Here is a 72,089-nt window from a genome sequence, read left to right as displayed (position 1 = left end):
GAAATAGTATTGATATGAAGAAGTATGATGTGATTTGTATTATATGGATATGAACGAGTGTTCCAAGGAGGAATATCTCAGAAATGGTTATGGAATTGTAAAGTATGAATATGGTCAGACTAAGTTGTCGTTCATCCTGATATTCTAATGGTCACCGAGTCTCAAGTAGAGAATGGTGGCGCATGTGGTGAGAATAGCAGGAGGCCTGGTTGCGTATAGCTTGGAGTTCCAACTATCGGACTAAACTCATGTGTAGGCTTGGGTTTCCAGCTACAGTGAGGGATGAAGGGCTAACCTCGTGTGACGGCTTGGGTTTCCAGCTATGGTAATTCTGATGATTTTCCAAATTACCTTTCCACGAGTGCAAGAACGTCGTAGCTACAAAATTCATACAGTCCAGACAGTTAGAGTAAAGTGAACAGTCATTGCATGCATTGTTGTATGATTATGGTTGGAAATGTATGATTGGTTGTTGCAAGATGGACTTATTGATTTATATCAGATTTATGTGAGTTATCTATTTACATAGTTAATTAAATTACACTAGCTTACCCTTATTTTCCTGTCTTGTCATGTCGTCCGTTCGGTCGTCCTTGTCCTTGCAATGGTCACCCTTTGGGTGTGAGCAGAAGATATTCTGGAGCAGGCGCTGGTAGGAGAGGAGAGTTTTCTCTAAGAGTAAGACCGTTCGGTCTTGTGCTTGTTTTTGTTTTTTTTTAGTATAGGACCGTTCGGTGTAATACACCGTTGTAGGACCGTTCGGTTGATAATCCTCTTGTATGACCGATCGGTCTGTTTTTATGATTTGTATCAAATGTAGGTTTATGTAAAGTTTTTAATTTATGGTTATTTTATTTCCTGTAACTGTTCTATTTTATTGTAAATATAAGTACTCTTGAATATAGTTTGCAGCTATATTTTTGGGATGTTAAAAAAAGTATAATATGGATAATTTTTTAAAAGTGTTAATAATTTTGAATGTATATAACATGTTTGTTTTTTCATTAAAGACTATATAATGAGTGTTAAAAGTTGCTTGTGTAAAATAGGATGTTAAAAGGTATTTGTTAGTGAGGTGTATTGAAATGATAAAAATTGAAAATGTTAAGAAAATAAAATAAAATTTTAAGTATTTAATTATTTATTTTATAAAATTTATCATCTTTTTAAACATTTTTTTTTCTAATTTGTGTTTTCCTAAAATTTTTAACTAATTTGAATTTGAAATTTCTTCAAAGTAAGAGAAGGAGGAAGGAGAGTTATATTTCTCAAATTTCAAGAGGAAGGAAAGTGAAATTAAAAATGAGAATAGAGAAGATGCTAGAGTATAAGTCACTTTTTGCACCCTTACTTTCTAAGTTCACCACCTAGCCTATGTCTTTTCATACTCTAAGATAACTAGTATTATTAGTTCTTAAAAAATACAAGTCAAATTCAATCTTTCATAGGATACATATACATTACAGACAAATTAAATAGTTTAAAGTATAAATATATGTTAAATTCAATTACTGCTTTAAATATACACACTTATATTATATCATCATTAAGAGAAAATCCCAACTCCTTACATAAACTTCAATTCATTCCAAATCTAAAAAAGAATACTAACAGGAAGAGAAAAATAGAGAAAAAAATCAAAAGATTTTTTTTGAAAGTTAAAATATTTATAATATAAAAACAGTTAAGCTTTAGAAAATTTAAAAGTAATTAAATCTTAAATAATTACCATAAGAGCTATTTTATTTTTTGAACTATTACATTATTTTGTTTCAGTTAAATGCAATGTTACATTTTTATTTTTCATTTCATAATTATTTTAATTATCTATTGTAGAAATTAAACGTGACCTTGTAAGATTGCAAAAGATAAGTTATGCATGATCATAAAAAGAAAACTCATAAAAACAGCAAGAAATTAGTGGTACAAATGGTGTTAGACTTTATATTTTTTATCTGATTAGAGAGAACAACAGCTAAAATTAATCATGATTATGAAAAATTAAAAGTTAACAAAAATTATTCAAACCAAAAAACATATTTTAAGTTTGTTTTTCTGAATTTCCACCTACTTTTTGAACCCATGATTTATCACATTCACATCGGTCCATCGCACGTGTTTGCACCTGAAAGCATTTCAGCCTTCGCCGCGCCGCCCCACTCTTTTTTTATTGTTGAATTTATGTTGACTATATTTATACAATATTTATTATTTATTTATTCTGTAGATATTATAAAGAGACCTATTTGCAATTGCAAATAATTCAATAAGATTCATTGATTAAGAATTATAAGATTTATAGAATTTTTCGGGTGTGTAAAATTCTTTAATTTTTTAATATTGTGGCTTATTTTGAAATAGAAAGATATAATTTAATATTAAAAATAATTAAACCAATTAAATAGTCAAGCCTGATTTTCCAAGAAAAACATTCAGTGACCTTTAATTAATTAAAAATTACTGCATTTTGTTATGATTTTTCTTGTTAAAGAAATGTGCATCTTATAGGAATAATATTTATACAATTTTTTCTTGTTAAAACAGAAAGTGTAAGATCTTTTTCTAAAAATTTTGTGGGGATTTATGAAGTTGTAATTACAACATATTTATTTCCTTATCCAAAGTCAATTTTATCCAAGTTTAGAACAATGCTGAAAATAAAGTATTTTCGTATCTACCATGTAGAGATAACTTACGTATGCATGCCAGTTTATTGTGACTGTAATTATTCTATAGATATTCCTCAACCTTAAAAACGACATGTAAGATTCAACTTGTGACAAAAATGTTTTGAAAAATCAGGAGAATATACTTCATTCTTGAATTTATTCAATGACTTAATTTAGAAGACATCTGCAAATAATATAATTTAATATAAATCATTGAGGGTCGGCTCATGTTAATTACCTCTCCAAGTTAACAAGGGATTACCAGAGTACATAAAATTAACGCAATGTTTATATTTATTAACAATAATAAAAAAGAGACACACTTGTTAAAAAAATACTTTATCCATATAGAAAAAAGATAGAGTAGATTGATGACAAGAGAAAAAAAAGTAAGTTGTTAAATGAAATATGATTTTATTGGTGGAAGAAAAACATAATGAAAGTTAACTTGAAAATTTATATTATATTATTTTAAAATCAAGGAGAGAAAACTCCATAATCTATTATTATGAGAAGTTTACGGTACATATTTTGTCAGGTAAGGTAGTATATATTATGCTATTTATATAACAAAATCTATTTATTTTGTTACACTGATTTATGGGTTTGCATACTTTTTGAATTCTCTGTATGGGAAATTTTATTTTTGAGTTTATTAATTTTTAAGAAAATTCTTTGTAGTTTTTAATCAAAATATTTTTTTATTAATATTAGTGATATATCTAAGTAAAAGATACAGAAGGAAAAATATGTATTAAAAACAGAATTGGCTATGTTATGATCCAATGGCAGAGGTGGTTCAAGGAACTACGTGTAAGTTTGCATGGAAAAGTGTACAGTAAATGTTGAACACAACATAAGACTTTTTGTCCTTTCACCAATAGAATAAGAGGGTTATCCAAGAAAGCCATTGTTGGTCTTTCATTTCTTAGAACATCCTTCTCAACTCAAAAATGAATTTTCTAAACAAAACCACTTTTTTTTTTCTCGTTCCTATGTGTATATATACTCAGAAAAAAAAAATAGTTTGATGAAAATTACTAAAGGAGTATAATACAAAGTTATATATGTAAATTAATCAATGAACACGAAACTTCACCAAAAAAAAAAACCAAGATTGTATCATAAATGAATGAAATATAATTTTGTGTGTGTTTAGTGCGATTAGAAATTATTCAAAACTTAAATGTGACATTTTTGGATAGAGAAATGCTAGGGAACAACAGTGTCGGAATAAAATTGCAATAGCACAAAAGATGAGAGAGAAAATGAGATAGGTGTAAAAAGAAGAGAGAAAAGAAGGTTTGTCTTTTGTTTGTAGCATTCAATTCTATTATTTTCTCTCTTCCTCACACACTACTCTCTAGCTATTCATCGAGAATTCATAACCGACTCCCTCTCTCTCTTGGGAAATGGTTTTAAGAGGAAAAACCAGAAGGCGGTCTCACCATTAATGGGTTCTCCATAGCTATTGAATTAGAAGCAGCACAAGAAAAAGAGCAAGAAGAGACAAAGAGACAAAGGTTTTAAGCTCCTCTCAGAATATCATGGCTTCTTCAAGTGTTAAGAGCACCAACTCAACAACTCAACTTGAACCACTCCCCCCACATCTTCATCATCAACAACCACCACATCATTTTCATCATCATCAAATACCAGACCAACAAATCTCTTTTGGGATGATGCCATCTTCCTCATCACACTCTATCCCTGCAAATTACTTGTGAGTAATCATCATAAGCCAAGCAGTGCACTTTATGCAACACATCTCAGGGATCATCCTATCAATTTTTTCTTAGAAGAAAATTCACACCAATTGTATATTTTTCTTGTGTTACTTTCTTTCTGCTGTTGTTTTGATTTACTTTATGATTATTCAACAGAAGCAAAGATTCTGGAGCTTATGATCTGGGAGAATTGGATCAAGCCTTCTTTTTATATCTTGACGGTCAGGCTGACCCTTCTAGTGTTCAAGACCAAAGACGTGAGCTTTTTCTCTCTCTGAAATGCTCTTACATAAAGGAACAAATAAACCTGTTTCTGATTTCAAGATCTTCTTCAATTGAGAAAGAAGAGCACTTGTTTTTTTCATTTCAGTTTGAAAGATTCTCTAAGGCAAGGTTTGTTTGGGTCACAGCAAAAGCATGTTTCAGGAGATCCATATCTTATCTGCCGTATAGTACTTTCTTTGACCAAATCCTTTCAGAGAAGTGAAAAAAAAGGGTGGCCAAAAATATGTTGTAGAGACATTTTTGCACTTCTCAAAAAAGGAAAAAGAAAACTGATCCTCTCTCCCACTCACTCTCCTAGTTTTCTTGTTGATTTTATTCATAATCTCCACATGTACTGAAAAAGTATACACATAGGGCATGGATGCTTTCTGCTTTCTCCTTCTTCTGGCAGAGCTACAAATAATGCATGACAGTTTCCCACACCTCTCTTGCTTCTTATTTGTGTTCTTCTGCAATCATTTTTTTCTCTCTTGAAAAACATAACTCTTGTTTTTCACATCTCACAATTTCTCTGTGATCATATATATATATTACTTGTTTTGATACATATATTTACTTATAATTGATGATGCCGAATTCTATTCATATATGTGTTTCGACAGAGAACTCATCATCAGGAATGAGGCCACCACCAACTCTCAATATTTTCCCATCTCAGCCTATGCACGCAGTGCCACCACCCAATTCCAAGGTACCATAATAATAATAATCATATCCCACTCTCATTTGTACTTTGTTAATTTTGATGCTATGATATGTACATCTGATCTAGATTATCCATGTGTTATCTAGCTTCTAATATATATAGTTAAATATAATTTTATTTTTTTCTATTTGTTAATTAGGTTAGCATGGAGTTACCCTCCACGCACACCAGTGGCTCCAAGAGACCAGGGTCATCCATAACCAAGCCCAACCCTCACACCGAATTAGCTCCATCTGCACCTGAACAACCCAAAGCTGTTAAGGTACACAGCATATACACACGCGTAGTTTTTATTTTGGATACACAAATTTATATATTTAACTTCCAGTGCCCTCAAAAGGGTTGAGGAAAAAAAAAATCCTTCAGTAATTAATCACCTGTTTAATATGCATGTGTTATATCAGCGAGAGGGAAATCGCAAGGGAGCAACCTCAAGTTCTGAGCAGGAAGCACCCAAAACACCAGATCCTAAGGTTGATAACTATGATTAATTTTCTTTGTGTTACATTTGTTGTTCCTTCGTGTACGGTGTTGTTTTGGATTTGATAATTAAAGGCGAATTAATGTGTGGTTTCAAAACGGTGTGCACAGACACTGAGAAGACTTGCTCAGAATAGAGAAGCAGCAAGAAAAAGCAGGCTCAGGAAAAAGGTACTGTAAATTCCCCTGAAAGATTATCTTTTTCTAAAATATTGTGTGTGGTTATGCACATTTCAGGCAAGACTTGTCAACGAGTCTCTATTATTTAAAGTTTGAGCCATAAATTGTTATAATATGACCAATTTATTTGTGTTTCTCTTTCTCTCTCTCTGTGTCTCTCTCAGGCGTACGTTCAGCAGCTAGAGTCAAGTAGAATTAAGCTTAATCAGCTAGAACAAGAGTTGCAGCGTGCAAGAGCTCAAGTAAGGAAGAACCTCTTCTCTACGGCAAAGACTTGGTGCATTCTTTGAATAGAATATTTTCGGAAAAGTACTTTTTGTTAAAATATGCTCAAAAGGTTGACGAAGAAACGATTATTTCTCTTAAATACATTAGACCAGACAAACACCAACTTAGTATATATAAATATATATATATTGAAGCTAGGCTTTTGAAAACTAGCTTTTCTAATACATATATAAAATGTTATAAATGTGTTTGACATGATGGTGTTGCAATAATGCAAGTTCAAACTTGATAGCACTAACAAGCAATGCGTGTTTCTATTTTAGGGCATATTAATGGGTGGAAATGCCCTTCTGGGAGGTGAGCAAGGTTTTCCTATGGCTATGACTGGCATTAGCTCAGGTGACCATTCTGCCTCTTCACTTCTTTTTCACTCTCATATTTTTAGAAAACTTTTATTATTATTATTCACTTTATTTTTTATAGTTTTAAGATATTACGTATTACTCTTTTGTTATAACTTATTTCCAATGTCAGTTTAGACTTATGTATTTATTACGAATTAAAATATAGCAAGCCTCACGTCACATTTCTTGTTTCACATTATATTGGTAAAAAGAAACACAAGAATAAACTTGTAGAATTTAGTTTCTATATATTTTTAAAAAAAAAGAAAAATTGTCTAATAAAATTTGGCATTATTATTGGTTACTGTAAAAGTTAAAAAATTTCAATTAAAACAGTTGAGTTATAGATAGTTTTGTGCATGAATTGCAGAGGCTGCAATGTTTGACGTGGAATATGCTAGATGGTTAGAGGAGCACCAGCGTATAGTGTGCGAACTAAGAGGTGCAGTGCAAGAACACCTCCATGAAAACGAGCTTCGGTTATATGTGGACAGTTGTTTGGCTCACTACGACCAAGTAATGAACCTGAAGAGCATAGTGGCCAAAACAGACGTATTCCACCTTGTTTTTGGCATGTGGAAGACCCCAGCGGAGCGTTGCTTCATGTGGATTGGTGGTTTCAGACCCTCTGAACTCATCAAGGTAATAATAAATTAATATCTTTTCAAAACAAAAACAAACATATGACACTTGTTTCGAATGCGAAGGTTTGTTTCTAGGAAGGATTGTTATGTGAATCCATTGACTTGTCTTGGAGAATATGGATTTAATGGGGATGAATTTTTATGGAGACGAATTTAATGCCATCAATGAATATGGAGTTAAAGTTATGATGAAGGGGTAGAGTTAGGCTTGATTCCTGTTAAGCCATGCCTTTCACTTGAATTTTCTGGTTGGAATGAGAAACCAACTAAGAAAGGAAAAAGAGTTATAGCAAAGTGCATGACACGGGTCTCTATCTCTCACTGTCTTCTTCCTATGGATGAATTAACTTCCTCTAATTTCCATAACCCAAAGTAAACTAACAACCTTTCATTGACCATGAAATTGTGTGACACACACATACAAACAAAACGAACCTAACTCCTAGACAATGACTTAACATTTCTTTATTTATTGATTTATTAATGTGCATTGGTTTTAGATTATTCTGGGTCAAATCGAGCCTCTCACGGAGCAACAAATACTTGGGATATGTGGGTTGCAACAATCCACACAGGAGGCAGAAGAGGCTCTTTCACAAGGACTCGATGCCCTAAACCAATCTCTCTCGGACACTTTAACATCGGACTCTCTGTGGTGTCCTCCAAATATGACTAACTACATGGGACAGATGGCTGTGGCAATGAACAAACTCTCCACTCTTGAAAGTTTTGCGAGACAGGTACATATATATGAATCTTGTTTACGTAAAATAACAACTTATTAACAATGTTTGATGGATGAATGAATGCATGCTGAATTTGTGGTCGATTTAATTTGGGTAAGTTTTGTGATGTTGGTAAACTAGTCTTGTGGTCCTCATAACATTTGTACAAAGTTTCCGTAACTGATCTCGTGGGGATCAGGTAAGGAACTAGAATTTGTTCCTCTTTGAATTGGTATGGGGAGACCTACTCCATTTCATGCATGTCCCACCACCATCTCTCATCTGGTTGTTACATCGAATCTATATATATTAAATTAATTTTAACAAAAACTTAAATAATTAATATAAATTTTTTGAAATATTTATACATATAGATATAGATAGATGTCTTTGTGTCAACAAAATTGTATGTGCACGTGTATATATATTATAAGCATATAGATTTGTAGTTTTGCTCGAAAGCGGTAGGAAAATAAAACCCTATAGCTAATATTGTAGTTCTTTGTTGTTGATTAAGACTGATTTATGGTTATTGTACAAAAAGATAGGACAAAGTTTAGTACTGAAAGTTTTGGTATAGAAAATAGTAAATAGGGTATTGAAAAATGGTTTTTGATGAGTAAAATGTGAGGATAATAATAGATATAAATGCATTTAACATCGAATTCCTAAGTTAGTACTAATCAACAAGTGTAGCATTGGTCACGTACACGTGAGTCTAAGGAAAAAAGTGGTCCCTCGTTGATGTTCCTCGTGGAAAGATACGTTCTGAATTCCATACCTATGTGATGTCATGGTCGTAACTGTAACTTGAAGACACAACATACATATTACACACCATAGCTTTCTTTTTGGCCATTTATGAAAACACACACACACACTCTCGCATGACCTACCATAGAATATTTAAATAAAATATTTAAAATGAGTTTATAAGTGTGAACGTGTTTGATCCTGAAATTTCCATTACAATCAAGGAAAAAAGGAAAAAGATGTGTAAAACTTCTGTGTGACGTTCATGGTCACTGGGTCGGTTCACCAACTATGCTTAAGTTCAATGATTAATTATTGATTTTAATTACAAGTCTTCGAAGAACACGTTTGAAACTATGGTAAAGTAAGCAATAAAAAAATAACAACATAAAAAACCGGAGGAATCCTTAGGTAGCCAACAACAACACCATCCTCATCATCATTGTACAATAGATTTTGTCACAAGAAACCTTTCCCATTAATTAATCTGTGTCTCAGTTTGACCGATTTGTAGTTTCTGTTTATCTATTACTAAAGAATTTTGTTTTCTTCAACCCTTTAAAGCTGTCAAATAATTACATAAAAAATTACATCTCTCTTTGATGTATTCTTTATCTTTATCTTAGTTGACTGCAATTTTTTTATTAATTGATAACGTTTAATTAGGGGTGCCAATAAAACAATAATAGCGGGGGCAAAAACTGAAGATTTAATCGTTTAATCTAATGCTACTAGCCACAAAGTTGACTAGAAAAAACATGGTCCTAGATTTTAGTGTGAGTGATTGATTTGATTATCATTGTTGTTGTCGTCGTTTAAAGAATTCAGAAATTAATCCAATGTGTCATAAGGTAGAAAAATAACATTCAACCTCTTTATGGAAGAGGTCCCAATCCAATTGTCCTTATGCTGAAGTTTCTTAAGTATTCCTTTGCCTAAGTTTTAAAATTAGACTAGCTAACTAGACTATATGTCATATTAATTAATAAATTAGTGGGGATAATTTGCAATTAGACAACAAACGAAGGCACCATTCTAGTATTAATTCCCTATATGCTTCTAAAAAAAATTCAGTTCATTAGATCTTCAGTAGTGTTCAACCAAGTTGCACTTATATTTTATTTTTGTTAATCTAACATAAAAAATACAATGAGTTTATGCTATTCATTTTTTCTTTCGTTTAACTGATTTACTAACTCTGAAAAATCTATACAGTATGATTGATCTTTATTCTGTAACATAAAATCGATACGTTTTCTATTTGAAACAAATAAATTAAAATGATGATGAAAATAAAGAATTGTTTTAAGATATTTTAACGACAACATCCTTAAATAAAGTAAATTCTGTTTAATTTATTTAAAAGAAGTGTGTGTGTGTGTGTGGTGATAGAATGAAATATATTGAATGCTTGGTTTTTAAAAAGCATTTAAAGGAGTAAATTTAAGAATCGAAAAGAGTGCATTTGATGAATGGAATGAAAGAATGCAATAAAGTCAAAGATATTTATTAGTTTATTAAATGAGTGAGAATTGAATGAAGAAGGAAAAAGTTGAAGTGTTGGGGTGATGAAATTACAGGCTGATAATCTGAGGCACCAAACCATTCACCGTCTGCAGCAACTTCTAACCACGCGCCAGGCAGCAAGGTGTTTGGTGGCCATTTCTGAGTACTTCCATCGTCTTCGAGCTCTCAGTTCTCTCTGGTTCACGCGCCCTCGCCAAGACTAGTTTCTCTGTGGTCTTCCATAACTTCATCTCAACCCATGGCTACCACCTACTAGATCATAGATATATATATATATATATATATATGACCTTGTAGCTTCTTTATTTCTTCTCTTAAATTATATCTTAGTTCGTTCTTTCTGGTACCACCCTTAATTTCTCGCCCACCTTCTTCATCTTTCTATGTGCATTCATAAGCACACATAAACTCCATTAACAAAATCATATTAATTACAACTACTTATCGTATTCAATATTTTCTATGAATTGCACTGAAATATAAAGAATATTTACATGATTTTTGAGTGGGAATACAAGGGTATATTTGATTAAAAGATAAGAGAAGATTTTGGTTTTGTCTTATAAGAAGAAGACAAAGGAAACTCCTGACTTATCTACGTGCTCATCAATTGTTGCATGCATAAGTTGTTCATCTTTTTCATTTATCAACATAAAGCATTGGTCGACTTATGATTCCTGACATATACATATATATTGCTTTTTCTGTAATCAAGAAATGAATAAGGTGGTGAGTTATTGAATGGTGATGGTTGGCCTGTAAATTAACAGTCAACTTCTGATGTGAGAAAGTTCATTGATGGAAAATTACATTTGTATATGAAGTTTCCATTGATGGAAGATTATTGTGAAAAAAACACGTGTGATTAATAGAAAATTAAAACTTAAAAATTGAATACGGAAATTACGAAGGAAATTCCTATTTAGAACGATAAACAAAGAGAGAATGGAATATTTCTTTGGTTGAATAGCAGTTATTGAAATCCACGAAATAAACGTTTTTTTTAAGAAATGTTGTGCGTTGGAGAAATTGCTAAGAACAAACGAGTTAGATTATGTGACAATAAACTCGTCATTGAAATATCCTATAACACACGTCATTAAAATAAATTATGTGTAATTAATCAAATATATTTATTTATATTATTTAAAATAGTTTTATAAAATAAATACATGAAAGTTTGATATTAATAAAAAAATATCTGTATATGCTGATTTACTAATTCAATTTTTGTTTTAATTAGAATTTTAGGACTTTTGAATTCTATCAATTTTAACCTCTCAAAGCATGAGATGGATGGAGATATACATGGAAATCAATCTATTGATATATTTTTACTTTTGTATTATTATTATTATTATTATTAAATTTTTATATTTTTAAAATTTGAAAAATATTTTACGATAATAAATTATCACGGTTTGTCAACGTAACATCTAATTAGCTCTTCTATATTTATTACTTATTTATAACTATGAAACATATTTTGTTTAAAAAAATTGTTATCGTAATTTTATTTGTATTGTTGATGAAATTAAATTTTAATTGATATTTATAACAATTAAGAATACCTTAGACACGTTTACAATCACTACATTGTCACAGTTTTTATTTTAAAACTCAAATTAAAAAGATGTGGCATGTGACATTAATTTGTATCACTTATTTAATAACGCGAAAGTCTCATTTTCTGCTGAAAAAACCTCATTTTCTTTCGTTAACTAACTTAGTATGATGAAAATATGGGTATTTTTTTTAACAATATAATAAAAATTGTTGAACTAGATGCTTGAAGCAACCTTGATCCTTAGGATTTGATATTTCTAACCATATCAATGTGATGACATAAGATGAAAGCTTTGATATTTTGTTTAATCTTATGTTTTAGTTGTAATTTGTGTTATTTGAGTATTGAAAGTGATTACTTTATTCTTAATTTTATGTAAATAAAGTAATTAATTCATTTAGAATTACTTCGAATTATATTTGAGATTTCAAGCTCTATTTTAATGGGTTAGAAATAATTTTAATCTTGTCGTGTTAGTAAGAAAAACATTTTAATCTATTAAAATTTTATCTCAATGCAGTAATTCTAATTAAAAATTGAGGTTTTCAGATTGATTAAAACTGTTAAGAATTTAATCATTTTAATCTATTAGAATGATATTTTAATAGAGGAAAAAGCTTAAAGAAGAGATATTTTAATGCATTAAAACTAAGATATATAAGTAAGCTTTGTCGTGCATTTTTTTAATCTTTTAGATAAGTTTTACTTATTGAAAAATACTTATTGAATTTGAAATAGTAGATCAATTACATCAAAATTATAGATCTAAATAGATTTGATTATTGCATAGTTGCTTATTAGTTACGGAAATTTTTTTAATTATTTATACATATGTGTGTACACATATATACATATGTGTGTACACATATATACATATGTGTGTACACATATATACATATGTGTGTACACATATATACATATATATACATATATATACATATATATATATACATATATACATATATATATATATATATAGGGGTTTGCTAACGCGCGTACGCCTGTTTTTCAGTTGGTACATTTTAGCAATGTGTACCGGATTTTAGTAGACAAAAATATCCTTATATATTATGGATTCCAAGTTTTAAGGTTAAGGGTATTTTAATAATTTTCATTCTCAAAACTTAAAAATAAAAAAAAAAAAGAAACCTCCAAACCCTTACTCACCTCTCTCATTCTTCTCAATCCTTACTCTTTCATCTCTTTAAAAAAATTTTCTTTGTAAAGAGTTGAGTCATTGACATATTCACCTTCATTCATTCAAGATCTCTTCAATTTCATCATTTTCACTAACCTCTCTAATTTCATCATCTCTATTTGTTGAATCATCATCTCTAAAAAAACCCTCCAGCCCAATTACCAATTCTTTCGTGTGTCATTATGCTTGTGAAAATTAGATAAAATTATATACGACAAAAATTATAAAATGAAAACTCATTATAAAGTCATTTTTTGTAAGAAATTGTTTAACAACTGAGTGTTTCTGATTTTTTTCCAGGCCAATTACTAATTCCTTTGATGTCATTATACTTGTGAAAATTAGATAAGACAAAAATTATAAAATAAAAACTCATTATAAAATCATGTTTTGTAAGAAATTGTTTAACAGCGAGTATTTCTGATTTTTTCCAGGTCAATTACCAATTCCTTTATAAATTGGATAAAATTAGATAAGACAAAAATTATAAGATGAAAACTCATTATAAAATCATTTTTTTTGTAAGATTGTTTAACAGCAAGTGTTTCTAATTTTTTCAATTAGGGCTACAGTGGGGATGACAGAGAAAAGATTGGAGTGAGAAAGAGGAAAGAGAAAGGGTTGAGGAATGAGAGAGGTGAGTAAGGGTTTGGGAGTAGGGATGACAGAGAAAAGATTGGAGTGAGAAAGAGGAAAGAGAAAGGGTTGAGTGGAATGAGAGAGTTGAGTAAGGGTTTGGGGGTTTCTTTTTTTTAGTTTTGAGAATGAAAATTATTAAAATACCCTTAACATTAAAACTTAGAATCCATGATATATAAGGATATTTTTGTCTACTAAAACCCGGTACACATTGCTAAAATGTACCAACTGAAAAACAGGCGTACGCGCGTTAGCAAACCCCATATATATATATATATATATATATATATTATGATAAGAAAAAAAATATCTTCAAGATACCAATATATTTTATGACAAGACAAATACTTAAAAGAATAAAAAAAGTTTGTATCTAAAACAAAAAGAAGAATTATAAAATAAAAATAAAAATAACGTATATAGAAATATATATAGTCATATATATTCATCTTATTCTTAAATTCAATTAAAAAAATCAAACAATATTCATATTAATACTCGTTACTGTAAGGATTATTAAACGGAAAGAGTTTCGGACTATATCCACGTGGATAAGTTAAGTTATTTTTAGTGATATATCTAAAGAAGATGATGAAACTAAGAAAATAAAGATAAATAAGTCCTTTCACTACTTTATGAGAGTGTAAAAAGAAATGTTTAGAGATTCGGGTCCAGTGGACTATACTCTGTCCAGTGGCCCAATTATGTCACTAATTATTTATGAGTGTTTCATCTTAGCACCTCTAAGTGTTTCATCCTCTACCTCCAAATTTTTTTAAAATTCTCACATTACCCGTAATTAAGAGGATTTAATATTTTAAAAGAAAAATTTAAAAGTGGTCAAAGATTCTGGCTCAGAGATATTATTCCCACGCTTTTTCTCTCGCATCTCATTCTCAATCTTCACATCTCATTTTCTTGAGGTGCGTTTCCTCTTTCCAGTAGCACCCACCAGCACACTACTTTTCCTTCAAATCGGAAGCTTTCCAGTAGCACCCAGCACACAGTAGTTTCCTCTTCCATTGTCGCACACATACAGGTTGTCCATTGTCGCAGACATAGCTCGTCCATTCTCGCACAGAGGTCGTCCCGTTGGTCGTCACGCGAAGGCTAGAGAGATAGAGGAGCTCATCCAGCACCGGCCAGTGCAGAGAAATACCCACCCATGGTCCCTTTGAGCACCCAACGGAGGTTGGTTTGTGTTGTTTTTTATGCTGGTAGATATCATGTGCAGATATGGTTGAATAAGGTATGGAGAGTCAACAGGGGCTGAATCGGATCTCCATAACCAATACATCCTTCAACGGATGTCAAGATCCGATAAATGCTCAATCAGTTATGGAGATCCGCCATGTCGACTCTCCATGCCCGATTTTATGTTGATTTTTTTTTATTTTGTTTATGTTATGTTTTAATTTAATATTCAGTTTTTATTTTGTTGAGTTTGGTTGAATTATTTGAAATGTTATTATTTTAGATGTTATGTTATAATAACTATTTATTTTGTGTTTTAATTTTTTTAAATGTTATGTTATAATTATTTTAAATTTTCTGTTTTAATTTTTAAATTTATAGTTATATGAATTTTCTTTTAATTAAATTGTTATATTTGAAATAATTATTTATTGATATAAAGAAATAATTTTATTCCTTTTAATAAAATAATTTTAATTATTTAAATTTTCCGTTTTAATTTTTAAAATTTTTTGTTCTAATTATTTTATATTTTGTGTTATAATTATTTTAAATATTTTGTTATAATAATTTTCAATTTTCTGTTTTATTTTTTTTTAATTTTTTAATTTATAGATATTTGATTTTTATTTTAATAAATTTTTTATAATTGAATGAATTATTTATTTATATAAAGATTCGAATTAATTTATTTTTTTAATTAAACAAATTTAAATATTTTAATTTATCTGTTTTATTTATTTTATATTACTTGTTTGAATTATTTTATATTTTCTGTTTTAATTATTTTAAATATTCTGTTATAATAACTTCAAAATTCGTGTTTTAATTTTTTTAATTGTTTTGTTCTAATTATTTTAAACTTTCTGTTATAATTTTTTAATTTATAGTTATTTGATTTTTATTTTAATAAAATTGTTTTAATTGAATTAATTTTTTATTTATATCAAGATTTGAATTAATTTGTTTTATAGTTAGAAGATTTATTGTTTTTTTTTTTTTGTGAAATATTAGATTTTTACAGCTAGTTAAAAATGTTTTAATTACTTTTTTATTTGAAATATTTATAATTTTGTTAGAGATTTAAGTTATTTTGTTTGTAATAATATATTATTTAATTTTATAATGAATTAGTTAAATTGATTTTATTTGAAATAAATTGTTTTGAATAATTTAATATTTTTTACTAGTGAATTTTTTTAATTATTATAATATTATTGTTAATAAAGACACTCACATTTTCGAGTACCATATGCACTAGGTTGGTCGAGTTTGTATTTTCTATATTTTTCGCGTCTTTCACATCCTAGCAACACAAACGTCTTCCTAGATCATATGCAATCCGTTTTACCCATTCAATTCAGTTTTTACGAGAAGAAAAAATTTCATTTGTTGTGAAATTATTCGTCAGATCTTTCTCAACAACCTCATTTATAAATGATGAAAATTCTGATAGTATGATAAAATTTATTTCAGAATCCATCCCAATGATATTTGTCCATTTAAATTATAATCACGTATAAAAAAAAATAATACAATAAATTTATAATTTATAATTATATTATAAAATCAAAAACTAATACAATAATTATACAACTATAAATTTATGAACAATATAATCTAACTTAAATAAAACACCAAGTTAAATAAACTTAAAACTATATAAAAAATTATTAAAAATTTTCATAACAATTTTTATATCTAAAACTTATAAAAATTAAATATTTAAAATGCATTTTTTATATTAACAACAAATAATAATTATAAAAATAAAGTTAACTAGTTTTATTCAATTTTTATATAAAACAAACCTACTTAAACAATATTCATAAAACAACATGCAAAATTATGAAAAATTCGTAACAATTATTTTTAAAAATTACATATTATCTAATTATATTATAAATTCATAAAAATTATACATATACTTAAATATAATTATAAAATAATAAAATAATAAAATAATATATAAAATAACTAAAAATTATATAAATAAATGAATGGGTGTCAAATATCTTATGAAAATCTAATATATTATATATTGTTCCATCTTCAATTTTTTAAATAAATGCTAATCCTTGCTTGTAATAAGTAAGTATTCAAATAGGTAACTCAATTTTTTCCATAAAAAATGTATGGTAAGCTGAATAACAAGCACTGTTGAATAAAATAGTTACTAAATAAAATCGGCGAAAAATTTTCAATCTCGGATATAGAAATATATATATATATATATAATCGAATTTTCATATGTGATAGATAACTGAGTTTTTTTTATTAATTTTAATAAATTCAGAAAACAAAATTATATCAATTAAAAAATATCTAATTTCATTATAGACTAATACAAATTCACAAATAATTTTAAAATTAATAAAATAATTAAAACGATAACATAATTAAAGTTTTATGTATAACATTAAACATGTATCGGATATTGATATCCGAATTCTCACTATCGGATCTCTACGTCCGATTCCTATGCATTTAGTTATTCTCATTTTGTTTCAAAATCAATCGGATCTCCACATCCGATCAGCATCATCGGCTATCCACAGTCGATGAGTTCATATCGTTTTTTCGTTTTTACATGTTTATAACTTCATGTTTCGGTAGCATGCAAACATATTAACGAAACTAAATTACATCTCCATCAATAACAATCCAACCATGAAATCTATCTATACACACAGATTAAAAACAAATACTAACCTCTTTCTACAGCAAAAACACAAAGAAGAATGAGGTAATCCGAAACTGCACCAACACAAAGAGTCAAGCTGCCAATATACCACTCCAAAGTGCACACTCGAACAATACTTCTCTTTAGATAATACTCAATAACTCTCAAGAGAAAAAATATTATCAAAGTCCTGTGAAGAGTTATGAAAGAGCGTATGGTTTCTTTATAAAAAAGATGGGACGCAAGAGGTGTTGGGATGAGGGGGTGCAGGAATGAAGGGTCCAAGGAGTGCAGGGGTGAAGGGTAGAGAGGAGCAGAATGCATGTTTCTTAATTGGTGGAAAATAGAGGTGGAGTCAACAGTGGCACGAAAATTTTCAATAATCAAAAGATTAAACTTTTAAATCATTTATTAATTAAGGGCATTTTAGAAAATTGGAGGTGCAGGATGAAATGCTTGGAGGTACAGGATGAAACACTCATTATTTATGGGTCATTTCTGGTCCTCAAAAAAGTGCTCTATGGGCCACGTTGACTAATATATAAACTTACAGAGATCTTTGTTTCAGGATATTTTTTTTTTTCATTATCAAGAATACTAAAGTAGGAATGTATATTATTGTATTTGTTAGAAAGTTGTAAGAAAAACTTTGTCGTTATGGTTACTTCCAGTTCTGTATTTTCTTTTAAATAGAAAACTATAAGATAAGATAGAATTTGTAAATATTAAAATAAATTATTTCAACATTTTTTTTATTCTAGTTGTACCTGAGTTTGTCATGTAAATTAAGTTAGTCAAATTTTATCACATATATGACGAGGTTTAGTGTGTGTGTGTTTTTTTTTTGTTAATTTCACCGTATATAGGTATTCTATTTGACATATATAAATTAGCACCATTGAATATAATCCAATGCATAAAAATTAGGTAATTCGTGTCTCATGTCATAGGTTCATGCATAAGTTTCTGGATTTGAGTAAATACATAAAAATAACAGAGAATTTGATCCACATGAGAAGTTTTGAATGAGATGATATGTATAACGAACACAAAATGAATATTAGGGGAAAATATAGGAGATTGATTTACTAATCCCATGTAACTAAAGAATGAAAAATTTGATAAGATGATGAAAAGCAATTGTAACTGTGTACTGACGAGAAAGTATAAAAATGAATGATGCAATACAGAAAAGAAGCTATGATTAACGTGCAACCTCAAATCATGTTATCTGCACGAGATGGCAACCTCTTGAAGAAATTACTAGGCAGTGAGGGTAGCTTGCTTCTGAACTTGGGGTGTCTTAGCCAGAAAATGCCAGCAACTGAAGCCACAACCTTGAAGGGTGTGACATACAATGCTACAGCAGCAACGAGGCAGAAAATGAGAAAGAGGCTTGTTGCTCTAGGGTCTCTCCAACTGAGCAGGATGTGAAATCTCTCACCCTGAGTTGCAATGTCTCCAACAACAGTTTGTATTCTCCCAGCCACACTCCTTAGCCTGTCATACCTCATTCTTATCACATCCTGAGCCTTTGAAGTGGGAAAAGTGTCAAACTCTTCATCAAGTTCATCTGGGCGTGCTGCTTCTGCCCAAGAAAGTTTGGTGTCCATTTCTGGAGGGTGCCTTGGCCTGAACCTGAAGTTCCATATTCCAATGAGAAACATGTAGAGGAACATGGTGGGGAGGATCAGTTCAGGGTAACATATCAAGATGAAAAAGAGGACATGCACTAGAATTGTGGTCACTGGATTCTTCCACTGTTGCACCTCACCAAGCCACCTGCTCATTGATATTGCACCTGAAAAGAGTGACACAATTCTAAAGAAATTGGCTTTGCTTCTTCTCATGCTCCATATGTGAGAGTCCACGTCCAGCATGTACTCCACAACCTCTTTCCTCAGTGGTGGTTCTGCTCTCCCAAGCCTCACTGCCACAATGTTCATAGCCTGATACCTCAAACTTTCCAACTGGTTCACAGTGAATGGATGTAGGTAATGCATTTTTGGCAAAAAAGGGTGTCCATAAAGGTAAATTATGTGAGCTATGGAGAGACAGGTGAAACGAATGGCCAATTGAAGCTCGCCCATCTTCTTTAACCCAGAGGGTTTCAGAACAAGCAGAGGGTATGAGTTTGTGTAAATCCTATCCATTTCCAAGGTTGATAGACGAATCCTGACCTTGCCAATTCTTGAGTCAATTTTGGCTCCACTTCCTTGAGTTTGGCCTCCACCACCCAAATGGCAGTTGTCAAACACCCCAAAAGTTATGACAGTGCAAGGATCATACACTTCCCATGTGTATTGTTCATTCCATTTGGGATTAAAGTTCTCAGTGATTGTTCTGGTTCTCACCCATTTCTGACCATACTTGGCCACACAATAAGCATCTGTTGACCCTTTACCATTGTTTGTCTTCATAGATTGGAGCCCTTGAGCACTGAGTATCCCCACTTCAAGAATCCCAATTGGCTGCTTCCAAAGTTGTCTGGCAGTTGGCCTTGTGTCACTGATATACATTGTGAATTCATCTAGCACATGATAAGCACCCTCAAGACACACCCTCAGGTGAATCCTACTTGAGAACTTGGTCTCGTTCCTCTTGTCACCCTCCAACACACCAAAGCCAAACCTCTCAAGGTTGTACCAGTGTGAGTGCACTGCTCTGTGATCCAAACGAATCTCAAACTTGTTAAGAGGCAAGGCTATTTTTGCCACAACCTCATCCTTCCCAGGGGAAGCCTTGTTCTCAACCGTTAGCACAAGCTTTTCCTCAAATGGCTCGGCTGCCACAAACACCAAATCCTCATTCCACATGGGGTTTGGTGTTTTTGCTGGACACAACTTGGTCTTGAGCACTTGTTGTCCAACTTGACCCTTCACAAAAACTTGGGGTGGCTGGCTTTTGTCTTGTGGCTCCACATCTTGAGCTTCAATCACATTAACCCTTAGATACCATAGTTTTGGGTTAACATAAACCTTTGACCTGATATTATAAACCCCTTCTCCTTTAACTGAAGCAGAATCTGAATGCCAAGCCTCAGGGAATGCTTCATCAGCTTGTGTCCCCATCCAAACTGCAAGCATGATCTCTCCTCTACTCCTTGCTTCCCCTCTGAGATTCTCAAGCCTATACCACTGAGGAGCCAAAGGGCTATCTGGGGGTACCCTTGTTGGCACTTCATGCATGTCAAACTCCACTTTTCCAATGTAGTCATCTCTGGCCACCATGTCTTTGTCTCTCACAAATACCTCAACAATTGAGGACTGAATCTTATCCTTTGAAAATGCAAAAACCTGCTTCCACTCAGGGCTGGTCTTCTTCTCAAAATGTCTTGTTTTCCCCTTGTAGTTCCCAACCTTCACTTCAACATAAGGGTCAATGTTGCTGGTGACGGGATTTGGTGGAAGGTCCTTGGCCTTCACAACACGGACATAGAGGTAGAACATCTGTTCCACCAAGTCATAAGTGCTTGTGGCTCTCTCACTGTATAACCAACCACTCCCTCCACGTTGCCCTCCATGTGGCCACCTTTCTCCAAGCTCTGGCTTTGTGTCCTTCATCTTGTAGTCCTCCTGGTTCCCCTTTGCTGCTGCTTGAGAACTCATGGTTTCGACTTTGAAAACTTCACCTTTCAAATTTCTTCTCGTTGCTCAACCTCTAATTCATGTGTCTGTGAAACAAAACATGAAAATTCTGAAAGACAAATTTACTGCAAATTTTCTTTTAGTTTAGATGCTTATGTCTTGAACCGGATTCCAACAATGGTATTACTAATTACAATGACAGAGATGGCGTAACACCCCTTATAGGATATATAAAAAAAAAAAATAATCTTGGAGCACAAATTTTGTGAAAGTATTTTTTTATAACAATAGATCACATAAACAAACCATACACACATCATAAGTTCATACATTACAACAAACCAAATCTTACTTGTTCCTTAAAATCATTGGGCGAGACATTCACCTCCTCGCGCAGAAGGAGGTGACACTCGAATCTCAATCTCATGCTAGACTTGTATTTATTATAGTATTGAAATGCTCATAAGACTGACGAAGTTACAAGTAAATAACATAATCTACGTAGAAGACATCAAACAAAATAGACGTGTTCAATCACGAATTCATACATATTTTCAATAACATGTATAATTAAACCAATAATAGACTAAGAAAATAACCAACAATTCTCAATAATTGTTTAAAATAACACTAGAAAAATTAATCAACAATTTATTAAAATTCACAATTAATTGAATAACTTAATTTTCACAATTAATTAATTAAATTATTTTTCTTACTGATACACCCAGGTGAAATTATTAATTTCACAAGCCATCCACTAAAACTAATATTTTTAGTGCACATCCGCTTTTACTAAAATTATAACACAAATTAAAACACACTTTTTAATATACCCCTTTTTACCTTAAATACACTCTCCTTTTAATTCTACCACCCAAGTCTTTTTATTCTAAAATCAAAACTTTATTTTTCTTACACAAAAAAAATATTTTTCTCTCTCCTTTTTGCTTTTTACGTAAGTTTCTCTTTCTCCCTCCATCTTGTTCACTTTTTCTTTCATCTATCACTAATAAAACCATCTCATTCCCTTTTCAATACTCATTTTCTTCTCACTCTGCTCTACGTAAAACACCACTTACACCTACACTATTCTCTCTCTTTTATTTATTACTCATGCTCCCACTCACTATACTCTCTCTTTTATTTTTTTATTTTTATTTTTAACACTTACATGAGACACTAACCTTCTCTCCCCTCCCTCTTCTCTTCAATTTCCCTTCTCTCTTTTACGTGAACAACCCATGAGACACTAACCAAGACTCTCATCTTTTCCAATCTTCTCTCTTCACGATCCTCTTCCACACATGACACCAACCTTCATGATCCAAAATTTTGCCCTCTGTTCGCCTTTCTTCCTCATCTTCTCTTTCTATCACAAAACTAAACAACCCATTTTGAAGAAACTCTCTCTAAGCTCTCCTCCTCTTCTTTATACTCCTTCAAAGTATCACACTTCACTCCTTCATTCTCATTTTCATTCCAACAATGGAAGACAACTCTCACTCCCATCCTACCCACACTCTTGGTCAAAGAGTATAGATAACTGTCCCTTCAAGGTGTTTAACTCATACAAGGTAAAAAGGATGCAAAATGATACACAATACAACATGATTTAAGTGTTCCCATGATATTTTCCATAAACATGCATCATTCCAAGGTGCCCAAAACCTATATACCCATTACAATAGCAAAATGAAAATTAACATATGACCACCCCTCTACCCAATCCATACGTAAAAGATATTATACCAAGGTCATGAATGCATCATCACTTTAAAAATAATCACCTTCTACCCATCATACACTGTATTATATTCTCAAGTTAAACCCCTTACCTCTGATTGCAGAAAATGTTCCAATGGGTTCTTTGATACTAAATCTTCTCTACTCTTGTTGTCTAGACTTCTGCTTCTCACCCACACCTCACTGTCTAGCACAAGAAGTGGACAACTCTTACACTCTCTCACGGATGTTTTTGGTTGTTGTAAAACAATATTAATGTTTCTCTCTTTCTCTCACGGTATATAACACTCATGACTAAAAGGCTTTTCCAAAGCCAACCAACAACTTGCACCAGCACTCATAAGAATAATTTTTTTAAAGAAAACCTTATTGATAATTTTGAAAATAAATTGATCCTGCTTGGTTAAAAAACCGCTATCCCTCACTCCTTTAATGCTTTATTCACTCTTTATTTTAATTTTGACTCAAAATTAAATACTTGGTTCATTGAGCCTTTTTCTAAAGTCAGAAAAATATTCAATTTTATTAAATTTTTGAAAGTGTTTTTAAAAAATAAGTGGTCTTTTTTCTAACTTTAATCTTTTACCAAATATAATTTTTATATTGAGTTGAAAATTTTATTATATACCTATTTTTTTTATATAAAAGTTTCTGTACTTCAGTTATCTCATTTCAGTCTCAATTTTAATCCTAATCAATCTTATGAAGTGAAAATAAAATTTAATCCAGTTTATAAAGGCTAACTCAAATGCTATATCGATATTGAATGAATTTTTCCCCTTTCTATATCATAAGAGTTGTACCAATTTCAAGACGCTTTATGAATTGAGAATCATTGTGCAAAAAACGCTTCAAGATAACTTTGTCCTTTTTTGTTAATCTTGGGTGGGAAATTGGGCCTCTTTCAAAGGTCACTTTCTGAAAACTAGAGAATATTTTATTTAGGCATATAGAAAATTAAGAGGAACCCATTAAAGATTGAAAATGGTGATTGAGAAAAATGATACAAAGGTGCTTTCTTTTTCCTTTTATATTTATTTATTTATTTGGCTAAAGATATCAACGTGCTTTTCTAACCATGCTAGAGGAACATTCCACAATTTTGTGCTTCATGTAGACACTTTGATAATTAAAGTAAAGGTAAGAAAAGGCACTGCTAAAAATTCCATTTTTTTTGTAAAAGTTTATTGCCAACCCATTTGAGAGGACAAAGATAGATTTTTTAGAATAAGATCGAGGTGGACTTGCACGTAATCGCTGCCCACTTTCATTGATTCTCTTGTCTTTCTTTCATAACTTTTCAAAATGGAAAATTTTGTCGCTAAAAGACCATTTTGCCCTTAGCCTAGAAGGGTGTGGAGTAAGTGAAGTTCAAAAGATGCTTTAGAAGGTTATTCTCTTGTCTTTATTCGTCTTTAACTTAATGTTAGATAGACATGGGAATTTTTTGCAGTGGAAAGAATGATAAATTCCTTAGATTTAGTCGAATAATGTTGCATACTTTCACCGCCACCAGGTTCTGTTTTATTGGGTGTGAACATGAACTTCTTTGATAATCGTTCTTGTAATTTGTTATGTAAAGATTGAATTTTAATAAACAGAAATATGGTAGTGCGAAATTTGGGTTCAGGACAAAATATTTCTTTTGATCCACTCAACTTCGATCAAACTCACAAAGATAACTTAGAGGAAGAAATAACAGAGATTGAGGAACATATCATAAGCAACAAATTGTACTTTGGAATGACCAAAAATTGTCATTCAAAGAACATGAGATGAAATGATAATTTACGTGACAGTAAGGTACATAAACTACATTGTTACATATTTCTATTTTTACAATATTTCGATGACAACAATGTTATTATTTATGGTACAGTATGATACGCTACAAGAACTTCTCCACTCTCCTTCAAAACATTTTCCTATCCATGTTGGATCTTTTCTAGATTTTCTACACCTATCTAACAACCCCTTCCAACAAGTCCTATCCTTCTAGGCATTCTTTTCATTCCTTCAACCTTTGGTGCTGAATCATTACACATGTTTGTGACTTTAACGATGACATTACCATCTCCACATAATTCAAGTACTTCGTTAATGTTATTTTATCTTCCACCAGTGTTTTTTCAGTCATCACACTTAGTTGTTCAACATTCTCACTTTTCACAAAATGAACAAAGTGATGAAGAACAACGAATCACACGAACAATAACCACAATAGGATGTCACAAATAGATAAATTTTAAGTATTATGTGATATTAATTTATAATAATAATAATTATTTTTAATCCATATATTCATATTTCTGACACCACCTAGGTTTAAAAATTATTTCACATTCAGTTATGTTTAAAAGAAAGGGTTAATTATGTTTTTTTGTCATTAAACTATTACGTGTTTTTAGTTTTTCATCCCTCTTTCAAATTTCATTCTATTTAAATTTTCAAGTCTTAAAAAGATTGGGACATGACATATCATTTGTCATGTAAAGAAAACGACATTAGTAATCTCTTACTTTCTAAATAAAAAATAACTTAAATAGAACAAAATATTCATTATGAGTGAGAACGATCTTAATTTAATTGAAAGTTCTTACCGTTATAGACAACTTCTAAATTTATTGTCATTACCACTTTTTCCCCAAAAAAATTATAAAAATATCAATAAGATTAATGACAACTTCACTTTTTTTAATTTGATAAAAAAGTCATTCTAACTAATAGTTGAATTTAGAAATCTTTAGAACTTCAGATGATTTACTTTAAAGTGTAAATTTTAAGTCACCAACTATCCTATATTCATAAATGTCAGGATAAAGCCCACATTCGTCTTAAAAAAAACTTCAAATGAAAAGTTCATAAAATTGTGGAGTGTCAAAACTGATATTTTGGAATGTTCTGTCTGTATTCAATAATTGTGTCCTAATATATGCAAGAATGTAATTTTCTATATCCCATAAAACACTCCTAAAATCCCCCTATCACAGCTCCTACTTTCCCATGATAATATAATCAAATATATACTTTCCAAATTACCCAACTCAATCTTTGCTGATAAGATTGGAAACATGCATAGATAAATATAGCAACAACATATACCACATATCGTTATTACCCACCCTCAAGTGGGCGCATGCAAATTTTGGATGCCCAACTTGCTTAACAAGGACAAGAATTGCTTTGTTCCAAGAGCCTTGGTGAATATATCGGCAAGCTGAGTACAACTAGGGACATAAGAGAGCTTAATATTCTTAAGAACCTCATCACGAATAAAGTGGCAATTAGCCTCAATGTGCTTTGTGCGTTCATGGAAAACCAGATTCTTAGCTATATGAAGAGCGGATTGACTGTCACAATGGATATGAATTGGGTGAGGGTGAGGCACACCAAGATTAGATAAAATGTCTTTCATCCACTTCAATTCACATATGGTGTTGGCCATGGAACGATATTTCGCTTCGGCAGTTGATCGGGAGACTGTGTGTTGCTTTTTAGCCTTCCATGAAATAGAAGAGCGACCAAGAGAGATGTACCATCCTGTAACAGATTTGTGAATAAGTGGACAATCAGCCCAATCCGAGTCACACCACCCATACAAATTCAAATCACTGTCACTACGCAAAAGAATGCCTTGCCCAGGGTTCCCTTTTAAGTAACAAACCACACGCAAAGCAGCATGCCAATGATCTTCTCCAGGTTGCTGCATGAATTGAGAGAAAGTGCGGACACTGTAAAACAGCTCGGGTCTAGTGAAACACAAGTAGATGAGGCGTCCAACAAGACGTCAATAACAAGCTGGATCAGACAACAAAGGACCTTCAGCCAATGCTAAGCAATGATTTTCTTCAAGAGGAAGAGGAGTTGGTTTGACTCCAAGTAAACCTGCCTCAAGTTTAATATCTAAGGCATATTTTCTTTGACACAAGTAAATTCTTGTGGGTGAACAAGCAACTTCCACTCCAAGAAAATATTTCAATCTCCCTAAATCTTTCATATGAAAACATGTATGAAGATAAATTTTAAATCGACGAATAGTTTCAGAATCATCACTTGAAATAATAAGATCATCCACATAAACGAGCACTACAATATTTATAGTGGCCGTCCGCAAAGTGAATAGGGAATAATCAGAACAAGACTGCCGAAACCCATACTTCTTCAGAGCAGTAGAGAGCTTAGCAAACCAACATCTTGCTGCTTGTCGTAAACCATAAAGCGATTTATGGAGTTTGCAGACCATTCCTTGGTTTTCCACCATGAAGCTGGGGGGCAATTTCATGTACACATGTTCTTGAAGGTCATCGTGTAGGAAAGCTTTGTGAACATCCATTTAGTGAAGTTCCCACGCTTTAGCAGCAGCTACAGCCAATATTGTACGTACAGTAACCATTTTTGCCACTGGGCAAAAGTTTCAATGTAGTCGATCCCTTAAACTTGGTAATTTCCCAAAATGACTAGCCTTGCTTTGAAGCTCTCAACGGTACCATCTGAGTGATACTTGATTTTGTAAATCCACTTGCAACCCAAAGCTTTCTTCCCTGGAGGTAAGGTGGTTAAGGTCCATGTGCCATTATTTTGAAGAGCTTGAAGCTCATTGGCCATGGTTGCTTGCCAGCGTGAATCTTGTATAGCTTCTGAAAAATGCATAGGTTGTCGATCCACATTTACTGCTGCAAGGAACTGATGATGCTGATATGAAAATCTATCACAATTAACATAGTGAGCTATAGGATAACACGCACCTGAATGATGTGATGTAGCGGAGGAACGAACAGATGGGCTCAACTTGATCATGGTGTTTGTCACATACTCACGTAACTTCACAGAAGATTGCTTGATCCGATGACCTCTTCCAAGTTGTGAGGAGGAAGCAATGTTGCTTTCTGGTTCATCGCTACTGTTGGACATTGCATTTGTGTAGTTCTGTGTTTCTAGAATAGGTTCAAGGCGTTGGGTTTCATCATGCGCTTCGCTAGTACCCCTTGACATCAACATTTGTCGTCATGTACAAGATATTCTTCTCCCGGGAAAGGAGCGTTGATGGACACTTGAGTAAGAGGAGATGTGATGCTTGCTTCTTCAAAAAGGAATTTTGTTTCAACAAATTTGACATATCGGGAAACAAAGAATACCTCTTTCTCTAAGTCGAATAATTTTCATCCCTTTTGTCCATAAGGATAGCCAACAAATACAATTACGACTTTTACTATCAAATTTATCTCCTTTTCTGTCTTGATTGTGTGTGTAGCATAGTGAGCCAAACACTCTTAAGTGGTCATAGGAAGGAGATTTTCCATGGATAAGTGCATATGGTGTTTTACCACCAAGAGTGAGGGATGAAGAAAGATTAATTAGGTACCTAGCGATCAGAATACATTCACCCCAAAATTGGATCGGAAGTTTCCCTTAAAATCGTAGCGCCCTTGCTATATTCAAAATATGTCCATGTTTCTGCCCTACTCTTCCGTTCTGTTGCGGTGTGCCCGCACATGATTTTTGATGAATAATCCCATGATCAATGAAATATCTTTTTAAACAAGTGAATTCAATTCCATTATCACTTATGACCACTTTAACACGCTTTTCAGATTGGCGTTCAATTAGAGTAAAGAAATTTATCATTGTTTGAGATACTTCCCTCTTGTCTCTCAATAAGTATATCCAAACACCGCGAGAATAATCATGCACTAATGTTAAAAAAATAGGATGCACCACAAGATGAAGGTGTTCTATAGGGACCCCACAAATCACAATGTATTAAATAAAAAATACTTGTTGCACGAAAAGTACTTAAGGGAAACTTGTCTTTTGTTTGCTTTTCTTCTTCACAGATTTCACAAACCTTATTCAAACACTTTCTCCCACAACTATTGACATTAGGAATCAATTGGACAACTTTAAAGGAAGGATGTCTCATTCGTTTATGCCAAAGATCATGATGATTATGTGTAAACTGCATTACACATTTTGTTTGGTCTATCATTTGTGACACAGAAATAAAACTACATTGTAATTTTGGCACATAAAAGACATTCTCAAGTTTAAGACCACCATCGAGAATCATCGTCCCTTCTTTGGTGGCAATAACTTGTTCTTCATCAGGCAATCCCATCGGACAATCTTGTATTGTTCTCTTTTCAGAAAAACTCTTCAAATTCCCTATCATATTGTTAGAAGCACCAATGTCTATTATCCATATGTCGTTGGGATGCTTACCGGTTATTTTCTCATTCTCACATGTCTTAAGGTTGTTCAGCATCTCAACCAGAATCTGTCATTTTTCGTTACTCAAACCAGGCAGCTCAGATTTCCTAAGTTCGGGTCACACGTAGTCACATGATTGCCTACAACGTATGTTGCATTAGCTCGGGCCATGCCTCCTCTACCTCGTCTGGTTGAAATCCCATTTCTGTGCTTATTTTTGTTATTAGTTCTGCCTTCGTTTCGTGGGCGATCACTCCACCATTCAGGATATCCGATGACTTGGAAACACTTCTTAGCATCATGTCCTACCTTCCCACAATAAGAGCACACCATCAATTTGTCTTTTGTGTCTCCTCTCCCTTTCGCTCTATATCCTGCCTGTACCGCAAGACCCATGACTGCTCCTCTTTCTTCCTTCGATCTATTGATGGTTTTCACCCTTTCTTCTTGCACTAGAATGGCGTACACTCGATTTAACGATGGTAGAGGATTGTCAGCCAGAATGTTAGAGCGCGTCGTACCATAACTTGCATCATCATAGCCCATCCAAAATTAGTGAACCCTCTCTTCTTCTCTTTGTCTTTCAAGTTTAGATGCAATATCACATTTGCATCCTCGACATGAACACCTTGGAATATGCTAATAGTTTGCGAGTTAGTCCCAGAGTGTTTTTAATTTCCCATAGTAGGAAACCATTGTCATCCCTTGTTGCTTGCAATATTCTAATTCCGCCTTCAACTGTTGGATCCTTGGACCATTTACAACAGAAAAACGATCTCTAATATCCTCCCATAACTCCTTTGCGGTTTCCGCATATGTCACGGTTGAACGCAAGGTAGATTCAATGGTATTCATTATCCATGACACAAGCATGGATTGAACAGTCCACCAATCTTCCATTTCTAGTGTGCCATCGAGGTTGTTGATGAGTTCCATCTAGGAAACCCCATTTTCTGCGGGCACGTAACGAAAATTTCATTTCTCGGGCCCATTCTTCATAATTTTCTCCCTGCAACTGCACTTGTGTGATCACGTTACCATGGTTGTCATTTGAGTTTAAATCGTATGGAGGTGCAGGTTTCTTGGAACCACCAGTCTGAGGCTTTACGGCTTCCGTCATGTGGCTCTGATACCATGTCAAAACTGATATTTTGGAATGTTATGTCTGTATTCAATAATTGTGTCCTAATATATACAAGAATGTAATTTTGTATATCCCATAAAACACTCCTAAAATCCCCTTATCACAGCTCCTACTTTCCCATGATAGTATAATCAAATATATACTTTCCAAATTACCCAACTCAATCTTTGCTTATATGATTGGAAACATGCATAGATAAATATAGCAACAATATATGCCACGTATCGTTATTATGGAGAGAAACTTAAAGAAACCTATATAATTTTAATAAATGAAAATTAAGTTGGGGTTTTACAAACAAACAAATATTATTCATTACCCTCAAACAAAACATAGTTAGTTTACATTGGTTTGATAAAATTGTGACCACCTTCAAGTGAAAGTTGGTCTTATTGTTATAGTGAACCCCCATAAATTAGAAGGAAAATGAGAATCGAGGCACAGGGACACAGAGCAAAGGATGTGCCCTTGGAAGGGTCATGGATGGTTTCTCTTCCATGCTAACACTCCCTTCAATCTTCCAATCAAAGCACTGAACCATAGCAGCAAGGTTGGAGGTCACAACCTGAAGTGCAAGTGAAGCACCAGGACACACCCTTCTCCCTGTCCCAAATGGCATAAGTTCAAACTTCTGTCCTCTTATATCAAACTCTTTCTCCTCTCCCATGAACCTCTCTGGCCTGAACTCAAGAGCCTCTTCCCAAACCTTAGGGTCCCTGCCCATCGACCACAAGTTCACAAGCAACCACGTCTTTTCTCCAATCTCATACCCACAAACCTTCATCTTCTCCGATGACTCTCTTCCAATCATCGGCGTTGTCGGGTGTAGCCTTAGGGTTTCTTTCACTATGCTTCGCATGTACGGAAGGTTAACAATATCTGACTCTCCAATCACTCCACTCTTATTTCCTCTCACTGATTCTATCTCTTCTCTCGCTTTCTCCATCACCTTAGGGTTTCTTATTAACTCGGCTAGCGCCCACTCCATGGTTATAGCCGATGTATCTGTTCCTGCCATCAATATGTCCTGCATGATGCAACTTCTCAAATTCAACACTCCATATATCATATATAACAAATCATTTTGAGTGAAGTTAAAAGAGAGTTTAGCTACCAAGATAAAAGCCTTTACATTCTCTCTGGTTAACTTCATCTCCCTGCTCTCGTCTTCATGAATGTCTAAGAGAATGTGAAGCAAATCCCTAACTTTTTCCTCTTCATCTCCTCTCTCCTTTCTTCTTCGTCTCTCTTCCATATGCTCCCTTATCACCCTCTCTATCATCCCATCGAACTTCTCCACAATCTCTTCAACCCTCTTCTTCATTCTCTGCAAATCCAACCACCTGCACACCCACACGAAATCTCCCACATTGAACTTCCCCGCCAGCTCTACCGTGTCCTCCACCATCTTTCTCACTTCCGCCACCTCGCCCTCGCTCTCGCACCACGTTCGTCCCAACACCATTCTCGATATCACACTGTTCGTCAGAGTCAACAACTCCCCGCCTACATCCACGGCTTCACGCGCCTCCCCCTTCGTCCGCAACACGCGGAGAAACCTTGTCGGATATTAAAAATGAACGGTTGTTCGATTGGAACAAGTTTAAACATAAATGAAATCATTTTCAAAACAATTACTAATTCAAAAGTACACGAAAGAAAAGAAAAGTATTTTTGTTTAATAAACAGATAGGAAAAACATACAAAAGATGTAAATATGCTTACCTTCTTATTTCAAAACATGATAAGGAGAAACAAACCGTCCTATCTAATTGAATTTGATTTATGTTTCATAGATTATTTTTGGACTCCTGAGCCACAGTGTGATTACGGTGAATGTCAGGTAAATATACAATTAATTCAAATATATATTTATTAAATTTAATTCAAAATAAATGTTGTTCGATGGAGTATATATTTAGTTACCCCTCTCTCTAAGTATTAAAAGAGACATTAATAGTTTTGTATAATTAACTATTGTTCTACAGATGAACACGTCATTAACTCAAATCAAACAAAAATATAAATCAGACTATTGTTACATAGAAAATAAGAAAAATGGTACATAAAAATTATTTTTTGTCCCATGTTTATAGCAATTCCATTTTATTCAACATAAAAAGTTTTTTCAGTATTTTAACTAAAATAAGAGACTCTAATTATATAAGCTTAAATATGTTCTAATTCTTAAACTTTAACATAAAATTAAAATTTGTTAGTGTCTTAATTTTATATATATTTTGATCTTAAAGTTTTGAAAATGAATTGATTGTACGTAATCTTTTTAACTTAAATATAGTATGTTTTTTACAAGTTAAATAGTGTTTTAAGTTGATATTTGAATTAGAACTTGTTAAATAATTTAAACAACACTAACTTAAAACATAACTTAAAACATAGTTTGATCTGTAAAAAATTTAACATATTTGAGTTTAAGGAAATGTATATCTATGTATCTATATCTAAATTTTTTAGAATAATATGGTACGAAAATACGAGACATGGAAGAATTTCAAATTTAAAACAAAATTTAAGAAATAAAATTATATTTAACCATTAGATATATTAATATATTTATATACTATCTAAAATAAATGAATCAGTAACTTTAATTTCTACGAAAATTTTTGTTTATTTTTCATGCTAGTAAACTATTTTATTTGACTTTCTCTTTTCTAAAATATAACATGATTATTTTGATTTCAAATATTCAATGTAAAGTGATGGAATATATATATATATATATATATATATATATATATATATATATATATATATATATATATATATATATATATATATATATAAAGTCACAAAGTGTGATATATGGTAAAGTTTTAAAAAGTGGTATCGTGACATACTTTTACCTTCATTTGACACATGATATAAAGGTAAAATGATTATAAAAATGTAAAATTTTGTATACTTTTAGATAAATGATAGCATAACACACTTTAATATTCATTTGATACGGGATATAAGGGTAAAATGATCATAAAAGCGTAAAGTTTTATATTTTTTCAAGAAAGAAGAGAAAAAAATAATTAAAGATAATATCAAATAAATGTAAAAATAAAAGAATTATTTTCATTTTTTTAAGAAAAAAGAGAAGAAGAAAAAGTAAGTAAAAATAATATCTAATTAACGTTGAAAATTTAGGTATTGTGAAATAATATTTTTCTAAAGTTTTATATACCTTCGAGTCTCTTGTTCCCTGACGTGGAGGAACTGGTCGAGGGTGCGGGAACCGAGAAGCTCCGACATGCATATCTTCTTCATGAACTTCCAGAAGCTTCCGTAGGGCGCGAAGAGGAAGCCTTTAGATCCGTACGACAGGTGGTGAACCGCCGCACTTACAAAACGGTTCGAGAAGCTACTCTCGTTAGTTTTCAGGAACTCTTTCGCCAGTTCCGGGGACGAAACCACAACGCACGAAACAGACCCCAGGAAGATCTGCATGATGGGCCCGTAGCGCGTGGCCAGTGCCTGGAATGACCGGTGAGGGAGGGCGGAGATCAGGTGGAGGTGGCCGATGATCGGGAGAGAGGGTGGCCCAGGTGGACGGCGGGGATGGCGGCGCATGGACCAGAGTATGGCGCGAAACACGATGGTGGAGAGTAACCAGAGGAAGAAGAGTTGGACGTAGGTTTGAGCTTCTGTTTCCGCCATGATTGCGTGTAAGTTTTGGAACATCCTTGGAAAATTTTTCACGTCTTGTATAATGATGGTAGAAAAAGACAAGGTAACAAACACAGACCAAATATTATAAAAAAAATATGGAAGTTTGTTGATGAAAACAAAAACTGACATGTGTGAGTAATTTTTTCCTCCGTGATATTGGTTACTTGAGAGATCATACTTTCCACCTCAAAATATAGGCGTAGAGTTGAAAATTTAGAGAGTTAATTAAGCTTTTCTCACTTTTATAAAACTATAGTTAACATGTTCACGAAAAATAAAATGAAAAATTAATTAATTTCGTTACCAACATTAAATTTATATGGTCTACTGAGACATCTTTTAATGTTTGTGTTTCGAATATTTAATTCATTTAATCTTTCATATGTGTGATATATGTGACATTCCAAATATATAATACCGACAATTATACAATATAGGCGTGAACATTCAAATAAAGAAAACAGTTAGAGTATGACTTGTAATTAAGTACGGAATTACAGTCATCCAAAAAGAAGACGAAATTTTAAACTTAAACAGTTTAGTGTATTAACACTTCAAGCGTTCAAATAAAAATTCCTAAGTAGGCTGCGCTGCAGCATCAGTTTCCTCTAGTTCTTGCTCCAAAGGTATCTCCTCAACAATTTCTGCTCCCATCCAAGTGGATGATCATCGCAAAAGAAAACATACAAAAGCAACACACAACAAAGAAGCAAGGGTGAGCTAGATAAACAAGCAATAATCATATAGTACAATCAACCGATGCCATCATGCTTAGTTACATATAAAAGAACAATTAAAACATACCCTTTGAACCATGACTCAACCACTCACACGACTCATCCGGATTGTTATAACTGTCGAACTATTGGTCGTCTTTGCACTTGCGTAGTTCAGTTGGCACTCCCCAACACTATGCAAGGTAAATCCCCCATCTGTCTATGTCTAAACTCTAAGACTATAGACAAGGACCTCCCTCTACTCTCACCACTTACACTGCTCTCCTCTATTTGAGCATGAACAGTGCTTCGAGTGTAGGGATAGACATACCAGTTCAAAGCTCCATACAGTTATACAGAACAACAACAATACCCCACACATCACTTTCAATCATCTCACCTTGAGATGTACACTTCATACTCAATTCCATCATTGCAATTTGCAGACACATTATTTCAAGCTACACAATTCAAATATATGGATATACATACATCGTGGCAGTCAAACAACATCAAACAGCTCAAACAGATGTGGAAAGATATGAAATTCACTAAACCAGGTCTCCCAACGCACCAAGGTGCAAAGCAAGACAGCAAAAATTCGCACAGCGCATCCCACTCGCAAGGCGAGACAGAAGGATCTCGCATGGTGCACCTTAGTTCGCATAACGAATTAAGTCGCAACATACATCAGACTTCAAACCTCTCGCATAGTGCACCTAGGTCGCTATGCGAGAACCCAGACAGAGACCAGCCTCCCCAAAGCTCTCGCTATGCACCCCACTCGCTCTTCGAATTAAATGGGCAGTGATCCCAGACCACCACCAGTCACATAGCGACAGGAGTCGCTAGGGCGATTCCGAAAACAGTGAGCATCACCCTTTGGAAATTCGCACAGCGCACCAACTCGCAAAGCGAATTTCCAAGACAATGAGCACCCTTTTCAGGCTCTCGCTATGCGAGACAACTCGCATAGCGACACTGCATAATCTGCAGAACGTGAATTCTGCAGAATCACATACTCACACTAATCCTTACCATTTTCAGTTATTTTCCCCAACTTCTAACCCTCCTAATTCTTGTATCACACCTAATTAAACTTATCTAGATGATTATAAACGTTCTTATCATGATTCTAAAGTGATTACTACCAAGTTTTCAACTTAAATTTCCAAGTTCATTAACCCAAGGACCCAATTTTGATTCTATCATTTTAAACATGACTTTACTCAGTTTTATGACCCTAATCTGTTCTAATTGACTCATACAAGCTAGCCCCACTGTCCAATTGCACTCAAGACCACCTATGCTCAAACTCCCTACCTCAGTTCCTCTCAAAGGACAAAAAAACAATACTCTCTTAACCTTTTACTCATCTAACATGACTAACACAGGATTTCCACCTCAATCACATCTCCCTAACACAATTGGTCATCGGAGAAGAATCAGATGTCTAAACGCATCAGTCTCACCTTCGAAGCCAGCACATATGACTAGTCACAACTGACTGGACCAGGCCAGGGCTGCTCTATGATCAGGGATGTGCCAACTCAGGTTTTTAAGATTCTTCTATCCTACCAACAAAGTGATCTCAACAAGTCACAATTGATCCCTCCAAACTGTTTCAACAATGTAAACTCACCCCAGACCTCTATTACTCAAAATCACTATGTCACTTCCCTTAAATTGACCCTTAGAGGCTACCAAATTGTTAAACCACTTATCTGATTACTACTACAATAGAGCCTCACCCCCAACCACTTCCCATATGTTAAATATACAACAACTAATTCCCCACCAGTCACATTCATAAATTCCACATTTCAATCTCACCAATTGCGTATTTCAGTTCATGCCATCCAATCAACTCAAAAATCAAACACACAGTTCAAAGCAGTACAACATTCCAAAGTACAACATACCTACATTTATCAAACAGATTCAAGCATTCCATTCAAAGATAAATAAATAGCTCCCCTTACCTTGAAGTTGAGCAGCACAATCCCACTAAAACGCTCTAACAGTACCTTACAGCAAGGACCTAAACAGTGCCCTACAACCACCAAAAATGTGATGGAAATCGCTCTTAGAGCTGGGATGGACAGAGAAAACAAAGGCAAGCTACAAGCTGCATGCAACCAGCAAAGTGGCATGCCCTAAGTTCCAAAAACAGTGAAGGAGAGGGGAAAACGACTTACCAGTCAGAATAAAGAAAACATTCGGTAGAAATGGAGCTCTCTACGTCGCGGATGCTTGGGTCACACCAAAATCAAATTCCTATGGTTCTTTGAGCTGGAAATCTAGAGAGAAGGGATAGAAGAGTTTAGGGCAAAGAGTCTTAGAGAGAGAGAAAAGAGCTCAGGAGAAATGAAAATTTTGAAGAGATCTTCCTAAGGTTAGGTTAGCCTTAGTCTGATGGCCTGGCTGCCCCCACATAGGGCCCAATGGCCTTATAGTTTTCCAGACTCTTATAATATATTTGTTGCCTCAATTTCTATTGGTTTTATTAATTTGAGGGCATGAAATTAAATTATACAAATTAATATGGAAGGATAAAATAAAATTATTCAAATCATAAAAAAGTCTAACACATTAATGTGTTTTACCGATAATTAGAGGTATTTTTGTAAAAGGAAATTAACGCACGAGACATTGTAAATTAATCCCAGTAAAAAACATAAACTCAACTTTTAAATTTAGTTCTTATAAGAAAGACATGAAAAATATATAACAAATAATGTATAAAATAAGAGAGAAAAGAAAAATGAAATGCAAATGAAAGAGAAAAAGTATATTATATTTATATTATGTTCTGCAATATAAATAATAAATATTTATTTTTTTATTCCCTTATTTGTTTTCAAATGTAATATTACTAAACGTAATAATTTTTGGGAAAAAAAATATTAGTTGTCACTACAAAAAAAAGGACATTACCGAAGGCCTAAATACCTCGGAAACAGCCAAAAGCCGTCGGAAAAAGCCATTTACAGACGGCCTACCGACGGACATCGAGCCGTCGGTAAATCCCTTGTCGCTAACAATTACCGACGGCTTTTGCCCTTCGGTAATTACCGAGGGCCACAAGCCTTCGGTAATTACCGAGGGCCACAAGCCTTCGGTAATTACCGAGGGCCAGAAGCCTTCGGTAATGTCATGAGATTGGTGTTTACCGAGGGGCAAAGGCCTTCGGTAAGTGGCACGAAAATATAACGGATTGCTCTGTTTTTTATGAAACCAACCACACAATCAGACCTGCATAACAGTTTCAAGCACAAACAGACCTGGATAACAATTTTCAAGTATATACAGATGTGCATAATGTGCATCTCAAAGATGCAATCACTAATCAATATCCATAGTGCATCCATTAAGAAATAGAACATGCATTAATCCATATAACATGTTTTTTATAGTTAAAACATAAAACCATACTGATGTCCTAACATCCAAAGTTATCTAGTTTTATAACATCGAAATGATCTAAATTCCAAATGTTTGTAATATCCAAATGTTTGTAATATCCAACAGTTTCTATAAGAAGTAAAAACAAAATCAAACTAATAATGTACATAGTCTTCATCAGAATGATCTTCATCATCCTGCTCTTGTATTGATGGCTGGACTGGTGTGGGTTGAACTGATGAGGGTTGGACTGATGAGGGTTGCTGGACTGATGTGGGCTGCTGAGGGACAACAGGTGATGACGAGGACGGTCCTGACTGTGTCGAAGGGATATGATGTACGTCCTGTGAGGTCTCAGGCAACACTCTCATGACCAGGGCTTTAAAGTTTGTAAACTCTGCTCTGAGATCAGTGAGCTCCTGGTCACGTTGCTCCAGTGCTTGCGTGAGGCGGACAACAACCTCCTCAGGAGCAGTGGTGGAAGAAGAAGGTTGGTGCTTCAGAGTAAGTCAGTCAGGGTGAAAGGGAATCTAATAAATGAGATGGGAGAGGGTTTGGAATTAAATTGAGTTGGTAAGGAGGAGAAACAAGGTTAAACTTTTGGTTAGGGAATCTATATATGGTTGAATGAAGAGTTCGAATCCACTCAAAAGGAGATGTTTGATGGGAGGAATAACATAGATATTTGGAATAGAGACACCAACATGGCTCCAACCTTTGACAACGCTCAACTGTTAATTTGTGTCGGACGTGGAAACATGGAGTCCACCAGATTTATCTATCTTTGATGTCTAAGTTGAATTAAACTAACACTTTTAAAGTTTCAATTATTGCCGAGAACTCAAAGCCAATACCATTTTTCTGCCAATTGTCTTCTCTCTCTTTCTTTCGCTAACCAAACCCTTGTAATATATTCCACTTCTCCATCTCTCGTGGCTCGTGATCTTAGGAGCTCATGATATAAAACAACGCCTTCACTCTCCTATTAAATCATATCAGAACACATAATGCAGTTAAAGGGTTCTCTTCGACCGAGAATTGAATAAGTGTTCAGTGGTCCTGGACTGACCCTAGATGATTGTGCTCTTCGTAGGCCCTTCTAACCAAACCTTATCCCGCCTCATCCTTTATTGGTTTTCAAAAATTGAATCATGCTCGTTCATTTTCTGGAACCTTTACTTTTTCCAAGAACAAGGTTTGTAAAGCTTTTCATTTCAATTTAAAGTCTGCAGTGGTTGATTGTTTTTGAAGAATAGAAGAGAAGCATTATTCAAAATGCTAACAAGATGTTTTTCGAGGTTTGAGTGTGGTAGAACTTACCATGCATATACATGTGCTGGACCACATGAATTATAGCATTGAAAATGGATAGAGGGAAAAGAAAAGCAATGTGTAACTGAGAAAAATGATTAGGAGATTATATATATGTATCTAGCTAGCATCAGAGCAGACCGTACCTCTTATCACAATTCCCAACCTTTGTATGGAAGAGGATTGGTAGCATCACGTGGGCTATCCAAGCCTAACTTATCTAAACCACGTTCTCCATTTATTCTTTTACCTAATTCTTTCATTTTGCATACCTCTCTTCTGTTCCAAACATTATTTGCTATAACTAACAATAATAACAGCATACATGAGGTTAAAACAAGTAAAATGGTGACTGTCAAAAGCATTTGGATTTTGTTTGATTGCTTCCTATACTTATAACTCCTTGCTTGTAATCTATATAGCAGTAAATAGGAGGCTATATAGATAATAGAGGGCACTCCAACAGAGGGCACTCCAACAGAGGAATGTAACTAGGAGGCTATATCTTTTAGTACTTATAACTTCTTTTACTACTTATAACTTCTTTTAGTAAATAGGAGGCTATATCTTTTAGTACTTATAACTTCTTGGAATGTAACTTCCTTAATAACCCTCCAACAGAGGCCACTCCAACATCTCTTGTATGAAAATTCTCTAGAGGGGGAAAAACAGACATAGAGATTCTGCTGCTCCAGACTTGTCTGTAAATCTCAACAAGTCATATTACATAACACTGAAGATAAAGCAGCAACAATGCTGGCACTACCTAAAGTAGACAGACATAGAGATTCTGCTACTCCAGACTTCCATCTCCATTATGAAAACAATAACTGTACTGATGACATGCACCAGTTGCCACCTGATCATGATGCTGAATCTGCAAAGAAATTGGCTACTGCTGCTACTCCACATTGTGGTTCATCAAATGTGGTAGAAGTGCTAGTTGAATGTAATGTTGGGAACCTCAGTATCAATAGAAGTGTTTCAGGAAGCAACAATGGAAGCAATGGCCAAAATGGGGGCAGCACAGCAGTTAATGCTGGAGGAACAAACATGGAAAGCAACAATGGACTCCCTGGGAATAGTGGCAGTGGCGATGCTAGTGGAAGTAGAAGTGCCAACAGAGTAGATCAAAACAAGACTTCTCAAAGGGAAGCAGCCTTAACTAAATTTCGCCAAAAGAGAAGAGAAAGAAAGGAGAGGTGCTTTCATAAAAAGGTAACAGTCTATAGAGTACATAAGTAAGTGATTTAATATATATTGCTATGATGTTGTAGAAATTGGAAATTATATGTTTTAGACTATATATACTTCTTTTTCCCAGTGGTTGACCTCTGTAAACATAATTCTCGAGAAAATTTCAACAAAAGAAATTGAATATAACAATGGGAAAATTCCTAAAACCCCTTTTTGCCTAACTATTTCTCACCATCCCACCCCTCAAATATATCCAACCTTCTGGTGGTGATACTATAGTCTTTCCTATCTCTATTCTCTCCATCCAGCTGTTCTTGCCATAAACAATATTCTTGAGTGTTTCTGTGCTGTGACATGTAAAGACAGTGGCACTCCCTTCAAGTGACAGTCATGTCCAGAACTAGCAAGATGTTGTCATGAGTGGCACTCCCTTCAAGTGCCAATGTAAGTTTCTCATTTTCTCATTTCATCGTTACAACCATTTCACTGAATTAATCCTTCTTTTATTGAACTTTTGAGGAAAGTTCTGTCACTCACAGTCTAACTTTTACATTAATTGAAACTTAGGAATAATGTTTAATTGTATTCCTCGTTTTCTTTGATTTTCCTATACTACGGTTAAAGGTTATTTAAACTTTCTAACTGGCATGCCAATACCTTGCCCCTCATTCCAATTACAAATCAATCTTTCTCAATCAAACAAGCACATACACTGATGCCACAACAAAGTCATACAGATTTAACAACATTCTAACTGATAACCAATTTATAAACGAACAACTTACCTCAACCGAGATAGCCTTGACAGCAACGCCCCACAACGGCCACTCCAACGCAGCCCTCAACCAAGTTCCTTCAACCGTATACTAAGAAGTTAATGAAAAGTAGATGAAGGCAGCAACACTATCTAAGCTTTACCAAAATGAACATGACAGTGTCAATGAAGTTCTGTGGAACTTACCTCCGACAAAGTCCCTCAACCTCCACACCACCACCCCTCAACGAAAGAACTAACCTAGGACGAACCCTAGCCCCGGACTCCTGAAAACCACCACGCACCGTGAACCAACACCGATGGACGCACCACTGACCACCGTGACCAACCACCGCCGGTTACTCACCGATAAAGTGACACACCGTGAACCAACGGAGGCAACCGTGTGAAGAGAGGGAGGATACGCACAACACGACGAGGCTGATGAAAATGATTTTGGGGCACGACGAACCTAATTTCTGACTTAACTTAATGAGGTCCTTACCGGCGGCTTATAAGCCTTCGGTAATTACCTCTATACCGACGGCCATAAGGCCTTCGGTAAAATGCCGTCTGTAAATCCCAATTTTCCAGTAGTGTGTTTTTTCATAAAATTATTCTAAGAGAAAAATAAACATATATTTTTTGAGTTAAATTTTTCAATACATTAGAAATATCAGGCTACTTTTATTAAGTTTTTAGAATGATGGTAATCAGCAACATAAGAACATCCAGATTCACATAACAGACTAAAGGTTTTGGAATGGATGATGAATTATGAGCTGTAATACATTATCGGTGGCAATCATTAAATACAAAATTCTTGAGATAATACCTCAATTTACAGTCATTCCTAAAATATGAAGCGAATAATTTTGTTTTGTATGAAATTCTGAATGTATAGTATGAATAAAAGTCAAAGTCAAGATAGTATAATCAGGAGATGATTTTGATTGCAACTAATACTACCTCTTAAATGAAGCTATCATATTAATTCTTGAGATAATGAAATACTAACCATTTTCAATTGATAAAACGATATTTTAGAGCAATGAAGATAAGGGAAGTAAAATATTCAATCTTTAACTTTTGACATATTTTTCACTTTCATTGTGTAATGAGTATAAGATCATCAGCAAGCAACTGATCTAGGAAAGACACATAACAGGTGTGACACACGTAAGAAGAAAACTAACAATAATGAAAAGATTTCGTATTGGAAAAGATATATATAAAAAAAATACCTTGTACTAATTTCTTCTACAATATTCTTCTTTTTTTCTTTTTTATTTGTTCTGACAACATTCTTCTCTCCTATTGCTTAATCTAGCAATTTCTTTTTCTCAGGTATAGTGGTGGAAACTTTACAAAGACGTAACGACAATTTTGGATCATTGTAACCTTGTTAATATTATTAACGTTTTAGCTGGTTGATTCAATGATAAAACACACGTTTATTTCATTGACTTTCATGATTGAGAATATAAGATTGCGCGACTTGCAAACAACAGCGTTCACGCAGAGGAAATTCGTCGTATTGGTGAAACAATGGAACATCATTATCGGGAGAAAAATCTTTGCATGGAACAGATTCAAGCTTCCTTAACCTTGTTTCTGCATAACGGTTCTCATCTTTATGGAAGTACATCGACCAAAACTTCCTTCCCTATTAACTCGATAAATGTCACGTTTCCAATTAGGGATATCTCATTGGGATTTCCCCATTTTGATGGTTGAAGAATTTTCTAATTACCACAACACTCCTGAGGATTTGATAGTGGATATTTCCGCAATACATTTTGATAAGGAGGTTGTCCCTTGGGTTCAGATGTTCCATAAAATGCCACAGTGAATACGTGGTTGGCTCTTCCACGAGCTTTAGAATATCAATTTAGGCCTTCTCTTACAAAGCCAACACAAACCCCTCACCATTGTTGTTGCGGTTTTGAAGATAAGCATAAACGAAAAAACCTTCTTTCAGAAAAATAAAAATATACGAAAAACAAATCAGATGATACAGTTTAGGCTAATACCAAGAGAAGATGGAGAAGATACGCAATAACGAAAATAACTTCTTTCAGAACGAAGATACGAAAAGCAAATTAGGTTCAAGAATACCTGAACTTCAATTTTCTGGTCACATAATAAGGAGTAATAGAACAAACTTTGAAGAAGAAGAGCGGGAAATTACGTCCATCATAACGTCAAAACGGAGAAAAAGCGGGAATGCCAAAAATACGAAAATAGCGCTGCATAGGATGAGAGAAAAAGATAAAGGTGAGGATATAATAGTCAATTGGCCAGAAAATACTAAAATGACCAAAAAACCTCCATTTAGGACAGGTGTCAAACAAAAGAAGTTTTGTTAAATTAGTAATGAATGACGAAAAAACCTTTATTTGAAACATGTGTCAAACAAAGAAATTGAGTCAAATTAGTAATTACCTTAATGATACTTTTGATTTTTCCTTATATTTATTATTTGTTTGATTTGATAAATGTGCTTTTATTCATATATTTATTTTATTATTATTATTTATTTTTATTATTTTTTAGCATTCATTAATATAATTCGTAATTCAGGAAGAATTTTCAATTGGGATAAGCAAAAACAATTGAATTAAAATAACGACCAATGACTTCAATCAATATCAACCCAGAAAATCCTATTCAACATCAATCGAAAAATATTAATGGTGTTTGATTAACTTTAATAAAAAAAATTCATTGATAGTATTTTTAAATATTAATTTTTTTATTTAGTGTTAATTAAAATATTATCTGCAATAATTAAAATTCAATAAATTTAAATTATCTAAAGTAAAAACAATTGAACTTAATATATTTAAATATTTAAATTTCTTTATCCAAGTAAATTTTCTCAAAGAAACGCGTTTAAACGCTTTTCCTTTTCACAAGTTTCATTTTTCAGAAAGATCGACTTTTTTATAGATTCCAATACTTCTGAATTTTAAAAAAAAATTGTGATAAATTAATAAAAAAGAGTCTGCTAAAATGATTTGAAGATGATTATGGTAAAAATTAAAACATTTATCACTAACACATTAGATTGTACTCTAAAATTCTGTACCCTCTGCAATCTTCCACCATAAACAGAACTCAAGCTATTTTTTTGGATACCAACGTTTCATAACGAAAATGATTCTAACCACTTTTAATCAGTGGAAAGCGTATGACTGCATCAAAATTTTGATCTCTTCATCGTAAAAATCCAAAGTTATTGGCTGATTATAATTAAAATTGATTAACTAACTAATCACATATGACACAACTTTTGTATTTTTTTTTTCTCAATTTTTTCATGATATATTCGAAGTTAAACTTATTAGAAATTAATTAGTCGTTTACAAAACATAATTAAAAAATGATTAAAAAGTACCTCAACTAAAAAACATAATTAAAAAATAATACGGTTGGCAATTCAAAAGTGTTTACAATTTTATTCTTTTGAAGTTGTATTAATCTTATAAATAGCTACCTTAATTAATATTTAGTTATTGGTGGTCCATGGCATAAATAGGTGATATTTGATGTTCCCTGTCCTCTAGTGTCTGTATTATTGCTATGATTAACATTGCCCCCATTTTATTATTCTATGTGTTGTTTACATCATTCAAAATCAAACATTTCATACAGGAAAATAACAAACTACATATATATAATAACACAGTCAATCAACAACCCATGCCAGCTTTACTTAAGAAAATGTTAAAAGGACATTCCTATATGATATCATATTATGTTCTTGTTGATTTGGGTGCAAGGGCTTAGGAAAAAGTTGATCTTAACATACCCTTATAGCGAAAGGACAAAACCTAACGACTGGAAGACATAGCAAGGGATGTGCCCTAGGAAGTGCCATTCCAGGTCCCTCTTCCATGTCAACTACTCCTTTACCATCTTGACCAACCTTCCATTCAAAACACTGAATCATTCCAGCCAGTGTTGTGGGAATGATCTGCAAAGCCAGTGAAGCACCAGGGCAGCTTCTTCTCCCAGCTCCAAATGACAAAAGTTCAAAATGCTGCCCCTTCAAATCCAAAGGGCTTTTTCCCTCTTCATCAAGGAACCTCTCTGGCTTGAACTCAACTGGCTTTTCCCAGTACTTTGGATCTCTACCAATGGCCCATACATTCACAAACACAGTGCTTTTTGCTGGAATCTCATACCCTTCAACATTACAATCTTCGGTGGATTGCCTCGCTATCAAAGGTCCTGTGGGGTGAAGCCTCATTGTTTCCTTCACTATGGACTGAACATAAGGAAGGTTAGGAATATCTGATTCCTCCACCAATCTGTTCTTTCCAACCACTGATTCAATCTCTTCCCTTGCTTTTACCATCATGTCTGGATGGTTGATTAGCTCAGCCAAAGCCCATTCTATTGTAGTGGCCGATGTCTCGGTTCCAGCACCAAACATATTCTGCAAATTACATAACCAAAAATCTTATTGTAAGTTTACTTTATAAAGTTCCTGAATGAAATCTTTAAAGGGACTTCTAATTACCATTATGAAGGCCTTGATATTTTCTCTTGTTAATCTAATCTCTGAATGTTCATCAGCATAGATATCAAGCAGAATATCAAGTAAATCCTTCACCGTTTCATCTCCATCACCACCTTTTTCCTTCTTCTTTCTTCTTGCATCTTCGTGTTCCTTTATGATCTTCTCCATTATGGCATCGTACCTACTTCTAACTCTCTCAAGCTTTTTACCAAACCCCTGCAAGTCCAACTTCCTAACAAACCACAACATGTCTCCCAAGTTGAACTTCCCACCAAGCTCGGTCATCTCTTTCACCAGCTCAATCAACTGGTGCCCTTCCCCTTCAACATCACAACACCTTCTTCTCAAAGCCATTCTTGTGATTATGTTATTTGTGAGCATGGCTAGCTCCTTGCCTATGTTCACCTCCTCTCTCAAACCAGCCTTTTGCATCATGCTGTTCAAGAACAGCCTTGTCTCCTCAGCTCTAATGGGAAGGTGCTGGTGAACCATGCGGCTTCCGAGGAGTTCAGTCATGCAAACCCTTTTCATGAACCTCCAATAAGGTCCATAGGGTGCCAGCACAAAATCTGAAGAACCGTATGTGATGTAGTCCAAATTTGTTCTTTTGGGTCGGTTTAGGAAGCATGATTCGTTGGTTTTGAGGCACTGAGTTGCCATTTCAGGCGATGAAACAAGAACACAAGGTTTGGAACCAAACAAGAGGTAGACCAAAGGGCCATAGCGTGATGAGATGGTGTGAAATGCTTGGTGGGGGAGGTTGGTGAGGAGGTGCAGGTGTCCTAATACAGGGAGGCGTCTAGGACTTGGTGGTAGGCGGCGTGGCCTCATACGAAACTTTTTGAGGATTACATGTAACAAGAATATTGAGGATAGCCACAAGAGAAGCAGCACAAAATACTCACCAAATTCAGCCATGAATATTGGAAAAATGTTTCTATTCTGAACAACACAACTAAGTTTATCATTCTTATATGCTGCCCACCAAATCATCAAAATGATAAAAAGTTATTTTATATATCAATAATTCATTTGTCGCCAAATTTCTTCTAGAATTGCGTAAATGTTGACATAAAACTAAATGAGGATAAAATTAATAAGTACATATTTATTTGTTTTAATTCTTGTTATAGTTTTAAATTATTAAAACACAAATGATTTATTAGTTTGGTAACTCTTTCTTTTTCTTTTTTTCTTTTATTATTTAATTATTTTTATTATCTCTTAACTCTTTAAGGGGGTGTTCCCTTGAGGAAATTTGAAGGAGGTGATTTGGAAGACACTGATTGAATGGATTTGAGGAAAATTTTTTTTAATTGTAGAAATTAAAGATTATCAAATTTGTTTAATTATTTTTATTATCTCTTAACCGTTTAATTGTTCTAAATTTATAAAGTTCATTTGTATTTTTAAGGTATTTAATCTCTTCTTCACGACTTTAATTGTATTTTTTTATGTGATTTTATTCAAAATATGTATTGCATTTTAGAAAACACAAATTTCAATTTTATTGAATCAAATAATTTCTAGAATACATATTTGATTATTTCTATTCATTTTTAATATTTTATTATTATTATTTTTTATATAAAATTATTTCATTCAATTTTAAGTGTTTCATTGGGTAAACTTTAGCATATGGAATAACAAGTTTATCTTCTTTGTTCCTTCTGTTTCTTAATTTTACTTTATTTGAAAAACTTTTGTTTTGTTATCAAAATTCTATTTTACATTAACGATTCAATTTTTCGATATTTACTAAGTTTATTCAAATCTTCAAGATTTTTTTTTCTATAATCTTGATTATATTTTTTTTTGTATGATTTTGTACAAACACTATAGCATTTCAAAGAATGCAATTATCAATTTCCCCAAAATCAACACATTTGATCATATTTATTTTCTTTCTACAATTGTTTAACTTTAATTCAATTATTATTTGGTACTTTAATTTGATATATATATATATATATATATATATATATATATATATATATATATATATTATTTGACATTGAATAAAAGAGAATGTGTATCATTTTTATATTAAACTTTTGATATATTACCTTTACTTTGATGTGATATTTATTTTTGTGTAAAATAAATGTTTTATTAATATGGAAAATAGTAATCAGGCCGGACTCACGTATGGATATATATACAACACTTGATAAAAACGAAAATGAAATAAAAATTTCATGAGACAATAATATAGATGAATTTTCATTTTAAAAATAAAAACAAAAATAATAATATTTTCATTCACCTTATCGTATTGTCTTTCCTAACTTAAAATATAAAATTAAATATGAAAGAGTTTAGAGAAGTATTATCCAGTAAAAAAAAGATTAAATGAAATAGTTTAGAGAATTGGCTATAGTCATATAAAAATGGTATATGTAGTTACTATCAAAATTAATATTTCATATTTTTCCTATGTAATTTATATATAAACCTAAAAGGCTCTTAATGATTAACTGTCTTTTAATGAAGGAATATACTATAGCCGCATTCGGATATGTGAGTATTTGAAGTGTTTATTTATACAGGTTTGAGGGAAGTGTTGCCACGGACGGTAAGGGATGGATGTTGTGAATAGATATAGCAATTCGTGGATATTTATTAGAGCTGTAAAAACGGGTAATCCGGCTCGACCCAACCCGACCCATCACGGGTTGGTTACTTAGTGAGTCAACCCAACCCAATTCATTTATTAGCGAGCCAAAAAAATTCGAACCTGACCCTACCCACCACGGATTGGTGGATTAAACGGGTTGGTTCATTGACTCACTTAATTAACTTCTTTTTCTCTCTCTTCTTCCGAAATTCTTATAACATGTTACTTTGTCGATCAAATTGAAACAGTAATAATATGATCAATTAATATAAAAGAAAATGAAACAAAAGAAATATACTGTTATATATATTTTAATCTATCAAGCATAAAATTTTGCCAATTTAGTTACATACGTAATTACATATAACCGTTAACAAAAATATATAGCACAAGATAAAACTGTCATGCTTGTAGATAGGTCTAAAAACAAGATAAAACAAATGATGTATTCCTGAATTATCCAATCTATAATATTATCCATCTATTAAATTGGAGTCCTGAATGAATAAATCCATAGGATTATGCTCTCTTGAAGCATCTTCTTCTTTATCTCTATCTACAATACAATAAAAAATAATGTTAACTAATAATATTGAAACACAAAGTAATAAATAATTAAAGACATATGAGAATAACAATAATGTTACCTGTTAGTTCAAAACCATGCAACCAGTTTTGAGTTAAAATAAGTGCCTCAACATTCTCTGGAAGAATGGATGAACGATATTTGGTTAACACACGAGAACCAAGACTAAAGGCAGACTCACTAGCAACTGTAGTGATTGGAATGCTAAGATCATCACAAGCCATCTTAGACAAGTTTTGATAACGATCTTGATGATCGATCCCTCCAATAACTTAATACATCCAACTTATCAAAAAACTTTGGATTAAGATTGCCTTCATCTAAATAAAGATCTAATTCAGACCTTCCAGTGTCATTAACATGTTGGCTCAAATAATCAACATATTCCTAAGACATCATGAAACAAAGTTAATATGTCATTAGTCACAATTAATAAATAAAATATACATAATAAAATAAAGCAAATATAAGAATTAAAGAGTTACATCAAATGCATCCATCACTGGCTCATCATTAGTAAAAGAAGGTTGTTGTGTTGGAGGAGCAACTTGAGAACTTGAAGTATTTGACTTATTTGAATTTAATTTGACATATTCTTCAAACAACTTATACATGTTATCCTTTAAAACATTAATTTTTTCTTCACAAGTAGAAGGATTAATCTTTCTATAACAAAATCGAATGGCTTCAAACTTCATCCGTGGATCAAGAATAGCCCCAATAGCAAGAATGTCACAATATTGATCCCAATACTTTCTAAACTTGTTCATCATACTCAATGACATATCTTTAATCGTCATATCATCACTTTTTACATTTTCTCTTAACAAACATTCAATTTTCCAAACTTGCATAAAGTAACGATTAGAAGTTGGATAAGAAGAACCTGAAATCAAATTAGTCATTACATAAAACGACTTCAAGAACTCACATTTTTTCAGCCTTTTTCCACTCATCATTTGACGGACAATGAAAATAATTTCTATCACGGATAGCCAAACTTCCAAAGGCTCGTCGATATCGAATTGCACTCTCAAGCATAAGATAGGTAGAATTCCATCTAGTAGGAACATCCATTTTCAAACCTACTTTGGTATCAATACCCCTCACTTGAATAACACATTCTTTAAATGCATCTTTTCTTGCCTCTGATTCTCTCACATATTTTATGCTCTCTCTAATCTTTTGCAAAGCATCAGAAGCCACCTTTAATCCTTCTTGCACAATAATATTCAAGACATGTGCACTACACCTTATATGAAAGTAATCACCATTACATATCAAACTATTTTGCAATTTCAATTGCTCACTCAAAATTTTTTGCAACACCTCATTGGCACTAGCATTGTCGAGTGTAATAGAAAAAATCTTCCTATCTATTTCCCAATCAAGCAAGAGAGCAAATATTTTTTGTGCCAAATCATGACCTCTATGTGGAGGTTCCATTTTACAAAAGGCAATAATCTTACTATCGAACCTCCAACTAGCATCAACAAAATGAGCAGTCAAACAAATAAACCCTTCTTGATTTATAGAAGTCCAACAATCAGATGTCAAACAAATTCTACTATGAGATTTACACATCGCAAGTTTAACCCTCTTTTTTGTGTTCATGAAATTTCTTTGAAATATTAGACACAGTTGTATTCCTACTTGAAACTCTTACTTCTGGATTTAGATATAGAAGTAATTCTTTAATCCATTTATATTCAAAAAAATTATATGGAAGTCCATGTTGAATAATAGCCATTGAAATAAGGTCATCTACAACTTTTTGGTCAATTTCTCTAGATCTTAATTTCCCAGCATGATCAATTATCATTTTCCCTATGTCATTGTCTTTTAATTTCTTTAGGACCGAACACTTTGACAAATGACGCAACATTGTTGAGGTCCTTATTTTCATACCACCAGCAACATACTCTGTTCCACATGCATTGCATTTTGCCTTTTCTTTACAATCTTTAATTCCAATTTTCGTAAAATGATCCCAAATTTTTGAAGTACTTAACCTAGGTCTCTTACTTTCTCTATCAAAATCTTTATCCTCATTCTCAATGTCTTCTATGTTAGGTGGCGAACCATCTTTCAAATGATCATGAAAACTTTCATCATTTATTGTTTCAGATTTCATTTTGTTCTGTAATAATTATACAATATTATTAATATAATGATCACAACAAAAGATACACACAATATTTTTAAACAACAATTTATTCCACATTAAATTCAATGATCAAATAGGTAAAGAAAAAAAAGGGTTTAAAAACCCTTAGTTTAGGGGTTTGCGGGTTTAGAATGAGAAAAGGAAAAGAAATATTCATGTGGGGCCAGTAATTATTCTTTGGTAGTTGATTAGATGTGTGGGGGAAAAAGGGTTTTATTGTTTCATTTTTATGCATGATGGAGGGGTCTTACGTAACAAATGGCAGGGAGGATATTTCATTCAAAGAATGAAACCAAATAAAAAATGAAATTGTGACCTTCTAGACTTAGGACTGGACTGCTATGACCATAGGGTTATCATTGCTCCAAAATCAAAATATCTCAAGCATTAAGCTCCTGGAATCAATGCACGATTCACTCTCAAAATAAAGCACCCCTCACATTACACTTTATTATGGCAAAAACATGAGCAAACGAAATTTGAAAGCTATAAAAATATAAACTGTTTCTTACCTGAGATATTTGAGAGGACAGCAAGGGTTTCACGAAGGGGAAGAAGAGAGTCTGCTGCACGGCTCTGCTAAGACGAATTTTTTGTTGCACTAAGGGGAAAGGCTGCGTCGAGTGAAGGAAGCGTAAGGGTAGTGGAACTTAGGGTTTTATTTGCAGAGGAGAACTTGTGAAAAGACTATATATTACTAAGTAAAAGTTATACATTTTGAATAATTAATTTAATTTTAATAAAAAAAAATAGAATTTAAATAATTAATTTAATTAATTTGATTTAATTAAAAAAAAATAGGTGGGTTGGTGAGCCAACCCGACCCACCACGGGTTCAACCCATGTGAGCCTGGTTCTTAGTGAACCGGGTCAAAATTGGCTTACATAAAAAATTTGACATTTTTTTCCAACCCAACCCGGCTCAAACCCGTGGTAAGCCGGATTTACTCACGGGTTTCAACCCATTTTGACGGCTCTAATATTTATCAATAAAATTTGTGATAAATATAAGTTGTCTTCGTGAGTATTTATTATTTATGAGTAATAGATAATTAATATTTTAATATTTATTTATAAATGAATTGAATGCTACTCAAATTGTGGTATCTTTTATTTGCCAATAATTAAAATTAAATTTATATTTTATTAAATTAAATTAATTAAAATTAAAATGAATTTATATTTTATTAGGTTAAATCTAATTAAAACTAAATCATAATTTATATTTAATTTACATTATATTTTATATTTTTTTAAATTTTATTTTAAAATTTTGTAGAATATTTTTTAAAATATTTGTGGGTACTTACATATAATTGTGAATTTTAAAAAAATTATGATTATTTTTTAAACGAATAACGAGATAAATAACAAGATGAGTAATAGCTGAATTTTTTTATTTCTCATCTAGCCAGTTTTTGTTTGTTTTTGTCATCTAAAATATAATATTTTGATTTTTTTTTCTTGGCCAGGATGTCTACTGATGCATTCAATTTAATAATAAAAAATAACACAAATACTAGAGACATAGTCAAGAAAAGCAAAAAATACTCACCTTAAACAATTGAAGGGTTATGTTGCGAGCACATTTCAATATTTTTAATTATGTCGAACTGTGTAAAGAGAGGATTGACGCTGACGTGTTCGTCATAATGGTGCCTGTCAGGCAGGTGGGATTGAGATGAGAAGAGAAGAGAATAAAAAGTTGCAGTTTTGTTTCAATTTTTTTAATCATGTTTAACTATGCACGGAGAGAATTGGCGTTAACCTGTTTGTCTTGGTGGTTTCTGTCAAAGCTGACAGAGAGAAGAGGAGAATAAAATAATCGAGGACAAAAGTGAAGTTTCGTGAGCACGTTCCAATTTTTTAATCATGTTCAGTTGTGCAAGGAGAGAATTAACATCAACATATTCGTCGTTATGGTGTTTGTCAGGCTGGTAGAGATGAGAGGAGAGGAGAATAAAATAATGTACGACGAAAGGGAAGTATCATAGGCGTGTTCCAATTTTTTAATTATATTGGGTTATGTAGAGGATTAGTATCGACTTGTTCATCAAGGTAGTGTATGTCACACTACAAAAAAAACATTTATTATCGACGATCAAAATCCGTCGGAAACGTAAAAAATCCGTCGATAATGGCATTTTTTCGACGGATTACCGACGGGCCTAACTCCGTCGGTAATAACGTTGTCGGTAACCTTTACCGACGGCTTTTTATGGTCGTCGGTAATTATCGAAGGACAAATCCGTCGGTAATGGCTAAAAAATCCGTCGGAAATTACTGAAGAAAAAGGCCGTCAGTAAGTCTGTCGGTAAATATCTCGATCTGGTTCATCTTCTTCCTCTTTTCCCTTCGTCTGTTTCCTCGAATTTTAATTTTTTTTATCAAACTTTCTTCATTCCTAAACCAAAACAACAATCCAATTCATTCCAAAACTAAAATCAAAGACTAAACTTAGGTTGTCCAATTGTTTTAGAAACCCTAAAATTAGGAAAAATCCTCAATTAGTTTTTGAGCATCCATGGCAGCAGTGACGTTCTCTTGGTGGCGCTCTCCCATGGCAGCGGTGACTCTCTCCAATAACAGTAGTGGCGCTCTCCAACGGCAACGGTGACGTTCCGCGTGGTTCTCCCATGACAGTGTTGACGCTCCAACGGTAGCGGTGGCGCTCTCGAATGGCAGCGGTGGCGCTCTCCAACGGCAGCGGTGGTAGTATGGGAAGATGGTTGCACTAGAGTGAAAAATGGTTGCAGAGGTGAGAAATGCTCTTGAAAGAAGAAATGACGATTTGTGAGAGATGAAAATGTAGTCTTCTTCGCGCAGTGAGAGAGGAAAAATGGGTGGGAATTTTGCCGCTCTTTTTATCGACGGATTTTGTTCATCGGTAATTACCGAAGGCTTTACCGACGGATTTTGACCTTCGGTAATTATCGAAAGTCAAAATTCGTCGGTAATCACTTTTTTTACATTCGTCGATAAAATTCGTCGGTAATGCATCATTTACCGACGAAAATGATTCCGTCGATAAAGTTCCATCGATAATTCCATATATTTTTGTAGTATCGAGTTGACAAAGATGAGACGAGTGGAGAATAAAATAATGGATAATGAAAATGAAATGTCGCGAGTCTAATTTTTCAAATGAAGTGAATTATTGTGTTAAAAAAAATATTGTGGATATTTTTAATAATTTCCTAAAGTATTGTTTTCCTACATTAATTATGAAATTTTAGCTTAAACATAACTTATATAATAAGAAAAGACATGAGACTATTTTATAATTGTATTAACTAATTTTGTATTAAAAATCTTAATTATTTTAGATCATAAATAACAAATGTTCTAGAAACGACTATTTTTCCACTTGTAAATTGATTAAAAACCTCAGTTTTAAATATCAAAACTCTTATTATTATTATTATTATTATTATTTTCTACATTTATTAATTATTTTAAAAATATTTTTTTAAAAATATTATAATCACCAAGAAATGTAATGCTACTATAACTAATTGACTTTATGAATAATAAATTGGTTACAGTTGATACGCATACACCATTAGAATTTTTACTTTGAAATTTCATTTTCATTAGACAAAAAGTATATAATAATCATCTGTTTTCGTTACACATGAACCTTTGATTTTTTCTTTTGTGGGGAAGCATATTTTAACCTAACAAGTTATTGCTAGAACACAACATGCCAAAAATAATGATATTCTTCTAGGAAAGATTGTCAAATAAAATCTAAGTGGTTCATACATCAAATCGAACATTGTATGCGATAAGATTAAATATAATAGCATGAAAGTGAATTATGCAGTTAATATATATATATATATATATATATATATATATATATATATATATATATATATATATATATATATATATATATATATATATATATATGTATATATATTAGAATCCATGCCTTTTCTAATTTCTTCCTTCTTGATTTGTTGCTAAATAAATATACGTGAGTGGTCCTATAAATTATAATACAATATCAGTGAGCTAAAATATTAAAATCCGTACATTTTCTAATTTCTACCTTCTTGGTTTCTTGTTAAATGAAAATACGTGTGGTGGTCCTATACTAGATTGTCTTTTTGGGTTACCTCCAACGGGGCATGTACTTCTTTTTCCTTACATTATAAATAAATAATTTTTCATTTAGATGTTTTACAAATTGTTATAAATTATGACAGATTCGTAAGAAAATGGTCAGTAATACAAATATGAGTTGAAAATATTTTATTAAGTAAAAATAAAAATAGGATTTAAGAAAATATTTATAAACACACAGATTTTGCTTTTTTTTAGGATAAAGAATTGATTGGGTATGAAGAATATTTGTAATACTACAACCTTTTTACAAAATTTGAATTACAAACACCAAAGATCATTTAGCATGTTTAAAACAAAAAAAAAAATATAAGTTCATCGTTCTAATCCTACTTTCTTCCCTTTTTACTAGATTGATCTTTTAATTTTAGCTTTTGCACCTATTTCTAATTCCTATTGAGATATGCTTTTGCGGCTGCATTTCTCATACTAAAAGTTTTGTCTATCCAATGTTTTATTTTTCTACTTTTGTTTGTATATGCTTGTCCATGCATGGATTAGTGATAAACCAAATTCCTTTTAATATATCATATTGTTTCTTTTTTCAACTATTCTTATGCCATGGTCCCCTATAGTATATATTTATCAGATTTTACATACAAATTTGTATTTGTTGTTGTCATTTTTGAATTTATATGTAAAAACACATTTATCATTTCACCACTTATTCTATATGTATCCTCTCTTAACAATCTAGTTCACTTAGAAAATCTTATTCTCTTTTTTAAAATTTTTCTCAGCCTTTAACATATGAATTTTATGCAGTAAATTGGATTAAGCACAATTTTGAATATGAAAACTTTCCTTTTAGAACTTTGTTTGGTGAGCAAGAGAGAGGGGCGTTCGACATTTGGAGAGAATGACCATGTGTCATGCTACTAAAAGATTTCTCATAAGTAGTGACCATATATCATTCTAGGAATTGAGATGATTCTCTCGTGTTAGTGGCCACATGTTTTCTTCCTAATGGAGAGAACTTTTGCCTTGATTTTCAAGCTAGCCAAGTTAAGGTTTTTAGAGTTTTTCTTCTACAAATTTAAAGACATCTTAGTCTATAATAGACGTGTCTCCCCATGTAAATTCACTTTGACATTAGTATTATTATGTTGTCAAATTATTGTGTCATCATATTTGTCTCTAAAGTCATGGTTAGAGCATTTTTTGTTGTTTTCTCTAGTCACATTCCTTGAAAGTTGACCTAATCTTTCTTAAGAACTCGAATACCATCATATCACTATCAAACATTCCACACTAAGAGCATTCCATATCATTTAATCTGGTTGCTTTAGTGAACTCACTTTAACCTCGTCTTCATGATTTGAATCATTCTAGCTTGAGGAAGAGGCCATCGAAAAGTGAGAGAGAGGGTATGGGTTCAACTTTTCCACTAACACTTAAAAATTATAAGGTTAGCTTGATGAGTTTAGAAGAGAGAGAAAAATATATTTTGGATTCAATTATTTCCACTAACAAAATATTAATAACTAACTTTTTTCGATAAAAGAAAAAAGGAATATAATTGTGACAAATATAAAAGAGAAAAGAATAAAACGATCATTTCCAAAATGCGAGAGTGCATGATAAAAGTTTGGGGGTACAGAAAGAATGACCCTAACTTTAATCTCCATAATACAATTTCTATATGGTTAATAAAGTCTGATTGGGCTAGTAACAATCTAGGATTCTTTTAATTTGTTCCCAAAAACTCAAGTGATACCCTCTTTCCATTAAAAAAAAATAGTGGGTTATCCGAAACTAAAATATGAATTGCTTTTTCTATAAGAGAGATGGTGACACTATACTTTTGTTTTGGAATGTGGAAAATAATGTTCACCACTCATCAATTTGTAAAAAAAATTCTGAAAACAGCATCAAGACCGTATTGAAATATGGCTACCAAACTGAAAATAAAATCGTATATACACCAAAAAAAATAAGAAAAAACTAATAATCAAGAACCGCAGCATCTTTCTTTGGGATCTCTTTTTTGGGTTGATCTCTGTAAGATCTTTGCAGGTAATTCTGAGAGGAACCAAAAGTACTTAGAAAGAAAAAGATACTACACATCTTTTGTCTTTCATTACTATTTGTAAGCAACCGAAACATGAAAATGTAACTGCAAAGCTTATATAATTTCACAAGAGTTATAGTTACTGTAAGTTGATCCCTTCCTATAATTAATAAATATCTCACATCAAAGACAACATTAATACTAAAAAATTCAACTACAGGCCAAAAACAACTGCATCCAGCTAGTTATACAGTTTGCATTCCTCTGTCTGAACTGAACCATCCCTTCAAAACCGGGGATTTGTATTAACAAATTGAAATCCTAAAGCTGTAAAAGATTAAAACAGCAGAAAAACTGCATGCTTGTGATCAACAAGCATAGTGATAAATAAATATAGACTACATTTTGCTGATTGGATGACCAATAAAAGTATCTGTCCTCTCTACAAACGCCACATGTAGGCGGAGTCGTGGGAGCAATATGCTCCCAAGAAGAGTGGAAACAAGCGAAACCTAAGACTATCCACAGCAGCCACCCTTTCTTTCACCAGCATTCATGTCTTGGTTGGGAACAATTATCTTGGTTCCCTTCAGAAGCCCTGAACTGCCAAGTGGATCAGCATCATCATTGGCAGTTAGTGTTTTCTTGCTTATAAGTCTGTATATCTCAGTTAGAATGGTCAGAAAGGCAGTTTCCACATTAGTGGACTCAAGTGCTGATGTCTCCATAAAGAATAGGTTCTCTCTTTGAGCAAACTCCTCGGCATCTTCAGTTGGCACTGCTCTAAGAGTTCCAAGATCACATTTGTTGCCAATTAGCATGACAACAATATTTTTGTCTGCATGGCCTCTCAGTTCCTCTAACCACTTTGCCATGTTATCAAATGATTGACGCTTAGTCATGTCATAAACTAACATTGCTCCAACAGCACCGCGATAATATGCACTAGTAACTGCCCTGTACCTGAGAGAAGAAAGAAGAGATATCAGAAGCTAATTTGCAAAAAAAAAAAGCTTCAAACTCAAATAAAATGTAGAAAACAATTCAAGTTGTGAGCAAGATGCAAACCAAGCTAAAGAAGAGAGCATATATATGGCATAATTAGAATAACCTTGGACGCAGAAACAGCGACCTCAACAATTCGGCAGCCTCAAACTTGTTTAGGAAATCACCACCTGCATTTTTTTTCGTATTTCATAATTTGGCACCCCCCATCCTTATATTTTATCGCAATCAACAACAGTGATTCCACACTTCACTAAACATCCAATGATCCAAACTTTACAGGAGCTAAACCCAAATAAGACATAAAATGAGTTTAATTTTCACGCACATGTAAATAAGTTTTAATTGTCAACTGATCAGAAATCATTTTATGACTTTTAAAGTAATCTATCATTATATAAAAATCCTACCGTCATTATTTTTTAACTGGCATATCACTTGTTGATTTACCAGACACCCACTTAATTTCATCCTCTCTCGTTTATTTTCCCTTTATATAGGTTACCATGCATGGGTTTAGGCCTAGTCTATTATAAAACTCAATAAACTTATCATTCATAACCATCTACACTATTGTAAATTCCAATTAAAATCAAACAACTTACATAAATTTTCAATTACGACAATCCAAATCTTGATCACAAAATCCTCTAATTAAAAACAATCAAAACTAAATTTGCCGCATGAACATCAAACACACTTCCCTTTCCTCACTTGGTCCCCTTCCCCCTACATTATAAGGTCCTCCCAGACTCAACCACAACCAAAACCATTCAATTCGACCATTAAACAAACCAAATTAGCTCCAACACTTTCCAGCTGTTTTCAAATACACTATGATCACGTGAATATGCATTTAATTCCTACCTTCGAGTTTGATTAGTTTGTGACTCAGTAAACTTGAGAAAACTCGGGATAAGACAAAAATGATATAAACTACTGATCTCTAGCAAAGTTCTAATCATTTCCAATACTGCAAATCATCTAAACCACACAAGAAACATGTTATTACATTAATAAACAACAACAGAAACGAAAGCGACATTCCAGCAAGCAAAACGACGCACAGTTTCTAAATTGATTGTTCAACAGTACAACGAAGCAGAAGGATGAGAACGATTATAGGTGCGTTTGGAAGGCCTCTTCTTAATTATTGTTATTGAATTTATGAGAAGCAACACGACAGGCAAAGGAAAGCGAAACGCGAAAGGAGGAGAAAATGGACCTTTCTTGGCCTGCGGTGTCCCATATTTGAGCCTTGACGGTTTTGTTATCGATGATGAGCGTTTTGGTCTGAAACTCGACGCCTATGGTGGCTTTCGAATCGGCGCTGAATTGGTTTCTGGCGAAGCGCGCGAGGAGCTGGGTCTTGCCGACGGCGGAGTCACCGATCAACACGACTTTGAAGACGTAATCGATCTTGTGGTTGAAATCGCCGTACAGGTTCGACATCCCGCGGAAATGAGACGGTGATGGCTACGCGAGACGGAGGGTGCCGTTGGTGACGACGTCGTTTAGATGAAGCATTGCGAAAAGCTGTTGTTGGGATCGCGGAGGGGGGAAGTCATGATCGTCGTGATCATCCTGATCATCACATGTTGGTGATAGGAAGAAGGAGGGAAACGCGGTCGTTTTGGTTGTTGGGTTGACAGAAGAAGAGGCGTGAGGAAGAAGGAAAGGGGTGGTGGCCGTTTGGGGTGAGGAAATGGAGAATTGGTAGAATTTGTTTTTAATATATTACAACTTTCTTTTAATTATTTACTTTTGTATTTATGAACAGTGTTTTTGTAACTTGTGATATTATGTAAAATTATATTTAAATATTAAGGAACATATTAAAATAATTATATCAAAGTCATTAGTTATATTTTTAATTTAGCTTTAAAAATATTAGTCTTAATGGAATTTACTACATTTTTTATTTCTTTAATTGATATAAAATTTATTTTAATAAATAATTTAGTATATTTTTTAAATGCAATATGTTTTATTATAATTATTAGTAAGAAAGAGACATTGATTTTTAGTTACACAAAATAAAGGATGATTTATAATGTTTTGTATTGTTTAATATATATGTGTGTGTAGTATGATAGCATTTATATGTCTTTTTCTTTCATCTAAAAAATCCTTCTTTGTAAACATTATTAAAACAATAGAATTTAAAATAAAAGAAAATTATGTATTCTGAAATATCACTTAAAAACATTATGAGTGGTTTCAAATTTAACTACGTATTTATAAAGTTATTGATTTTAAAATCTAAAATATTTATATCATTCTCTTACACTCTTTTAAATACAATTTTTTATATTAAATGAAATTTATTGAGAATTAAAAAAATGTAGATTTGATTATTAGTTCCAGTGTGATCTCAAAATTTCACAATAAATACGAAGAAAGAGAAAATGATAAGAAAAATATTATTTTGGATGAGCTTATTAAATTTCAAGTTAATATTTAAATTAGAATTATCAAAATGATGCAAATAATTCAAATGTTATTCTAAAATATGTTTTATAATTTAATCCAATTGGATCAGAAAGATTATATTTATTCATTTTTAAAAGCTTAAAAAATAAAGTGTATCAAAATTTGATGTAGGAAGTAATTTCAATTTTGTGTCCAAATTTAAGAACTAAAAATATATTTTACTTTTAAAAATAAAATTAGATATGAGAATAAGAATTGATATGAGTATAATTCATCCTTATACTCTGTTCATATTTTTATCGTCATTCTCATTTAAATTATTAAAATATTTATATATAGGATTCTATTAGTCTTTATACATATTGATAATTGGTCTTAAACAATTTACTTTGACCAGACAAACCTTGGATTGAAGGTATGTACACTACAAAATAGAAGGGCATTACCGAAGCCCAAGAGCCCTCGGAAACAACCCAAAACCGTCGGTAAAAGGTAATTACAGACGGTTTATCGACGGTCAAAGAGCCCTCGGTAAATCCCTTGTCGCTAACATTTACCGAGGGCTTCCGCCCTTCGGTAATTACCGAGGGCTTCCGCCCTTCGGTAATAACCGAAGGACGTTCTGAACCTTGTCCTGTCATGCACCACTGGACTTTCATCAAACAGTTTAGTTGCAGGATTTTCCAACAAATTAAATCAAGCAATTAATAGGCTTGCAACAAAAGGTGGCACTCAAAATGAACTTAGGAGAGACTCTAAAGTGGATTTAAAAAGCAAGAAACAATTATAAGTTGTAGATATAGCTAATTCGAACTCAATTTTAAAATAGGCAAAAGTGTTTGATGAAATGCCTAAGAGAGCTACTGTAAAATGTGCATCAGATTTTGAAAATTTGGCTTAGCACTAGTTCACTCGCATTTTACAATGCAGGCTGTTTGTTAATTTTGAATTGTGCACTTCTTTTTAATCAATTGAACCAAGCTTTTGCTACTAATTTAAGATGAAATTCAGTGCAATAATCACAGCAACACAGATTCAAAAAATTCTGCAACTCATATCAGAAAAGTGTTGAAAAATTGATGGTTTGAATGGCAATAACAACACCTTGTTTCAGGATTTATTAGCAACTCAACTATGCTTTTTGCACTTTAGTGATTAATACAGGTTGCTATTAATTGGAACATGTTTAATATTGTAAAGTCTTGAAAACTCAACCAGCCTCCACCTGTCAAATCCCATATTAATTACCCAAAAACTCTGTTCAGAATTTATGTTAAGAAACGCACCCAACCCCACACTCTGACCATCATTAAATGCACTCGCGCCACACGTGCAGTGCCATTAAAACGCACTCACACCCACTCTGCATGCAACTGCCAAGTGTCATTTTGGAACATTCGAAATCGTTAATGGAATCCAAGTGGCAGCAGGAGAATGGACGATCGTCCTGCATGGGAAGGGGAAAATGATTTTTTCTGAAAAACTCTTCCCACTCTTCTGCATGCTTCGTCTTCTTCCCCAAGCTTCTGATTTCCAAACTCTCTACCTTCTCTCTAGAGCCTTCATCTTCTCTCTACCGTAACTCACATTCTTCTTCTCCGATCCAATTTCAGAGACCGTAGAGGTGATCCAGACGTCATAAGCTTTCCATCAAACCGAACAAGTTAGAATTTTGAATCTGGTAAGTTCGTCCCTTAATCGTTCATTATTAAGTTTCAGGCAAAAACCAAACCTGGTTACCTGCACTCTCTTTGTCTGAATCAAATTTTGATTCTGTAAATGGTTTTAGTTCGCAAGAGTTGAGTGATCTGAGGATAGAAGTGATAGTTGGGAGAATTCAGAATTTTACAAGTTAGGACGTTTGTTCACTACTGATCCAGGTAAGGGAAGCTTATTAGATTTAATTCTTGTGTTATACTGTGATGTATGAATGTTCTGTGAATTAGATGCGTTGTACTGTATGAACGTTCTGTAAATTTGTATGCAGTATGATTTTGATATTGGATGTTTGGTATATGATTATGATTCGATGCATGAGAATTATGGGATATTTTATGATATGGTTAATTAAATGTATGAAAGTTTATACTGGAAAATGAGTTACTGTAAGTGAGAAATTTAATATGAGATGTGTATGATAATGAACGTTCGTTATCGAAACGGTCTTTGACCGTTCGGTATTCTCAGTAAATTCTTTAAAATAGCTGAACCCTTTCATTTGGAAAGGATTCTATTTGAGGACGAACGCCTTCTTATATATAGCTTTACGTTTGAGCGTTCGGCCAAACGTAAATATCTTGAGAGTTGTGTGAGAGATTTGAGAAGCCTGAAAATATATATTCAAATACTTAGTCATATTGTTAAAAATGTAACTTCACCAATATAAGTTGTGAAAAATCCTATTTCAAATATATTGAATCAGTGATGGGTCTCGACCCAAAGCGTACGTCTTAAGTAGCGCTCAGTCCTATACCGAACGCTCGTTCTTTCCGTAATTATCAAGGAGCTGGAATAGCGTTCGTCCATGAACTTAAATAGCGTTCGTCCCTAATTTCAGTAAATTCTCGTAACGCGTTCGGTCATTCACCGGCAGTCGTTATTCCGACTAAATTGTACTTAGTACATTTTAGCACTCGTATTTTTATCTACATTCAGTTGGATGGAATCTGAAATCATGTCAAGTGAATTATTCTAAGTATAAGTCGAATTGTTCTAGAATCAGTTCATTTAACTGATTCAAATTGTAATAATGTTCGTCATGAAAGATGGGTCAGCTTTATTCCTTCGGAAAAGAAGTTCCTTCAGTCTCGCTCTTGACGTTCGTCCTCGTTATGAAGAGGATTGAACGCTCGTCTTTTTATGGAAGTGGAACAAAGAATGAAAATGTTAATAAGAGGAAGTATTAAGATGTGTGAACACTATAAGAACTGAAATTTTGTTTGTGGATTTTGAACGAGCGTTCCAGGGAGGAACGACTCTTGAATGGAAATTTAGATTTGTAAAGTATGAACGTGGTAAGCTTAGATGGTGGTTCATCCTGATATTCCGTGAGTGCTCGTTCTCAAGTAGAGAGGAGTATGTCATGTGTGGGAATGGCAGGAGGTCTAGTCCATAACTGTAACTTGGACAGAACAGACTAACCTCAGGTCGCGACTGATGAGCATTCCAATTATTCCACCTGTGTGCACGAACGCCTTAGCTACACAGGATTCATACAGTCCGGACGGTCGGTCTAGTATCAGGATTTGTATTGAATTAATGAATGAATTGAAGTATGTATTGTGACTTACTTGATGTATAATTGATATGATATGAAATGTATGTTTTACTTGAATTAAATTCAATAAGCTTACCCTTGCGTTTTCCATTGTGTTGTCTGTATCTGTACGTCCGTCTTGTCAATGCAATGATCATCCATGTGGATGTGAGCAGAGGGAGATGCCTCTCTGGAACAAGCGCTTGAAGAGGAAATCATAGCTGAGGAGAATCTCGTAGAGGTCGAGGTGAAGCCCGAACAGTAGGACGTTCGGTTATTGGTTAGTGTAGTTAGGCTAGCGGTCCATTTTTAAAGCGAACGCCCTTTTGATTTGTGTAAATGCTTAGACGTTCGGCATTTAATTTTTATAAATCGTTCGTCCTCAGTAGTTTGTGAACGCTCGTAAACTCATGTATATATGTGTAAGGCCGTTCGGCCACTTGCGAACCTTTATTCCGTTAATGGTAAAACTGTTTTGCCATATTAATACATGTGATTATTCTAAGTATATAGTTGATGACTGTATAATTTTGGGATGTTACAAATATCATTAAACAAACTTGCACATTGCTTAAGAAATAAAAAAGTTCAACTGAAACAGATTTATGAGATTGCACCAGATTTATTCCATTTTGTGCAAAATTTTTGAAACAGAATCATGTTTTAACTGATGTAGCACATATAATTAAGGCTAGACATTGTCTCATTGTCTCATTGCCTTATATGATTCATAAATGACCACAAATGCACTGCAACTAGAGAAAAGAATCAAACCTTAGCTGGAAAACAAATTCTGCACTAGCAAAAGTCCCTAGTTTGGTGGTTTGATACTAAAAAAGCATATGAAAGTGATTTAAACAAACAACTGAATGTTCAAGCAACTTTGTTTGATGATTTTAATTGTCTTTAAACTCTAAAATGAGTTATAAACAGCCTGCAACTCAAAATCACTACTCCACTTCCATTTTAACTCAAAAAGTGATGGTTTAGAAATAAAATCTTCATATAAGGCATTAGCATCAGCATGCCATTGACATGAAGACTTTATATTAAATCCCTGCACAATGCTAGGTAAACCAAATGAGCAATGAAATGAAAAAGCACAGTTCAGTTACCTAAAACTAGTAGCATATTTTTTCTATTTTGGTCAAATTTGTAGCTTTTCACCGTGTTAAATGTCCTTGCAATGTCCAGTTCGAGTTTGATCATGCTTAGTTGTTGTTTTCAAGCTTAGTTTAGTGTATTTACACTTTCTACAGTCATTTGCATTGATAACTAGCTGTTTGAATCATTATAACTTAGAATGAGGTGTGTAGTTGTTTAATTTGCTACATTATTAGCTGTTATAAGGTCAAATTTTGGAATCTACTATTTCTATGCCAAATAATAGCTCAAAAGACTTTGTTTTGATGATTTAAAGTTGTTCTAAAATTCTAATTTGACTTATAACCACTGTTGTGCAATTTCACAACTCAAAACCTCAATTTACAGGGTTAAATTTCACAACTCAAAACCTACGGTAAGCACATGCTGTAATCAAGTTAAACTATGCTAACATTTTATTTAGATTTTCTATTCAAAACTGAACTTTTTCACATCACAACATGTTCTCCTTGTCTCTCTTGATAATGGCTTGAAATACACTCAGTGAGAGATGTGACGGTGAATAATGACGGTGATAAGCCTCCCCAAGAGAATAGTATAAGAGCTAAATTGTCACACCATAAATGGAAAAGCTTTTCAAACTCAAATAATTCGAAGAGGGGTGGTTCCCAAAGCAGAAAATGGTCCAAAAATATGTACTACGATATTTTGGATATAGATGGAAATTCACTTCAAAAGCTGCCGGAAAAAGAAGAAGTTGTTGGAATAATTACAATGGAAGATGTCATCGAAGAGCTTTTACAGGTACTAAATTCATTGAGGTAACTTTTAGCAAATAAATTTGCTCACGGAATCTTGAGTTGACATCAATATTTCTTTGTAGGAGGAGATCTTTGATGAGACGGATCATCATTTTGAAGACTTCTGACAGTGATCCTTCCATACGATCATGTAGATTAGTCTTTCACATACTTGTTTTGGAGTTTAATAGCTTATAATTATTATTCCTTCTTATCCTTTTTATAGAAAACAATTATACATTTGCAATGCGCTTGAATTGAAGTATTATTTCTGCATATGCAGTCGGTCCCCTTTACTACATATCGTTACTTATCAAGTACTTATATTTTGCAAATAATCTTGTTAGTATTGGGAAGTTTAATGATACCATGGCTAAACTTGAAATGTCATCAACAATTTCAATTATAGTCTTGAAGGACTTTGGGCCTTTTCTTCCCGTCAGGGTGTATATTGAAACGAAGTTTACTCCTTTGGTGTGCGTGTTAAAATAATTTTCTAGATAGGAAAATCCACAACACAAGTTGATATTTGTGCCATCATACACTTGAAAAAAGTTCCACCATTGAATTTTCTGCAGTCACATATTTTCTGGTTTGTCATTTTGGAAAAATTCCATGACTTGTGATGGTATGGAAGGAATGTCACCAACGAAGTGGGTGGTGCTGTAATTTTAAAGAGGTTGATGAAGATATAATGTTTATAGTGACATGGAATAAGAAAATCTCCATGATATTCATGACAGTGAGATTGACCAGATGATGATGAAACACGAGGTTAATTGCTCCCAACAAGCTAATGAGGTCTAGACAAGCAATTGATGAAGGACTAAGAAACCTAATCGTTGCAAGAGACCTACGCCCCAAGCTGAAGTTTAAAATGTTTGATAGTTGCCTAACAAACCTTTTCTGTGGCCAATCCTGCTTAACAAACCCAAGGCTGAAAGAACCCAAGCCTTCCCAACTCTATGATTTCGGTGACTTGGGACTGAGTTCGTGTTCATTACAGGGTTAAATTTCCAGACTGAGAACTTCAGATTGGTGATTCCCATCAATATGACCCCTTTTTCATCTTTTAATGGGGATGTTTATGTTCAAAGAAAAGGTTATTATAAACCACGAATCTGAATGATGGGTTAAACGAAGTTAATGGAAATATATTAATGTTGTTAATATCCTGTCAGACCATAACCAATCACAACATTCAACATTCAACATTCAATTACCACAACCAATCACAACTTACAAACATCAAACATTAGCAGGATTGAAATTACATTGCAAATAGGCATTTTCTTAAATAAAACTAACCTGGTTCGATTTGCAGAGAACGAGACGACTTATTCGTCCAAGCCCAGAGCTGCACCAAACCTCCACCTCGCTGAACGGACCAGCGAGCCTTTCCTCAGCACTGTCGCCTCCTCACGCCAACGTCGATGAACCACGAAGCCTCCGCCAACCACCAAACCCTCCTCCCACCACGATTCAACTCTAATGGAGCTTCCTACCCACCACGATTCTGCAAGACATTGGTCAGATTGGGGGAAAACACACAAATTAAAAAGAGGTTTCGTGCAAGGAATTGACAGAAAATGCAAAGGCAAACACTAACCACGTCGTCACAGAAATCACGGCAAAGCACTCGTCCAACGATTTCCTAGCTAGGATTGATGCGAAAACCAAGTCTTCGAGCAAGTGTTTCGTGCAATGGAGAAGGGTTTAGCGTTTTCGATTTTGGAGAAGGGACGAGCTGTTGGTGGGAAATGAATTGCAGAGAGGGAATACGGTGATTTGGGGCAAAATTAATCGAAGAGATTACCGAAGGCTCTTAGGTCGTATGTACTTTAATTCACCAACTCATTACCGAAGGCTTTAAGGCCGTCGATAAATTGCTGCCGGTAATCAGCACTTTTCTTGTAGTGGTAATTAGAGTAGTTTTTCACTTTAGTTTTCACTAATTTAGTTGGTTGATAAGTTTGACATTTGTTGTTTGTTTACTACATAACTTTTTTTCACAATTATCCAATTTAGTTTACTCTTTTTGCATTCCCCATGCAATTATTTTTAATTTAAATGCAAGAACACACTAGTAAAAAATGACGTTTTTAACTCGTACATTATCAAATTGCGGTGGCAGTTTGGTAATTTTAAAAGCATTATATGCCTCGGTTGTTAAGCAATCGGTGTCTAAAGCAAATACTGATTCGGTTGCCAGAGTGAACCGAAGGATAACTTCACGTAGCAAAGAAACGACCTCGGTTGGCAAATGGACCGAGGCATATTGGGCTTCGACTGTACAACTTAAATCAGGTAGCAAAATCTTTTCCCCCAAAAACCTAACACCACTCCTCTTCTCCTCCTCTTCTCCTGCGTGCGACGACCTCCTCTTCTCCTCTCTTCTCCTGTGATGTGCGACGACGGTGGATGTGGCGAGGACGCGGCAAGGACGCGGCCGCCAGGACGCAATGACGACGAGGACGCAGTGGCGGCCAGGACGCGGCGACGAGAACGCAACGGCGACGAGGACACAGCGGTGACGGAGGGAAGATCTGCGCGCTTGGAGGGGCGGAGGGCAAATCTGCGCGTATGGAGGGGCGGAGGGCAAATCTGCGCGTATGGAGGGGCGGAGGGCAGATCTGTGACGACCCGAGAACCACCCGAGGATGGAGGATTCGTGGAAGGAGGGGGAGCAGAGGAAGTCAGTGACGGTGGCGAGGAGGGTGGGGACGGCAGAGGATATGAACACAGTGGCGGTCGGAGACTTGGAGGTGGCTCTTGAAGTGGTTGATGATGGATGCTGGCAAGCTTCGTGGGGGAGATGGTGGTGGTCAGAGATGCTTCTGTCGACGATTTAGGTGGCGCAAAGAAGCTAAACTATGGCCTCTGACCACGCCGTTGGGGAAGAACAGAGAAACCCTGGTTTGTGTTTCACCATGTGCGAAGAGGAAGAACAGAGAAACCCTGTTGTAATATTGTATCTTGTTTGATTCATGTTGTTGTAATATTGTGTCTTGTTTGATTCCGGTTGTTGTAATATTTTGTCTTGTTTAATTCTTGTTATGGATTTCTTGTTTGATTTAGATTCTTGAGCTAAAATTGGGAAATCTTGGGTTTGTTTGGCATGACAAAATGAATGAAGAACCAGAGTCTAAAGTCTGAAAAAATAAAAAAAAATGTGCTACTGCCTTGGTTATCTAAGAACCGAGGCATATTCTTGTCTCGTTTTATCTCGATCTGTAACCGAGGCATAAAACTTAACCTTTTTACCTCGTCCACATATGCCTCGGTTGTAGAACCGATGCTTATAAACATAAACAACCGGTACCTTTTCTCTTTATTGTACTAGTGACATATATATTTGTTTTGTGAAAGTTGCAATTCTTTTTTCAAAATCCAAACCAATTCATACATAGTACCATCGAAAGTGGTATGAAAATCTATGATAAATGTACTTTATTGTAAGATAATATGGATTGTAAAATTGGTGAAATAAAGACATGTTGTATGTATGTGTGTGTGTGTGTGTATATATATATATATATATATATATATATATATCAAGATTGATAAGTATGATGCACTATGAAAATATATGTTGGTTGTAATTTATCATGAACATGATATCACTTAGTATGGATAAATACAAATATGGGTGATTGGTATTTGAAACTTGATGTAGAATCATGTTTGTGGATGAAATAGCACATTCGGTGTAATTCAAATGCTCTTGTGTGTAGATTTTATGGTGGTATTCCTTTATTGAATCTGAATATCGAGTCTATCATTATAATTTGCTTAGGTGTCTATGAATAGTGTGATGACCATATCATTAAATCATATGTTTTGAATTGGTTCATATATTAGGTTATAAATTATCTATGTATGTTCATGTTAGCAATAACTTACCATCTTTTTTTTGTGATTGTGTGTTTTTTTTTCCTTTGCAATGATCATCACTTTGGCATAAGTAGGGGATGTTACAAGAGTTAATGGGGATATCTAGTAGGAATGGATATCATTCAAGGTCGTGTGTTTTCTTGATTTGATGGATGTACATAATGTAAAACTTTTAGTATAGCTCATAGTTTGATGGTTTTTTTTTATAAAAAGTGAAGATATTTATATAAGGCTTTGTAGAACCTTAATTATAAAATAGGTTTAAGCCTTCGGATGGTCCTCATATTTGTATGGAAATCCCAAGTGGGTTCTCATATTTGCAACCATCTTAATTGGATCATAATATTTGTAAAATTGAGTCAATTTTGCCCTATCCGTTAAGTTCTCACAGACGACGTTAAATTGTGATGACGTGTTTATGCTGATGTGCATTGTTTAATTAGGTGGAATTTTTATTTAATTAAAAAATTATGACATGGCAAATTAGGCTTTTTCATTCTACAGGGAGGAAAAGGTTGTGTCGTCACACGTAGTGGAGGCGCGAAGGAGATCGATTTTAAGGTGGAATCGATCTCGCGATGGAACTACTTGCACGGATGCTGGTGGTGAAACTGAACTCGCGTCGGGGTGACTATCTGTTCATGGTAGTCTCTTACGATGATGGTGAAGTGTGAAGGCACGTTGCAATTTGGTTGGTTCTTGGGGGTTTCTCTGTTTTGATCTTTTGCAGGTCTGTGTGTCAGGTGATGGTGGCAGAAGGGTTCCCCTACTCTACGAGTTTGAGATTCTTTTTATTGCCATGAAGGAGGCTCATAGAGATTTGTGAATCGCAACGGCCATTTTTGTTGTGATTTTGATTTGGTTTTCTGCGTTTTCAGGTTCCTGATGAAGAAGATGAATGTTGGATCGAACATTACAAAGTCGCTATTAGGGCTTTTGTTGTGTGGTTGCTACAGGTGATTCGCGCGAAGGAGATTGTGGTGGAAAGGTTCCCCTCCTCTGCGATTTTTGGATTTTGGAGAATGCCCTGGAAGAGGCTTGCGAATTGGCTTGCAGAGATTATGGATACGTTCGTGGAGATTTGCGAATTGCAGCGGCCATGGAGGCGTTGTTGGCGTTCCACTGATTGGCTGATGCGGTGGAGAAAATTGGGTGGTGGCGCGAGCTCTTGCGCTGTTGATGGGGGCGGTTGCTTGAGGCAATGATGGCAAGGTAGGCGTTGTTTATGTTGTGAAGAAGATGATGCGTTGAAGCTTAACAGTGGCGTAGAGGAGGGTTTTTGATGAAGGTTGATGGGGAGGACAAATTAAGGTTAGGCGGTGGCCTTGCGGCAGCACAACATGCATGGTGATCATGGCGGCACAGTTGCGGCACGACAGCAAGGGTTAGGAAATTAGGGTTTTTGTGGAGAGGATGATGATGTGGCAACAAAGGTTATCAAATTCCACGTCATAATTTAAAATATATTTCCACGTAATAAGATCACATAGATCAGTATCACCACATCAAGAGACTTTGACGCCGTCTGTAACAACTTAACGGATAGGACAAAATTGGCTCAATTTTACAAATATTATAACCCAATTGAGACAGTTGCAAATATGAGGACCCACTTGAGATTCTCATACAAATATGAGGATCATCAGAGGGTTTAAACCTATAAAATAGTATGAATGTTACTATGATGTTATATTTGTGTATGTCTAAATCTCGTATCTATGATCAAGTTTGTTTTATACTCAATCATGCAATAATCTAAGATAGTAGAAACTGTTATTTTCTCGATGTAGTAGACAAGTTACAATTGACCCAAAAACACATTCCAAACCCTTATTTTCATCTCAAACCTTCTACTTTAATTTTTCACTTGTTAAGATCCCTAAAATGAACTTAAAATTGTAAAAAACTCAACCTACTAACTGCTAAGAAGTTATACATCCAATTTCTACTAACAAGTTTCAATTATCCATAAAATGGACCCAAAAACACAGTTTCTTTCATTTAACCATTGTCTCAGCTTTTTGCCTATCAAAACCCCCTTTTTAAGACCAAACACACCTACAAATTAACATGTTTTCCACTTCATAATACCACCTCTGTTTACTACTCAATATAACTGACAAAACTCCATATCAACCAACTATCAAACCATACACATGTCAAATTATTTCTCAGCACATACCACCAATCATCAATACAT

At 33.7% G+C, this 72,089-nt stretch overlaps 6 protein-coding genes and 1 pseudogene across 6 annotated transcripts; 2 read left to right on the top strand and 5 right to left on the bottom strand.

Moving 5' to 3' along the window:
• The first annotated feature begins 3,919 nt into the window (after positions 1-3,919).
• On the top strand, positions 3,920-10,665 carry LOC124840643 (bZIP transcription factor TGA10-like). The gene is made up of 11 exons (XM_047316728.2): positions 3,920-4,392; positions 4,553-4,653; positions 5,284-5,372; positions 5,527-5,649; positions 5,792-5,860; positions 5,979-6,038; positions 6,212-6,289; positions 6,599-6,674; positions 7,050-7,321; positions 7,824-8,063; positions 10,382-10,665. Exons 1-11 carry the CDS (start codon positions 4,217-4,219, stop codon positions 10,529-10,531), a joined length of 1,434 nt encoding a protein of 477 aa, XP_047172684.1. The 5' UTR covers positions 3,920-4,216; the 3' UTR covers positions 10,532-10,665.
• Positions 10,666-18,669: 8,004 nt separating this feature from the next.
• Positions 18,670-23,287, bottom strand: FTIP1 (C2 calcium/lipid-binding plant phosphoribosyltransferase family protein). The gene is made up of 2 exons (XM_047316725.2): positions 23,035-23,287; positions 18,670-21,282 (listed from the first exon to the last, which is right to left on the bottom strand). The coding sequence occupies exon 2, from the start codon at positions 21,215-21,217 to the stop codon at positions 18,827-18,829; it is 2,391 nt and encodes a 796-aa protein (XP_047172681.1). The 5' UTR covers positions 21,218-21,282; positions 23,035-23,287; the 3' UTR covers positions 18,670-18,826.
• Positions 23,288-29,233: 5,946 nt separating this feature from the next.
• LOC148194114 (uncharacterized) lies at positions 29,234-30,269 on the bottom strand (annotated as a pseudogene).
• A 322-nt stretch (positions 30,270-30,591) lies between these two features.
• LOC124840641 (cytochrome P450 93A3-like) lies at positions 30,592-33,962 on the bottom strand. Its single transcript, XM_047316726.2, has 3 exons — positions 33,490-33,962; positions 31,408-31,852; positions 30,592-31,320 (listed from the first exon to the last, which is right to left on the bottom strand). Exons 1-3 carry the CDS (start codon positions 33,960-33,962, stop codon positions 30,709-30,711), a joined length of 1,530 nt encoding a protein of 509 aa, XP_047172682.2. The 3' UTR covers positions 30,592-30,708.
• A 6,153-nt stretch (positions 33,963-40,115) lies between these two features.
• Positions 40,116-40,890, top strand: LOC148194113 (two-component response regulator-like PRR73). The gene has a single exon (XM_088095702.1). The coding sequence runs from the start codon at positions 40,160-40,162 to the stop codon at positions 40,649-40,651; it is 492 nt and encodes a 163-aa protein (XP_087951828.1). The 5' UTR covers positions 40,116-40,159; the 3' UTR covers positions 40,652-40,890.
• A 4,057-nt stretch (positions 40,891-44,947) lies between these two features.
• LOC124840645 (cytochrome P450 93A3-like) lies at positions 44,948-46,813 on the bottom strand. Its single transcript, XM_047316730.2, has 2 exons — positions 45,886-46,813; positions 44,948-45,801 (listed from the first exon to the last, which is right to left on the bottom strand). The coding sequence occupies exons 1-2, from the start codon at positions 46,801-46,803 to the stop codon at positions 45,163-45,165; spliced, it is 1,557 nt and encodes a 518-aa protein (XP_047172686.1). The 5' UTR covers positions 46,804-46,813; the 3' UTR covers positions 44,948-45,162.
• A 10,779-nt stretch (positions 46,814-57,592) lies between these two features.
• On the bottom strand, positions 57,593-60,205 carry LOC124840639 (ras-related protein RABA4d). The gene is made up of 2 exons (XM_047316724.2): positions 59,628-60,205; positions 57,593-58,360 (listed from the first exon to the last, which is right to left on the bottom strand). The coding sequence occupies exons 1-2, from the start codon at positions 59,852-59,854 to the stop codon at positions 57,916-57,918; spliced, it is 672 nt and encodes a 223-aa protein (XP_047172680.1). The 5' UTR covers positions 59,855-60,205; the 3' UTR covers positions 57,593-57,915.
• Positions 60,206-72,089: the final 11,884 nt, after the last annotated feature.

The sequence above is a fragment of the Vigna umbellata genome, chromosome 8, assembly GCF_029865625.1.
Source record: "Vigna umbellata cultivar VRB3 chromosome 8, Vumbellata_1.0, whole genome shotgun sequence".
In the NCBI taxonomy this organism is placed as follows: domain Eukaryota; kingdom Viridiplantae; phylum Streptophyta; class Magnoliopsida; order Fabales; family Fabaceae; genus Vigna; species Vigna umbellata.
This window is presented reverse-complemented; position numbering and strand designations above follow the sequence as displayed.

Excerpts from the sequence above, each read along its gene's own strand:
- LOC124840643 (XM_047316728.2), top strand. The coding sequence starts at position 4,217 with ATGGCTTCTTCAAGTGTTAAGAGCACCAACTCAACAACTCAACTTGAA. Across the intron at positions 6,039-6,211 it reads AAAGCAGGCTCAGGAAAAAG|GCGTACGTTCAGCAGCTAGA; the intron begins GTACTGTAAATT and ends TGTCTCTCTCAG. Across the intron at positions 8,064-10,381 it reads TTGAAAGTTTTGCGAGACAG|GCTGATAATCTGAGGCACCA; the intron begins GTACATATATAT and ends ATGAAATTACAG.
- FTIP1 (XM_047316725.2), bottom strand. The coding sequence starts at position 21,217 with ATGAGTTCTCAAGCAGCAGCAAAGGGGAACCAGGAGGACTACAAGATG.
- LOC124840641 (XM_047316726.2), bottom strand. The coding sequence starts at position 33,962 with ATGGCGGAAACAGAAGCTCAAACCTACGTCCAACTCTTCTTCCTCTGG. Across the intron at positions 31,853-33,489 it reads AGGGAACAAGAGACTCGAAG|GTTTCTCCGCGTGTTGCGGA; the intron begins GTATATAAAACT and ends ATATCCGACAAG. Across the intron at positions 31,321-31,407 it reads ATGTAAAGGCTTTTATCTTG|GACATATTGATGGCAGGAAC; the intron begins GTAGCTAAACTC and ends TGCATCATGCAG.
- LOC148194113 (XM_088095702.1), top strand. The coding sequence starts at position 40,160 with ATGCTGGCACTACCTAAAGTAGACAGACATAGAGATTCTGCTACTCCA.
- LOC124840645 (XM_047316730.2), bottom strand. The coding sequence starts at position 46,803 with ATGGCTGAATTTGGTGAGTATTTTGTGCTGCTTCTCTTGTGGCTATCC. Across the intron at positions 45,802-45,885 it reads ATATCAAGGCCTTCATAATG|AATATGTTTGGTGCTGGAAC; the intron begins GTAATTAGAAGT and ends TGTAATTTGCAG.
- LOC124840639 (XM_047316724.2), bottom strand. The coding sequence starts at position 59,854 with ATGTCGAACCTGTACGGCGATTTCAACCACAAGATCGATTACGTCTTC. Across the intron at positions 58,361-59,627 it reads GACACCGCAGGCCAAGAAAG|GTACAGGGCAGTTACTAGTG; the intron begins GTCCATTTTCTC and ends TTCTTCTCTCAG.